This window comes from Pinus tabuliformis, chromosome 5_2 (genome assembly GCF_031772625.1).
Source record: "Pinus tabuliformis cultivar Carrire ecotype Pingquan chromosome 5_2, CPIR1, whole genome shotgun sequence".
In the NCBI taxonomy this organism is placed as follows: domain Eukaryota; kingdom Viridiplantae; phylum Streptophyta; class Pinopsida; order Pinales; family Pinaceae; genus Pinus; species Pinus tabuliformis.
In genome coordinates, this window is record NC_142306.1 from 304661049 (window position 1) to 304733137 (window position 72089).

Below are 72089 nucleotides of genomic sequence, written 5' to 3' on the forward strand. Positions count from 1 at the left end.
ATTACTTATGTGTTATGGAATATTGTGATGAACTAATCCCTCCAATGGAAAAGGAATGTTCCTCGAAGAACAACAAACAATGAAGCATATTATATTGCATTAATAGAAGGCTTAGGAAAAGTAAGGGAGTATGGATTGAATGCAATTATAGTCTTCACCAATTCTGAACTTGTATGCAACCAGATGAAAGGTGTGTACCAAGTTAAAATGGATAGGTTAAAACAATTGCATAGAGAAGCAAAAAATATTGTCAGTCAATTTCAATCATTTAGCATAAGACATTGTGCAAATGTTAATAGGATGTCTAGTGATCTATTGTATGGGGAAATTCCATTTCAAGATTTGTGTGTGAAAGATGAATTATTGTTAAGAAGTTCTCCATCAATATTTATTGATAGACATTATAAGATATCTTTGATGTGTGTGTGTTTTTTAGTTATCAACGAGTCATTTTTAATGATCGTGTATTTTTTTCAATTCTATACCATGTGTGCCTCCACTATGTAAGCACAACTTGATGAACTTGACATGTTTTATAAAATTTTGTATTTAATTTTCAAAATGTTCATGCTTCAACATTAGTGTTTTTAGTCTTGAGTATATTTTAAATGAAGAGCTTCATATTATTACATTAATTTTTTGAATTCTTCAATGTTTTCAAATAAAAATTTTAAGATCTTAAAATGCAAGATGTAATTTCAAGGGTTAAATCAATTAAATGCATGAGGTAACTTCAAGGGTTATCCCAATTTTTTTGAATTTTTAATCATTTTAAATAGAAATTTCAATATTTTTAAATGCATGTTGTAAGTTCAAGTGTTACAACAATTTTTTGAATTCTTGATCTTTTTAAATATAATTCTAAATCCACAAGGTAACTTTTTAATATCATGCATGTTTATATATCTATAAATATTCATATCATGGATGAGAATTTGCCACATTATTCTTCGAGGTGAACATCAATAGAGTCTCATGCTCCTACTAGAGCGGGAGGTCGACGTCATGGATCAAAGAGAATATCAAATGAATTGGGGGGGTTCCATCGTTCACATCGTGGTATATGTGTGTGTGTGTGTGTGCGTTTACTTAAATGATAAATAAGTAGAATCATATGTATGTACACATAAATATTGAAAATTGATTGTCTAATTTTTAAGATGCTTTGCTCATAATGTCATCACGTGAGGGTGGTCAACACTCTCCGAGTGGTCAACAACATTTAGGTAAATTATACATGTCTATATTGCATATATGTATGTTTATATTTATGTAATTTTATATATTGATCCAGAGGTGAAAATGTTGGTCCAAGTAGACATAAGCGAAGCTGGACAGTTCAAGAAGAAGGCCAGACACCAACTACTTTTTATCCATATGATATTCTGAATGAGCTTCCTTGGGAGACAAACCTCCAACAATACACATTACAAAAGTGCAAAACTCATTATTCTAAATTCAAGAAAGATGTTAGGAGTTTATATCTCCCTACATAGAGTACAAAAAGGTTAGAAATAGGTATGCACTCTCTAAGCTCATTTCTTAATGTTTACGAGAATCTTGGGCCAATCATAGATTCATTTATAAATATGATGAGGGATAGAAAGGAAGTAGTGATGGGTCCTGATAAATGGGTCGAGGTTAATAGAAGGGTTACAAAAGAAGATGCAAAATCATGTTTAACTTCAAAGAATGGCTAGAAATAAAGATGTTGAAGGTGCAATATTTCAAGCACCCTGATATAGGTTTCCATTTGTATGATAGGTTCCTTTTAGCGTATGGGAATCTGCCATGGAATGATGTGTTCCAGTTTATTTTGAAAAATTATTTTATGCATATTTTTTCTTGGGTATGAAACCCACTTATAATGACCTTCCATATGAATATTACGATACTGGGAAAGGTCAAATATAATTGTAAGGATGCATTACGTGATACTGGATTTCCTCCCCCTTAAACACCTTTGGTATGCCAACCTCCTCGTTTGGTAACCTTATGGTCAGAGATGGATGCTAGTTCTAAAATTAGTCAAGAAGTAAGGGATGCCATTTTAGTCAACATACAGAGTGCATTGACCAGAATTGATATTAGTCTCAATCAATAAAGAGCATGATTTAATGCATGTGCTAATTTTGTATTTAAAACAAATGGGGAGATAGATAATATGAATATTGAGGATCTTAAAGCATATGCAAAGGCTTGTCGTAATGGTTGGAAAGACCTAATTATTCATGAAGAAGAGGGTGTGGGATCGATATGCGTGAATGGTCAGGGTTGATATTTTAATTTAATTTTTAATGTATACATGTTACTGTCAATTCACATACATTTTGTTATTTTTTTAGATAAAATCTAACATAAATGTATAATATGTTCACCATTTGTAGTTAACTCATTTTTTGAGTGAAACTTTTGATAATGTCATGGTCCTAGGTGCAGGTTCCAATGAAGATATTTTGAGAGATGTTAGTTTTTTTGAAGAGTTCATGTTGATATAATTATTATTATAATTTTAATATATTGGTATATTGTGACCTAACATATTTTTAAAACAAATAATTATGTATATATAATTAAATGTTAACATATTTCAATTCCGAACGATATTTTGGACATAGCGCACCCTCTTCCTCCCTATTAGGAGATGTGCCACAAGTATTGAATATTTCACTTATGTTTTGCTATAAATTGTAGTGCAAGTTTCATTAAAAAATAATTTATAGATTTATCTTATAATTTTAAAATTTTAAAATTTCAAGTATGGGGAGATGATTTCCATTGTCGAGGAACTTTAGTGATGGAGTTGACAATGGGAATATGATCATCTAAACAATTTTAAAAAGTCGTGTAACAATTTTTTTAATATTGTGAGTTTATGCATTTTGATACAGGAAATTTAAAATTTCTAATATATACATGTACATCTATTGTATAGGGCATCCATGAGGGTGCAATGCAAGATGAACACCGAAAGGGCGGAATGGAGGGAGAACACCATGAGATATTGCATGGAATTCAAATTTTTTCATAATTTTGGTTTGATGATCTTACATTTTCATTTAATTTTAAAGTACATAATCTTATGTATATATGCAATTACACATGTTGTGCAGGGAACCCATGATTCAGAGGAGAGCATGTGGAGGTTGATAGATTGTATATTTGAATGAGATTATCTAAATTGATGCAACATTTTATTTGGCAATTTTTTAATTTTATATTTACTTTTATCCCGATATAAATTTTGGAGATATTTAAAGTAAAGATCTTTATTATGAATTGATGCATCTTATTATTTGATAACCTTTTATTATATATTTTAAAATTTTGGACATATTTTAAATGTTGAACCCTTTATTACAATTTAATACATGCTAATTTTGGAGTTTATGTGCATTTTGCATGGTACAATTTTCATGATGTATGGTTTGATGCTTAAAACTTGGTTTTACATATTTAAGTTCATGAATATGTACTTGCAATGAAATTAAATTTGCATTTAGTTGGTAGATTTCTAATTCAATCATTCAGATGCCTATAATGTTAGTATACGATTCTTAGGTTTTTTTAAAGTTGTTTTGTCTTGACTTATTTAAAATGAATCTATTAAAATTTCAAATTACAAAATGTGGTCGACATTTTGTAATTAAATGAATCAAGCATAATTAGATGTAGATATCTAAAACAATGATAACTTAAAATTGCATTATAAAATCTTGTACATGTACATTTTGCATTCATGTATAGAGAGGCTACTATGGATGTCATTGATCATTAAATTTTAGTATAAAGTTGTTTGAATGAGAATTTACATAAGTTAGATAAAATTTCATTATAAAACTTGGCCCACAATTTGCATGATGCATGCATGGTTTGATACTTTTAAATGTTTTACATATTTGAATTTAGTTGGTATATTTTGCATTCAATCATTCCTATAATGCTAGTAGATGATTCTTAGGTTTAGTTTAAATTTATTTTGTCTTGACTTATTTAAATTGAATCTATTAAAATTTCAAATTACAAAATGTGGTCTGCATTTTTCATTTGAATGAATCAAGTATAATTTTATGTAGATGTCTAAAGCAATGATAACTTAAAATTGCATTAAAAAATATGGTACATGCAAAATTTTCATTTATGTATAGAAAGACTACTATGCATATCGGTCGACAGTTGACTTTTAATATAAGGTTGTTTGAATGCACATTTACATAAGTTAGAGAAAATTGCATTATAAAACTTGGGCCACAATTTGCATGATGCATGCATGGTTTGATGATTTTAAATGTTTTACATATTTGCATTTAGTTGGTATATTTTTCATTCAATCATTCCTATAATGTTAGTAGATGATTCTTAGGTTTTGTTTAAAGTTGTTCTGTCTTGACTTATTTCAATTGAATCTATTAGAATTGCAAATTGCAAAGTCTGGTCTGCATTTTTCATTTGAATGAATTAAGTATAATTCGATGTAGATGTCTAAAACAATGATAACTTAAAATTGCATTATAAAGTATGGTACATATACATTTTGCATTCATGTATAGAAAGGCTACTATGGATGTCGGTTGATAGTTAACTTTTAATATAAATTTGTTTGAATGCACATTTACATAAGTTAGATAAAATTTCATTATAAAACATGGTCCACAATTTGCATGATGCATACATGGCTTGATGCTTTCAAATGTTTTACATATTTGCATTCAATCATTCATATAATGTTAGTAGATGATTCTTAGGTTTTGTTTAAAGTTGTTTGGTCTTGACTTATTTAAAATGAATCTATTAAAATTTCAAATTACAAAACATGGTATGCGTTTTGCATTTGAATGAATCAAGTATAATTTGATGTAGATGTCTAAAACAATGATAACAATTTGCATGATGCATGTGCATGGTTTGATTCTTTTAAAGGTTTTACATATAATTTAACTTCATCAATATGTAGAAATGAAAGTAAATTTTCATTTAGTTGGTATATTTTGTATTCAAGCATTCCTATAATGTTAGTAAATGATTCTTAGTAAATGACTCAATCAACCACAATCACAAATTAATAGAGAAGTAACCGCGCTTGGCTCAACCAACCACAATCACAAATTAATAGAGTAGTAACAACGCAGTACACATAAAAAATTAATAGAGCAGTAAATACCCAATATAGGCATACATACGAAGAAGTATACATATAACTTTGTAAATCAATACAATACCCAATGCGTATCACTTTCACATCATCACATTCTTAAGAACGTAAAACTTAAGAGTGCATAAAAAGAAATGTTGACAATGTAGTTGAACTTTAAATTCTCAAAGATGGATCCAATTAGAAGAAATTGTTGGGCAGTTCAATTAAAAAAATTCTAATGGAATGCCATCTTCAATGATCCGTTCATGGTCAAATTTTTACATTCTCCATTTTTTAACTTTCAATTTTTTTTATTGAACTTTTATCAACTTTATGCACACTGCACACACCAAGTGGCTATATTGACAACTTATGACATCAAGATGATAGTCTTAAAAGTAAACATTACTCTCATTTTGGTGAATTATTTATAAAAATATACCCTCTTTCATATATAAAATCGTTATCATCATAGTCTTCCAATAACTTCATCTTTCATTCACTGCACTACATCAAATAATACTTTACATTTTCTATGTTCTTAGTGGGTGAAACTATAGCGAAAACATCTCCTGCACAATAAAACACGTGTAAATTCATATCATAATTTACATGAAATTAACTTTATCAATATGGAATTGATTTTATTATCTATTTCTAGAGCTCTATATTTTAACTATTATCTAGATACTTATACACATTGATTTTAAAAACATAAAACATATATGTATATTTTAAAATCAATTGAAGTGTTACCTTCTCTAACAAGATCAAAAACTTAATCACCTTCTAATGATACTATACTCTCCTCTAATTCCATCTCTTTGAATCTTGCAACTGGCATTTCTCCTTTGTATTTAGTTAAATTGTATGTTGCCAAGGTTTTACATACATATTGTTTTAAAAAACATACATGTTGTTAGGGTCCTATAATAATAGGATTCATAATTTTGAATTGGCTATGATTAGTCTGGTAATATTCTACATACTTTTTCTTTCTGCAAAATGTTTTCCCATATTAAAAATAAAAAAATGTAAAGAGGGTGAGTCCTAAAAGAAAAAGCAAAGGACTAAAAGAAAAGGATAAAAAAAGAAAATAAAATATGAACCCTAGCAAAAGGGATAGAAAATAGATTCTAAAAGTGATGGAAATTCAAATGCCACTACTTTTTAATTTTCCTTGCAAAAATAAGATTGTGTGCAGCTTGTTAAAAATGCCACAATCCATGATGGTCAAATAGTTTAATCTTGATTCATTCATGCCTTAAATTTCAAGTTGGTAGATAGAGAATGAAGATATAGCCAAACTGTTTAATCTTGACAGATTAGTAGTTAGGTAGAGAATAATAAGGAGCTCATCAGTTTAATCTGAGCCCTTGGAAGTTATCATATTAGAATTAGATAGTTTTCTTATCAAAGAAAAAGAAATAAAGGGTCAGAAAGCTCAAATTCTCCCAATGAATGAAGAGAAAATGCTATGGTAAATAAAGGGTAGGTAAAAGAGGTTTTGGAGTTCACAAGGTTACAAGCTCAAATGCACCTTCATTATGTTTAATCCTATGTTTCATGTGCAGGAGGAATTATCAAAGAAAAAGGACATTCACAAAAGTCATATATTACTTTGGGTATTTACCCTAAAAAGTTCTATATGATTTTAGCCCTAAATAATAAAGCTCATTCACTAATATCCTCTCATTTCACTCAACCCCTACATGTCTAAATTTCCCTCCGTTACCCCTTCATTAATTTTCATTTACTAATTTCCCCTTCTTGATTCCAAAGGACCCTTCCCTTTCACTTCCTCTTATTCTAACACATTTCCATTGTAAAAACCCTTTCCCTTTCTTTTTACCCTTCCCTCTTCATTTCCCCTTGTAAAAATATCCCTACCCCTTCATTTTACCTTTCCCCTTATTTCATCTCATTTTCCCTTGTAAATCCACTAAAACTCCCTTATCCTGACTTTAAACAATGTATCGAGCCCCATTGGAAAACCCTCCCTGATACCCTTTTAACTTATATCCCTAGTGTATTTATTCCTGGGTCCCACATTTTATTAACCCATCACATATATTAAATCTTGTAATTACTTTTTAATTAATTACATTTCATTGTAATTAAAACCCAACCCCACTCCCCCATTCATCCCTCACAACTTCGGTGCGCGATAGCCCTCTCATCACCCATTTCTAGATCCAACAACCCATACCCATATCACACGCTCTCATCGTCTGACTATTAAAATCCCAAAATTACATGAGATTCGCGGTTTTGACAGACCACCTTTTTGCTATGTGGCAGCCCCATGTTATATCACGTGCTCTCAAAAATACCACCCCCGACTCAAAAGCAATACGATATGCCATAAAACTGCCTCCCCATATAGAATGAAATTTCTCACTGTTCACACATTAATTCCGCACCCAAAATATAACCGTTGTTGGTTAAAAGCCAAAAAATCACCCTTTTTACCCTTTTTCACTACTATTCTATTACCAAGAAACCTATGCTGGCCAATTCTAAACCCTGAAGCTCTGTGCAACTATTTTAACCAACTTTACCACCAGAATACCCTGCAGACACCAATTTCAAGTAGCAAAGGGACAATTGAAGCCTCAGAAAGCCTCCGTTACTCCCACAGAACCCTGTCTGCACACCTTATCGTCGTTTTTCCAGGTATTCTTGAAAGAACCAGAAAGGCCCTCTACTTAAGCTCTGCACAATAATTATAAAATGTTAATTAATTGAATTAATTAAAAACCTTGCCAAACTGAAGAAACAATTTTCTGCAAACTATATTCACTCTTCCCAATGTTCCAGAAGTCCTGAGCTTACTCCTTAAGCCAAATGAACAATAATTCAATAGAATAAATGAAAGTATGGCTTCCAAAGCATTCTGAATGAAAAACCCCTGCAAAACCCTCACATGGACATTAATCATCTCCCATTGGCCGACAAAGATTTCTAAATCAAAGATACAGTTTCCCCGAGCCATCTATTTAAAGTCCACTACTGGAGTAAAGACAAGTTCCTCAACCATGATGATGATATTCAGTTATGGGAATGAAATTTTCCCAAATAATTGTTCCCATAGGTATACCAGTTCCATGAAATCATCCAACTATGCTAACTTTTCTATATCTGAAGCCAAAGAGCTAGTCCCTCCTAACCAACAAATTTTATTTACAATCACTACAGAGTCAATAAACTAAACGTTGCAGATCCAGCCAAATGCAAATGAAAACCTATTTTCCGTTGAAAGCCTACTTGAACTCTACTTGAAGTTGGACCTTCCCAAGGGGTCTCAAATTTTTCAGACTTTCATCCTAGAAGAGTCTCATACTCCTACAAACAATCCTCCATACTCTACCACCATTTTATCTGAGAGGGAAATGCAAATTGTAACCATGCTCTCTTGTATTCTAGGATACACCACTGATGAGCATGGAGATGAGCCTATACTTGCTTTGCTCTTTATTTTTTTCCCAGGCAAGCCTCCAATTGCAATTTTCAATTTTGCCCAGTTCTTGGCAGATAAGATCCATGATCAATTGTTTAGATTGCCAAATGAAAGAGTATTTAAATACTCTTTATTATTGTTCCACATGTTCCTATATTTCCAATCAGACAGCTTTCCAGTTAATATCCAAAATATGGACACTAAGGGCCATCCTGGATTTTTCATCCTTTAGACGCCCTTAATACAAAAATATTCCATTGTTTTTAGCTACAAGGAGTTCATTGATTCCTTTGTTCATCCAGTTTTCAATATGTTAAGCAATAGAAATCAACCCAAGATTAATGATGAGATAAAGAGAGTTTTGTAATTGTCAAAAGATAGTAGAATAAGAGACTGGTATCTGTACTAGGACCAAACGAAAATTAGGATATATGGATCCCATCTCACTCCCTATAAGCTGCCCAAATATCTCCCCATGAGGATATTTTCATTAGAATATATCAATTAGATTATAAATTCAGATGATGTAAATTTTCTATCAGCTAGGAGGAAAACATAGTTCAAGATAAAAAACTAGCTTGGTCCTTTTATCTGCAATAATAAGGAGGTTGGGAAAGAGGCAAAGAAGTGTTTATAGGAAATGAAGTTCAGTAGCAGTTTCATGTGGCAGTATGACGCTTTAGGAGTCATCAACAAACTAAGACTCAAATTTAAATTGAATCCTTTTATGCATGAGTCCAGACCAGACATTGAAAAATATGCCAACCAGTCAGAGTGGTTGGAAAATAGCTTGATAGATATGGAGAAATAGATGGATACTAGTTCCATTCTACATACTCCAGGCCTATAGGATAGAAATGCAAAAAGTATCAGAGAAGAAGGTTCTTGCTCCAACAAGGATAAAACAGATGATAGATTTTAAATCATGTATAGGAAGAAGCCCAAGCTAGATCCTATAAGTGAGTAAGAAGAGATAGTTGAGATAGTTGAGACACTTCAAATCATTGATATAGGTACAATGCTTAGAGAGAACAAAACTCTAGTAGTTTCAGAGGAAACTCATCAGCCTTCCACCTCTAATACTCAAAGTATTTAGAAATAGCCTAGCATTGAGGCCTCATCATCAAGGAAACCAGTGGATAAGGAAAAATGCATGAAGGAGAAGTATAAAGAGATGAAGTTGAGAAATGAGGCATTGAAAGTTGAAACATATGCCCAGTATTTCAAACAGACTCCTAGAAATCAGAATAGGTTAATGTTAGTTTTTGACATTAAAACTAGTAAAATACAAATGACCTTTTTGCAACCTATAGTCCTGTAGCCCAAGTCATTAGTAGATTACAGGAAGACAAAATTTGAAGTTTTGGCAAGGGATGTTCATCCAGTAGATCAGATTGAATTTCATAAGAAAGTAGGAGAAATGATATACTCAACGATGACCAACAAGGCTATGAGTGTACAAAAACTTCAAATTCTCTAGACAAATATCACAACATAGTTTAAGCTAGAGAAAGAATCCTCACAAGCAAAGGATAACATAATTAAATCATTAGAAGACCTGGTTATTGAAATAGGCTATAATCTAAATGACATCAAGGCAGCAAAAAAGCTCATAAAGAACAAAAATGAAGATATTGATGCATTGAAGAAGAAACTAAAATTGCCTCCTTTTGAACATCCACGGGCTAAGGAAGTTCTAGAGAGTCAAACCCAGAAAGATGAGATGATGGATCCCATTCTTCAGCTAAATGCTCAATTGAAAGAAATGGAGAATGAGATAGATAAGTTAGTATAGGAGAAACATGCCAGCATTGAAATGGCTATTGCCACTGCTATTCCTAGAGTTAATACAACAATTCCTTCTACTTTGGTAGCTTCATTGGCCCCATCAGCTCCAATAGCTACAACACTTCCAACTTCATCAGCAACTACAACAACTACATTAGCAACAGGTTCAACAACAACAACAACTCATCCCAGTGATGAAGCAAGTAAATTGGTCAAAGACATGGAGGATATGTCGATCCAAACCACTGAAATAAATAGACTTAAGGAACAAATAAAAAGTCTAGAGATTGAAAAGAAACTGTCTCAAATCATGCATAAGAATGAAGCTCGGAAGTCAAACAGGTTGAATGAAAGGATACAAAAGATGGAGAAAGAATTAACACTGAAGGAGCAACTAGTCCAAGAAAAACAACTTTTATGGGCCAATATCATTGACTCAGTCAATGATATTTGGCCATCTATATAGGTGATATTTGAAAAAAATGATTTGGTCAAAGAGGCTGGTGAAGCAATTCAAAGGGTTAGAGCCGAACTTGGAAATATGCCAGAAGAAGCCTCAAGAATAATCTAGTTCCTTAACTCAAAGAATAAATATGAATTGCAGGATCTTAGAGTACCTAACATAATTGGGACCATACTAGAGGTAAAGAAGGTAATCACAAAGAGGAACCTAATGATACAACTGGAGGAGAAGTGCCAAACAATCAAACTAGCAATAGGCAGGTTCACGTCAAATTTGATGCTTTGAGGAAAAAAGGACTACCTAACCCACTGGTGATTAATGACACGTTGATGCCACATGAAGACTATGATAAGAGAATTAGAGAAGTGGAAAAGGAACAAGCCAACAATTCCTCCATGAAAGGGATGCCTACAAGAAAAGTCCTTTATCGTACTTTTGAGAACCTCTTTTACCTCCATCATGAGGTAAAATATCTTTTTGTATACGAGCCCACTTTTGCAAAATACACAGAAATTGATGAAGTCTATAGAAGAATGGTAAATATTAAATTACCAGATACAGAGACTTGGGAAAAGTTGAATGATTTACTATATAAATGCAAGATAAATAGTAAATATAGAGCAGTAAAGGTAAAACAACATATCAGCCAAGTCAAAGAGTATCATATGAAAAATAGAAGTAAAAGACAAATTTTATCAGTCAAGGGCAAAGTAAAAGGATAGACAGCATAAAGCAACAACCAAGGAGAGAAAGTAGCATAATATCAAAGAAAATCCAACAACAAACAATAAAAGAGGGACAACATGCATCAATTACATATCTATCTCTATCTTCTTGCATGGAGATATTTCTTTTTCCTTGAATAATTCATAAAACAGTTTAGGATATTTTGTAATAATTTTTTGTATAAATACTTTATAATTCGAAGTATAGAGGGTGGATTGCTGAAAATTTCTATAGTTATATTGATAAAAAGACCTGAGGGCTGATTGTAAGAGTTTCAAGTTAGCAGACTGGACTGAGTAATAAAGGTATTGCATCATAGGATTCATGTGTTGGGCCACTTCAATGAAGTATCTTTCATCTGTTAAATTATTATTTTCTTAAGTATTTCACATGGTTAATTGTTTTCCAATTTGAATAACTTAACTGGAATGTTACTTCAAAATTTGTTTAAGTACACTCTATCTTGAATAGTTATTCATTTTAATGTTTTCTTCTAATATCTAGAGTAGGGAATTCTTCATTACTCCCTAGTTTCAATTGATCTCTTTCATTTCTGTCATTATCTAGTTTGAGGAATCCTTAACTACTTCTTGATCCCAATTAAGAAACCACTTCACCATCTAGCCTAAATGTTATGAAACCAGCTCACAAAAAGATAGAAAAGATAGATGAATGCCTTAGAAATAAGTCTCTTCGAGGGGGAAACCTCCTTCACATTACACGAATGAATAATTATTTGATGATTCAAATGACAAAGCCTCCTATCTATATATAGGATCCTAAGGGGTCACAATATAACCAGGCCGACCTAACAATAATAATATAAAGGCACAAAAATAACAACAGAGGGATCTATGGGGCACAAAAATGACAATATGGGGACAACAGGGGCACAACAATAAAAATAAGGGATACAATGACAATAGTAATGGGGAATCACTAGTATTTTAGGGACCTAACATGCCCCTATCCTTAAAAAAAGTGTTGTCCTCAACTCTTGAGTAGTTCTGGATGGTTCTGTATAAAATTCTCATCCTTCCATGTGGAATCTTCAATGGTTAAGTTCTTCCACTTGATGAGATACTTTGAAATTGATTGATTTCGTTGCTGTCGAGTTCTTGTTTCTTTGACTGATTCAGGTTCCAATATGATTTTTCCTTCCTCATCAAGTTCTGGAAATATTGTTTGAATTGGAAGCTTGCCACCTATAACCTTCTTTAAGCATGAAACATGGAAAACTAGGTGCACTGGGGAAGCTGCTGGAAGCTCCAATTTGTATGCCATAGTACCTATGTTTTGCAACACCTTATACGAAAAATAATACTTTGGTTATAATTTATTATCTTTCTTAGCTTGCTTGAGGGACATTTGTTTATATGATTTTAGCCGTAGGAATACCCAATCACCTACATCAAAACTTCTTTCGCTGCAATGTTGATCTTCCTGTTGTTTCATTCTATTCTGCGCCAAGGTGAGGTTATCCTTTAAGAGTTGGAGAACTTGTTGTTGATGCTCAATGTGATCTTCCATTGCTTGAACCTTAGAATTTTCTCTTAAATATGATGTGATGGATGGTGGATGATATCTATAAAGTGCCATAAATGGGGTTATTTTTGTTGCAGTATGAAAGGAAGTGTTATACCACCATTCGGCCAGAGTCAACCATTTGACCCATTGTGCATGTTTATCAGATACAAAGAAATGAAGATATCCCTCCAAACATTTGTTTACTATCTCAGTTTGCCCATCAGATTGAGGATGATAAGATGAGCTATGAGTTAACTAAGTACCAAGACAAGAGAATAATTTTGTCCAAAAATTAATAGTGAAAATGGGATCTCTGTCGCTTACAATAATCTTTGGGTTTCCATGTAGCTTTTGAATTGTTTTCATAAATGTAGTAGAAACTGTACTCACTTTAAATGGATGAGATAATGCACAAAAGTGTGCATACTTGTTAAGTCTGCCAATTACCACCATGATAACACTCTTTCCTTCAGACTTGGATAAACTTGTGATAAAATCCGTTGAAACCTCCTCCCAATGTTGGCTTGGAATGGATAAAGGTTGTAATATTCCTGGGGTATTAATTGTTTCAACTTTATTTTGTTTGCAAATCAAACATTCTGCCACAAACTTTTGAATATCTAATTTACGACCGTCCCAAAAAGAATCCTTCTTAACCCTGTGGTAGGTTTTTATAAATCCTGAGTGCCCTCCTATGGGAGAGGTGTGCAATTCCCTGAGAATATTTTGTTTGAGTTGGGAATTCTTACTAGGTATAACTTATCCTTGTACCACAACGAATCATTTTTCTAGCTAAATGTATCAGATGTACTGGGATCTTGTTGTATATTTTGAATGAGTGCCCACACTTCCTTTTCATTCTTCCATTCATCCCTTGCTTCATTTATCCAATCTTGTTGGATAATAGAAATGGCATAAAGAAATGCTTCCACTTCCTCATTCTTTCTTGAGGGTGCATCTGCCACAACATTTTGCTTCCCTTTTTTGTAGATGATTTCAAATTCATAAACCAACATCTTCTGAAGATAACCTCTATTCTAAAAAGTATTTAAGACTATCATGATCTTTTTTTACCTTGAAGTGTCTTCCTATTAGGTAGGGTCGCCATTTCTTAAGTGCATGTAGTATTTCCAACATTTTCTTCTCATAAATAGCTTTATGTAAATACTTTCCTTTGATTGGACGACCTTTGAAAACAATGGGTCTTTCTTCTTGTATTAAAACAGCACCAATTCCATTTCCTAAGGCATCACGTTTCACTATAAAGGTTTTTGCGAAGTCTAGTGTAGCTAGGACTGGTGCTTGGCACATTACCTCTTTAAGATGTTCAAAGGCCTTCGTTGCTTCTAAAGTCCATGAAAATGCATCTTTCTTCAATAATGTTGTTAGAGGGGGTGCTATTATTCCATAATTCTTAACAAACTTATGATAATACCTTGTCAACCTGAGAAATCCTCGTAGATGATTTATGGATATGGGGATTTTCCATTCCTTAATGGTTTTAATTTTGCTAGGGTCTACCTTAACACCTTCATGAGATATAATATGACCCAGGTATTCCACCTTTTGTACTCCAAAGAAACATTTGGAGATTTTTGAATATAATTTTCTCTCCTCCAATAGTTTTAGCACCATCTCAACATGTTGGACATGATACTTCCAAGACTTGTTGTAGATTAGTATGTCATCAAAAATTACTAACACAAATTTTCTAAAGAAGGGTTTGAAAATGGAATTCATCAAACCTTGAAATATAGAAGGTGCATTAGTAAGGCCAAAAGGCATGACCAAAAGTTCATAATGACCCTCATGAGCTCTAAATGTTGTTTTTGGAATGTCTTCAGTCTTCATTTTAATTTGATGATATCCTGAACAAGGATCCAACTTGGTGAAGTAAATTGACCCATGCGATTCATCCAATAATTCATCAATGATAGGAATGGGAAATTTATCTTTAATAGTGAGCTTATTGAGCTCCCTATAATCTGAAAACATGCACCATGATCCATCCTTCTTATGAATCAATACTACTAGAGCAGAGAGAGAACTTTGACTAGGTTGAATTATACCATCCTCTAACATTTCTGCAACCATGCATTCAATTTCACTCTTTTGGACATAGGGATATCTGTAAGGCCTGATGTTTGGAGGAACACTTCTTGGAATCAAATTAATAGCATGATCATGATCACAAATAGGTGGGAAACCTTTGGGAGTCTCAAATACCTTGAAATGATTGTCCAATACTTTTTGGAGATCTAGAGAAATGGATGATTTCAATGTGGGAACCTCTAGTGAAAATAATTGTACAATTATGCCTCGTTGTTCTTTCTTTAGAATCTTTGTCATTCTGTTAGAGCTAATTATCTTTCCCGGTTTCCCTGCAATACCCCTTAATTCAACTTCCTTTCCTTCTGAAGAGAATTTCATGAAAAGTTCTTGAGAATTAAAAGCTATTGTACCCAAGGATTGTAGCCATTGGACTCCTAGTACAAAATTAGTACCACCCATTGGAATGGAAATAATTGGGCTATTCAATACATATTCTCCCATGGATAGCTTGATATTATGGCACTTTCCTGAGAAATTTATGGTTCCTCCACTTGAAACCATCACTTGACACATTGGTGTTGGATATAGGAAGAAATTAAATTCCTTGGTTGTCTTACAATGAATAAAATTATAGGTACTTCCCGAATCAATCAACACTATTACCTTTTTCTTCTTGATACGCCCTTCTATCTTAATAGTTTTAGGAGTGGTAATTCTAGCCAATGCATTACAAGATAGGGTCGGATTCATTTCTTCTTTTTGTAGGGTTTGTTCCTGGTGTATATCTTCTTCTTTTGACGTTTCTTTTTCCTTTTCTTTCTCCTCTACACAATCTATGTAAAATAATTTCTTCTCTACATAGTTATGACCTTTAGTGCACAACTGTAACAAATCCCGTTTTCTCTTTTTTCTTCCAATTTTTGTGGTGTCAACCTTGTAGGTTTTAGATTGCTAGGGGTAGTAACACTTCTGTGTTTATGATTGTGAGTGGTAGGCTTCCTTGTTGCCATAATTTTGCTTTCCATTTTTCTTGCCAACCTAAATGCCTTCTCGAATGAATCTGGTTCCCAAAGGTGAACCTCATGTTAGATGTTATCTTTTAAAGTCCCAATGAACACATCAATCATATGCTCCTCTGGAATATCTTTTACCCTTATATTCAATCTTTGGAAGTCCTCAATGTGCTCCATCATTGAACCCTTTTGTTTGAGATTTATCAATTGGCTAAAAAAAGTGTTGCTCTTTGTATCCTCATAATGTGGTACCATTTCATTCTTAAAAATATCCCAAGTGACAATTTTTTTATGAGAGCAAAGCCATCGATACCATACAAATTGATTTGGTTCCAAATATAAAGTTGCAATGCATACCTTTTGTGTGTTTTGCACATTATGGAGATCGAAAAATTGCTCCATCTGTAGTATCCATGTTCTGGGATCCTTGCCGTCAAACTTACTCATATCAATCTTTGGAACATGGTGGTTCTTCGATCCAACGTTAGAGTCTATGAAAGCATGACTAACATTTATTTCATTGTCATCATGAGTTTCCTTTACAACCCTTTCGCCATTAGTAAGCATTTGTTGTAGAAACTTTGTCAAATCTGTCTTCAAATTTGTCTACAAATCTTCCATGCCTTTCTTTAAATCATCCATCTTATCTTCCACACCATCCATCTTAGCTTCCATGCCATCCATCTTAACTTCCACGTCATTCATCTTAGCTTCTATGCCTTTGTCTAAAACATCCATCTTAACTTCTATGCCTTTCTTCAAATCATCCATCTTAGCTTCTACATATTTCTTTAAACCATCCATATTATTTTCTGTTACTCTTTGTGCGACTGAAATTTGTTGCACTTGGTCTGGTAATTTTCATCAATCATGTTGCATTTCTTCCTCTTCTTCATAATTCATGCTAGAGCTTTTAGGTTGCTTACTAGGTGTTTCCATTTTCTTTCTTTGGGACATCAATTATCGATAATAATGCTTCACTATGCCCTTTGAATTCCTTCAAACTATTTTTTCAAACCAAGCTTATGCAAAAATTTAAAAAAACTACACACCCTTTTTCACTTTGTAGTAACTAGATATTGAATCTGATGTATCTCTGTAATTTTGGATCTCCCAGGTCTGAAATTGCTTCCTGTGGTAACCCCCTGAGTAATATTTCTAACCTCGCAAGTCTAATCAAGATTGGATTCTCCAACGAAGAGTTATGCCAAATCTCCCACGATGACCTGAGTATAGACTCGTTCAGTAGAGCTAACTTTTATGATGTGTCGTGAGTCACTCTTTCAACCTTAGGTTCTAAAAGTGATACCCAAAAAAAATACAGTCTGTCCTCTTTCTGTAACTTTTGACTAAAATTCAATCTGATGCCCAGAGCGAAAGTTATGACAATTTTCACAAGGTGACCTATTTGGAATGTAATTCAGGGGTCTGCAAAATCCCTAACTTCGTCAGATTATATATCTGAAAATTTGGTGAGACGGGATGTGAAATTCGAAGACAATATTTAAAACGATTTATTCTCAATTGAGTTTTTTTTAGCTTCTGAGACATCGCAGAAAAAAATTATAGTGAAAATGCCACAATGACCTATTTGGAGGAGCGAAACCCTAGAATCGAAAGCTTTGATACCAAATGTTATGAAACTAGCTCACAAAAAGATAAAAAACATAGATGAATGCCTTAAAAATAAGCCTCTTTGAGGGGGCAACCTCCTTTATATTACACAAATGAACAATTATTTGATAAATCAAATGACAAAACCTCCTATATATATAAGAGTATAAGGGGCCACAATATAACCAAGCCGACCTAACAATAATAATATAAAGGCACAAAAATAACAATAGGGGGATTCTATGGGGCACAATAATGATAATATGGGGACAATAGGGGCACAACAATAACAATAAGGGATACAACGACCATAGTAATGGGGCAATCACTAGTATTAGAGGGACCTAACACTAAAAGATCTGAATTTACTCAACTACCTTGCCCTATGAACACTATCTTTATAACTTGATTCAGTATTGTTTTATTGACATTTGGACTCCATAGCCCAATGGTAAAATGACATTTATCTATCCATCTAAATCAGTGATTCCACCACCAAAGCAAATAAAAAACGAACCAGCTTAAATAACTAGCCTAAAATCAATTAATCGAACAAAGTTAAATCATTAAGAGAGAGCCCTCTCTGAGCATTAGGAAGCCTAGATCCTAATCTCAAAAGTAGGTTTATGGTTACATCTATCAATTCTTTAAACACAACATGACAACCCCAAGGGAAATTTTAGAGTGATAACACATGCAAAGAGGAAAAAAAAGAATAGTTTCTTTTATCAAATGCAAATGCATTTCGGTAATCCTTTGTTTTAATTGAATGCAATTTTTTAATCCATTTTACTGTTTCATCTTCATATGTAATCGATCTATCTAGGTCTTTGACTCAAATATTCCAAAAAAAGCCATAGTAAATTCAAACAAGAATTTAAATATGTTATTTAAAATACAATGTATATATGTTGAAGGTAATCATTATCATACTATTTAAACTATATAATTTATAAATGTTTCAAATTAGAAAATTAATCAAAATGATCATATATCAAAAATATATACAAGTTAATTTGTACATATATTTACATACCTTCGTGCCTCCCTTGATGAGTTAGTCTGATAGCTTAGTGTACAATCGCACCATTGAACAACTTGTTTAGTTGAGACAAGTCTATCTACAGAGTGGGCCATTTGATATCCTCGAAGTGCTCATTTGATACATGCCCATGCGCCATCATGTTCTCCTTTTCCATGACCAGTCTCAAGGAAACTCAAACAATCTTTAATGTGGCTTTTCTTATGAAGACGAGAAAAATAAAAAAATGATTGTGAAGATTTGAATTTACTTGTGCATACATCTGACCATATCTAATTTTCATTGAATTTTATTCCATGACCTCTAAATGATTCATAAATCTTATCAAAACAATGTTGTACAAAATGTGTATCATGTGTACGATCATTGCTGACATAAAAGTGATATTCTTTAATAACATGTCGATTCTCACTAGTGCTTTTGATATCATTAATATTTTGTTCAAAATGACTATATAGAATATGGACAAGCATAGATACTTAGTTAGAATGATAATATTCATTTTGTATTTCATTTTGTGCAACAAATGTGCAATTCTCTACAAAATCAAGTATTGAAAAACTGGTCCCCGATGGAAACAATTCAAGAGATTTTTTGAATTGCAGGTTGTGTCATCGAGCTCTATGCGAATACTTGGTGTACTTATAAATTTCTATCTCAAATTTCTTCAAAAGCTCTATCACAGGAATTTCCTCTTCGAATTCAATCCTTTTAGCACTTGTACTATTATTTGAACTAATCGATGTGTGGATATATTCATATCTCTTCCATTTTTCTTTTAGGGTAGACAATGATTGATCATTTAAATCAAAAGAATATTTGTTATGAAATAAAGTCAAATTTCCACAATGATCACACTTTTTACCACCAACACATTTGTTTTGGTAAAATAATTCATGACTTTCTCTTTCACATAGAATTTTGGATATGAAACCATGGATAGTGGAAAAGGGACGTGAATTTTTCCAAAATGTTTTGCCAAAGTTAAGGAAGGTGTTATAATATAATTTAAATTCCACATAATAACGACAACAATTGTTGCATACAGTGATAGGTTTAACATACCATGGTTTTTGTTGCACAAAAGTACTGATTAAGACATTAATTCCATGATTCTCTTCTATGAACTTATTGAATAAATATATCTGAGTGGTGTCGAAGATATGTTTTTCATGTTCCTCATATTGATTTTGTGCTATTCTTCGCCGCATCACATCCCTTTATTTTGGTGAAACGGGTGATTTTTTCATCCAATATTCATATATTATTTTTTTAATATCTTCTCCAAGTCTATCTTTGTATGTTTGCCTACAAATAATTATCCAACAAATGAGCTCATCATTTACATCTATTTGTAATCGAAATTTCCTATGTTTGTGTAATTTATTTCATGGGGTCCCTAATATTTTTGCCATAGATTTTACCAAATGATTTTCTTTAGTAATTGATGGAACCGCTCCCATTTGTATTGCTCTACGTGCAGCTAGATCGTTTTTCTTTCTAGATCTTCCAATTTTTTGTAGAACACTATTTATATTATGAATCACATTTTCCTTCACTTTTTTATCTTTCGTTGATTTTTGGATAACCAATAGAGTTGTAGTGTCTTTTAATTTGTTTGATGTTAAGGTACCTCTCAAAATTTGAGCTTGAAATGTCACACTTTCATCTTTGAAGAACTTCTCAATAATGACCTTAACACGATATCATATAATGTGGTCAGCTTTTTTATCTCCATATATGTCAGTGTCAACATTTTCTAACATTTCATCATCGATATTGATTTCATCTGTACATATGAAAATTAGATGTAAATGGGTATAAATATTCATTAAATAATACAATTAAAAAATAGAGTTTGAATGAAACTAAAATTAATAAATATGTATAATTTCAATAATACACATGATATATATATATATATACAAACTTAATGGTGATTCAGTTTCTTCATTTGAATCTCTTTCAACATCTTCAACAACATCATCAATCATTGGTTCATTATCTTTTTCACTTTGTATTTCAACATTTTCATTCTCATCATCATTGTTATGAGGAATATCTCTCTCTGTTTACATTGCAAAATAATTTTCGAATTAGTTCATCAAATAAAAATTAAATTTCACAATACACTAATTAAGTTTTAAATATCATTTATAATATTTATGTTTACATACCTGTTTCATCTTCTAGTTGAGATTAATTTTCCCTTTTAATATGTGTGAGCTCTTCCTTCTTTCTTTTGTAATAGTTTCTCTCGTATTTTCTACGAGCCTCAATGTCTCTTGTTCGATCATATTTTTCTTACAATTTCTTTGATTTCTTGTGATAATTCAATCTATCTAGATTTTTAAAATCTCACCCAAAAAAGACAATTTCAAAAAAACCCTGCAAAAAAACTCACTTTATAAATTTAAACCAAAAATCTCACTTTGAAAATTCAGCGCAAAAGAGTTACTTTAAAGAAAACTCACTTTAAAAAATGAGCTAAAAAAGTTTACTTTCAAGAAAGCTCAATTTAAAAATTTAGCACAAAAAAATCACTTTAAAAATTTAGCCTAAAAGACATAATTTAAAAATTAAGCCCAAAAAAATCACATTTAAATTAAGCTAAAAAACCTCAATTTAAAAATTCAACCCAAAAGACTTACTTTAAAAATTAAGATAAAAAATCTCACTTAAAAATTTCATCCGAAAAGGCTTACTTTAAAAATTAAGTTAAAAACTCTCACTTAAAAAATTCAACCCAAAAGACTTACTTTAAAAATTAAGATAAAAAAGCTCACTTAAAAAATTCAACCCAAAAGATTTACTTTAAAAATTAATTCCAAAAAATTTCCTCCAGAAAATTCAACGCAAAAAACTTACTTTCAAAATTAACTCCAAAAAATTCAGCTCAGAAAAATTACCTTAAGAGTTCTCTCCAAATGAGGAGAGTGTACAAAAATGAAGTTTCGGCTCCATTTATCTATATTGTTTCAAGCAGAACATCTTTTCGGAGGGTCATATCGTTTCCGTTTTGTGGCCAATGGAAAATATGGACACATTTTCGGGTGAAATTTTGAAAATAATTCGGTCGAACTTTTAACGTAATTCGGTTGAATTATATTTGCGTTTATTTTAATGGGCGTCGATGACAAACAAAAATTTGGCCAAGTGTAATTTTAATTCGATCGAACTGTTTTAACCTGCAACTCTACAACAACTTAGCTCTCGTCACTTTTTTCCAACTTCGAAAGGCTTAAACTCAATCAATCTTGGTGAATTTACTGTTGGAACAAAAACCATAATTTTGATAATTGAATATACTTTCAGTAGATATAAATTTTATGGAATTTCATAGAAATTTGCTAATCTTAATTAATTTTCTAAAAAGTTGTATGTAAAAAATTTCTGAAGGTCATTATGATTCAGTGAAATAAAAAATATGTATCTTCCAAAATATACAATAAAAAAATATAAAAAATGTAAGGTTCATTACATTGGTTTGTCTTCTATAATGGGTAGTTTTTACATTTTTAGCTTATAAATAATATGTTGAGAAATTTGGCACTCCACTAAACATCTTCAAAATCTGTAGTTTTTTCATATTGGTTCAATTCAAGAAATTCTAGTAATTATGATATGCATTAGTTGGTTTCATAAATATAACGATGAAGTAGAGCCTATCTAGATTGTTGCAACACATTTTTTTTTCAAAAATGCCAAATTAACAAAGAATAGACTAATGCTGAAAAACATGACGTGTTATGAATCCCTTGATTTTTAAAGAACACACATTCAAACAATTTTTAAGTTCAGATATCAAATGTGAATAAAAAAATTCCAAAAAATAAGTAATAGAAATCTAATAAAATTTCTAACAAGTTTCCATTCTAGTGTAAAATGAAATTCTAAACATAAAAATTGCTTTGCCTTGTCGAAAGTTGAAGAACTTCTAAAATTGTTATTTTTTCTCAAAAAATGGCAAAAAGTGTAATCTAGCTTCACATTTTCACCCATATTCATTTTATTTGTGTTTATCATTAATCAATATAAACTAGTAATTTAGTAGTTTTAAATTGATTTTATGTGTTTATTATTAATCAACATAAATTAACTGGTGTGTTTTTGTGAGTAAATTAATGAAATTTCATACAATATGCATATTCAACTAATATGAAAATGCAAAGTTACATATGTTAATTATAAGACTAAAAAATATCAAGTACAACTATAAATAATTTCAACCATAAATTATCTTATATGAAATGTCAAATATTATAATATGAATTTTCAACTTAATATTTGTTGGACTATAATTTACACATGGAATCTTGTTTCATCACTTCAAATTAACATTATCATTGTGTTGCCAAGGCATTGCAAGTGAATTCACCAACTCTAAAAACTTGACCATCAGTTTATATGTGTGTGTCACACGCAAGATATTGGCTTTAAGAGTATCACTAGAATGGTTCTATTCTCTTTCTCTTTTTGCATTTGTCGCTCCAATGTTATTGTTCTCTTCTTTCTTCAATTCTTGATTCCTACCATCAATACGAAGTTCCTCTTTTGAAAATGAAAGAAGAATACAATGCAGATTATAAGACAAAAAAGACGATGAACACTAGAATATAAACAAAAGTATACTATAAAACTTGTATACAACATATACCTCAACATTAGCAAAGTCAATGCCATTTCTCACCAGAAAAGTAAGAAACTTGAAGAAGTTTTCCTCAGTTGGACAATGGTGGTTGCTATGCGTCTAGGTGAACTATATAAATAAATCAAATAAAAGGTCACAATAGAAAATAAAACTTAAATAACTTAGTATTAAACCTTCGAGAAAACTTAGGTACAATCTTGTCATGATCCTTAGGGTCCATAGGAAATAATCCTCCTACTAACATAATGATTGATTGGTTGCATCTTGACCTTTCCTCTCCTTTGTGAGCCCAAAAAGTAAAAATAAGTCCATCCTAAACTAATTGTACTACAGAGTATCCTTTTCACATGCTATCTTCCCATATCCACCAAAAATTTTAGATATTCCAAATAAATGGCATTTTTTAATTATTTCTATAACTATGTCATTCACTTCCAATGTATCTAACCTAGAGCTCAAACATATAGTTTCCAATTTCCTAATTCACTTGTCGTCAAATTCAACATTTACTGTCATGTAAATTCAATGAAGTATCCTTTGGGTCAGGTAGATGGTTAGGTTATTGGTCAACTTCTAACTTATTATGTCATTTGAAATCAACATTATGTACCCAAGTGCAACAATTAGACTAGTAACCTAGGCACTATGCCCTAAAGATGGTTAGATATGGCCTAAGTTTTAACTTAGTAGGGGATGTGAACTTAATTATTATGTACCCAAGTGTAGCAATTAGAAAACTAACAAACTCTAGAATCTTACACCATAGGCCCCAAAGAGCTATAAGAAATGAGAATTCTCTCAACTTGAAGTCTGATATTTTGTTCCTTGCATTATATTTTGGCACTTGCATATTCATTAAATTGAACTTAAAATATATATGTATTGGATATTGGCATTAGTTTGGCACCTTTAAGGGAGAATGATCACCCCATAGGAATTTCATTCCCACTAATAGTGTTAATGTTTTTCTATGGTTCTCCACGAAACTTACACATACCTGCAATATCTATTTGTTTCCTGGCTCCAAGCTTTGAGGTTGTTCAATTTCGGATTTTTATATAATAAACTAGTTTTTCTTATATCAAGTTTCTCTAGAAGTTGCATTTGTGCTCTAACATTATATCACATTGACCTATTTATGAGCCTATATAATTTAGGTTTTTCTTACATAATAAACTAGTTTTTCTTATATCATTCTTTTCTAGAAGTGGCCTTTACACTCTAACTTTATATCACATTGAGCTATTTATGGTGACTTTTTGGAGAATGATAAAATTATATTATCTTTAGTATGTATTTCCATATGCATGTGAGATTTGGTCATTGTTTCAAGTCATTTTGTAAAGAACAAAAATGAAGCATATATTGAACGTTACCAACTGGAAATTCCCACCCTGCAAAAGTTGAAGGTATTCTAGATAACACTAGGAAATAAGGCACTCTAACCTTTCTTACTTCCTCTCGATTCAAAGCTAGTGCTTGCTAACTTGTGGGATGTTTTCCTAAGTGTTTTGAGGCATTAAATTCAAGTTAGTGAATGATTAGAACTTAGAGGTACCTTAAATCCAACAAAATATTATTCTTTTGTTCATAATATGCAATTAAATAGCAAAAAAATCAAGCTAGAATTGCTTAAAAACTAAAATAACATATGGAAAACAATGCAAAATTTCACAATGTTTTGGACATGCAACCCAATGCTACTCCAAACTAAAAAATCCCTATATAAAGTTCAGAACATAACAAGTACAGTAGGTTGTAATGGATAATTAATAGTATATTATTGTATCTTTTAGTATTTGGCATGCTTCCTAATGCACGTAGATCGAGAAAGACAATTTTGTTCTCTTTACAAAATATAAAACAAGAAAATCAAAAGCAAATCACATTGTTTTATGATAGAAAATTAACTAGCCATCAACAAAATCTGCATATTTTATATCCCCTATATGCCCAAGGTGCACAAAATCAAGGAAGTAAATAAACTTTGTTTTGTGAATGATTACATAGCTTGAGTAAATTAACCAGTGGATTGTGGAAATGAAAAATGAAAAGAAAATAAGGTGAACAAAAAAATTCAAGTCCCATTGCTTAGAGTGTAGGAAAATGTAGAACTTCTTACACACAAATCACATGAAATAGTCACGAAAAACAAGTTGATAAGTGCTTTTTATGAAGGGTTGTAGGAATAAAAAGGTTTTTGAAAAGTAATAAAACACCAAAAATTCTAGTAGATCTTGGGGAAGTCATGATTCTTTAACTCCACTACTCCAGATGGGATACATAAAAATCACAATGTTGATAGTATACTAATCCAACCACACATTCTCTACAATAGCTCTTTGTCACACACTCAAAAAAGAAAGGAAGAAATGAGAAAAGGTAAAAACACTACTTAGACACTCTTGCTAATCATCAACCCCTTTGATTTCTTATGATATGCTTTATAGAGGAAAAAGTGAATAGGTTGAGAGAGACAGGTAATAATATAATGCATGTTTTCAAAATATAGTCCAAGATGCCTCTAGATGGAGCACTCTTCCAAATATAATATGTTGTAAATATAAGAATTAAATCTTCCTTAAGCCTTCACTTCAAGAGTGCTCCTTTCTTGACACAACCGATTTAATAAACACTTTACTACAAGAAAATAGAATTACCATTGACTTAAAGAGGCTAAAATACTTTTTTTGCTCCAAGTCTTGATCTTTTCAATGTATAGTTTTAAACACTTGTCAAATGTTGAACATTAACATTGACATCACCAACCTCTACACCCTCAATAGTGACCAACAGAACATTGCTAGAAACATCCCCAGTGTTGTTGTTGTTGACAATTTCTTTACTGTTGGAGTATTGAAGGTAGAAAATTTTACCCCGTACTTGAGCTTTCTCATATGATGAAGCATAGCATGAAACCATTGAAATTGCTTCATTTAAATATTCCTATAAGAAATCACAACAATAATCAAAACTAAGAGAATTCATTATTGCTTGAGAAAATATTCCTATATGTCATGAGGAAATTCGATTCGTAAGAAAAAATATTAAGGTCAAATATTGCACCTATTTTCCATCTAAAACATTTAAGGCATAGTTTCCAAATCTTGACAAATTTAATCAAGGCCTCAAGCTCACAGTGAAAAAGACAATTAGGAAAAGAGAAAGAGAACATAGCCACCATAAACACTTACAAATTCAAGTCCATTTTCAAAAATATTTGCGTGACATTAGAGAGAAGACCAACATGATCGCCACTACACAATCCAATTCTCGACCCCAATAGATTGGATCAGATCAGACACTTCTCATCACCAACCAACCATATGCTTAGTTTGTCAAACAATTCAAGGGAACTCACCTAAAAAAATCACAATTTATGTATTTGTAAATCTATTTGTGAGTATGTGTATATCCCTATCTATTTTCATGTATATACCTATCCATCTATGAATTTGTCTATATGTATGTAAGTATATATCCGTAAAATCTTAGAATATATCCAAATTATTTCAAAATGATTATATGAATAATATGACATACCTCAGGGACCCTTCTTTCTATGGATGCCTCCAAACAATGGATTACTAACCACAGTTTTACTTATGAGTTCACTAGGCAACCATCTATATGTCTGATATAATACTCCTTCACATCCAAAAAATAGAGGCATAAAATCCAATCAGTACACAAAAAGAGAAATATGAGTAAAAAAGTTAAATACTTGATAAAAACATACTCTCTCAAAGTGGTGTGTCAAAATCTATACCTGATAAGAATTAGGTCCTTTGGCATCAATAGTTCCATGAAAAGCTACATATTTCATGTTGGTTAAAGTGCATAAAGTCTCAAACAAAACCTTTGGCCAGTCTTTTCAATTTAACATTAATAATTTAATAAAATTTCTTGACCCAGTTTTGTAGAGTCACGATACGCCTGGCTTGATCACTCCTGGACCCTGCACTACCAGTATGTGATCTCTCATAGTCACGATTGGTGAACATCATTTGATGTAGATGCCTCTCTATATGAATAATAACCATAGAAACAACAGTCTTGGCACCTCGCTTGTCATTATCCCCCTTCAAAACACTGCAGAGTTGAAGCTTGATCTTTGAAAGACTTTCAAATTCATCAGTTGGAGCCCCAATAAGTTCATCAATAACATACACCACAGTTGCAACCCTTGTGTTGTGATTCCAAACCTCAACCGCAACAACATTATAGTTAAGGTCTATGAGAACTAAAAATATTTCAGAAAGAAAGCCTGGCCTATCTCTTGCTGTTAATTCGATTAGTGTGTGTTCAAGAACAACCTTTACTCCAATGGATGTTCTCATTGAAAGCAAGAGGCAAGCATTGGTTCCGAAGGACTACAATCAGAATAGGTAGTATTAGAAATGGACTCCTGGATGGAAATGGGCATTCTCCGAAACTGTTTGTGGCAAGAAAGAGATTTAAAATATATGTTGTATATACTCAATCACTTATTCATCTCTAACTTTGTTTCAAGCAAACAAAGTAGACCTATGAAGGGTTGTGGTCAGCTAGACCATACAAACCTTCTAGAATAGTTTCTGAACTACATATTGAAAATCCCTAAACTGGGGGATATTTATGGAGCATGTCAAGGAAGCCCATGAGTTTGTAGGGCGTGAGGTCTCTTATTTAATTTCGTAAACCATAAGGTTTGGTTTAATGTTGCACTTGTAGAAGCCATTAATGGGTAGATATGAACTCACTCTTGTTATTGATAAGGATTGCTATTGTGAGAGTGGTCACCCAGTTGTAGACCTATTGAGATTCTAAACTTGTTATAAATTGGTTAACTGGGTAAAGTGAACTTCATAATTTGTTGTGTTCACCTGTATATGCTAGAATTAAGGACCTGAAAAGAAGTTTCAACAAAATTTCTACTCTAATGTTTACATGGAGTTGAATCTCCAATCTGCTGAGCTTCTAAAACAAGCATTACAGGGGAACACAGGTACATTTATCTTAGTGGATATCAGATTCTGCCAAATAGACGTTTTTGCGTGTCACTTTTTGTACGTCTCGATGAGGCAAGTAGCTAGTGGAGGCTTAGCTATTAATGTGTTATCTCTATTTAGATGCTCATTAGCATGAAAGCTTGATCATGTAGCATAGTATGGTATAATTTATAAAGGATTGGGAAGACATTTTCACTTGAAATATGTGGACCAAGTTTATGATTCCATACAGAACATCCTTTTTTGAAGTTCATAAAAGCACAATCCAAATGTATTTCTTCATTAATGCTTGAAATAGAAAAATATGATTTTTGTTTCCTTGAATAAGAAAAGATTAGGGGTTACGCCCCCTAAAAACAATTTCTCATACTTTGATTGGGATTGGTATAATATTTTGGGTGGTACTTGTTGGAGTGGGTATGGATCCTTGGATTGGCCCGAGCCAATATTTCATGATATCTTTCGACCTAGTAAAAAACTATCAAAGTTGAAAATATTTATTATAAAAAACGGTTACAATGATACTCCAGTGGTAAAAAATTGGACATAAGGTGGTTCTATGTGGAGGAGTTAGGCTTGGGTAGAAAACAAAAACAAGGGTAATTTATCTACAAAATCCATCTATCTAAAGTTGCTATCAAGCTTAGGAGCAGGAAGATTTATTAAGTTGGGGAGAAAATGTCAATTCAAGAAATATATCATCAATCTGGGTTTTCATGTCTCCTTAATTCCCAATGTTGATAAAGAAAATATGTGGGAATGGCTAGGTCAGGGTCCAAAAGAGAATAAGTCCATGGTTGTTTGTTTCAAAGGTGATGCATTGACATAACACATAAGAAATTGATGAAAGTTTGTTGGCATAACGTGAACAAGTCTTACTCTCTCCCAAGAAGAAACAAAATGATAGAAGCTTCCTATGTATTTTTTATTTTAATAGAACACATCACTTATAATGTGTTGTTAAGCCATTTTATTTCTACTTTTAAACCAAGCCATTTCAGGAATGTGATATGGACTATTGTACTATTTTTTGTACTATTGGTGAAATCCTTCACACAACCAAAAATAATAACAAATAGTTTAGGAAGACATAAGGAGTGACAATAATTGTCAACTCAATAGAAAGATGTTTAGAATCATTATCAAATAAAACTATGAGAGGTTTTACGGAATAAATGGGAAAGTTGGCATTAGATTCGTTGCAAAGTTCATACCAGTCTACCTAAGGAAATAAAATCCCTTGCCATAATTTCCTATAAAATTCCATGCTTTTTTCATTTTCATTCACTTCCAACAAAGCCCCAAGCCCCAGAAGCAACAATGTCCAGGAATACCCAACTGACAAGGAACTACAAGACATCCCCATTTCCAGGGGGTGTCAATAACTAGAATGAGAACACACCTAACTGCTTCCTTGATCTATCCAGCATACATGTTACTTCTAAAATGCACCCAATATGTCCTAAACATTTTCAATATGGGATTTCGGCTCAAAATGCATCACCTCAGTGTGGGGACACATCCATGTGTATCACTGGATATGACACTACTTATCATTGGCAATGTAACAATTGGTATCTTCCATCTTGTGGCCACTTTTAACATAGTTTATTGTGTGTCAAATCGAAATCTAAATATGCATATGAATTATTTCAATGTATCATTTCCAAATCTAGTTAACACCATTGACATTAGTTATTTACTACATGCTCATGACTACAATACCAATTCCTAGTATCATGACACAGCCTATATGTAACCAATCTCCACAAGACCTGCTTCATCCTTTACTGTCTAGAAAGCTATCATTACCAATTTTTCCAAATAAATGAAGATAAATTGAAAATAAATTTACCTCCCCTCTAATTTAAAACAAAGGTGAAATACACTAATGGGAACTGCAAGTCCATGTCGATAAATGTAGATGAAGATCCATGCAAATGTGCACTGTTGTTTTTGGTTTCACAGTGGAAGTTATAAGTGGTATGGCACCATTGAAGTGGAATCTGAACCCGTGGCTGGAGGAAACTTCAAAACTGGGGGCACTATATGAACCCCTGGAATTAGATATCGTGGAAGGGGTATCACACCCATGGTTCCTAGTGAACATGGAGGAAAAGTGGGACGCATCATAGGAGGGTAAGGAGTTGGATATCAGGGCATACCTACAAGTGTAGCACCAAGAACTAGACATTTTTTTATGTCAGGGCATAGCACGTTTCCAATAATCAAACAAACACATCATACTAAATAACACTTATCCATAAAGATATATTATAGGAAGGAAGGAAGGCACCTCCAAGATCACTGCAGACTTCATTTCTAAAAAGAAACAAAGCAATGAAAATGTTTTCTAATAGAATCCATAGTGATTCCAAAAATATGAGATGATTCAAAATATGGTGCGCTTTAGTGGTGCACATGCGATGACTAGCTAGATGCTTAGATTATTGAATATATATTCTAGCCTTATATTCATCGACCCCCTCCACATATCCAGATGCAACTAATGCTAGGAAATTAAAAATATATCCGACATGGATATGTGGTTGATCCAAGAAGCATCTGAACCTAGATACAAGTACAGCATTTCTACCAAATGTAAGGAAAGAAAATTCAAGGATTTAAGTAGAATTTAAAATTAGTAGAATTTAATCTAATGCCTAATAATTATGGCATCAAGGACTAGAATGATATTCAACTTCATCCACTATCAAGAATTAGACTTCAAAATTGCTTTCAAATATCTAGGATTTGGTCTAATTCCTAACAACTATGACATCGAGGCCTAGTTGTGGTTGACAAATAAAATTCATTAGATGATGACTTACAGAGCCACAAATGGCTTTGTTTAGGTGGAAAACTAGTATTGGTCAAGAGTGTACTAGAAGTCATTATAGTATTAGATGGCTCTCGCTTTAATTCCCAAAGCAATCTTCCACGAGATAGAGAAGTTGTCATTCAATTTCCTTTGGAAGGGTTCTAGGGAGGATGATACCCTTTGGTCAAATGCATGAGACTCACAATGGATACTAAATCTATATGGAGGTTGATCTCTGGAAGGAGTTTATAAAAAATATAATTCTATAGAAATACATTTCCCAAGCAGTAATTTAAATTGGATTAGAAGCCTAGAGAAACCCTATGTGGGAGGTTCATTTTTTTAGAGCCATGGTCTAAACCAGCCTTGTAGGGGATTGTCTTACCTACAAGATTGGGGGTGGTACTTGTTGGAGTGGGTATGGATCCTTGGATTGGCCTGAGCCAATATTTCAAGATATCTTTGGACCTAGTAAAAAACCTTCAAAGTTGAAAATATTTATTATAAACAAGGGTTACAATGATACTCCAGCGGTAAAAAATGGGACATAAGGTGGTTATATGGGGAGGAGTTAGGCTTGGGTAGAAAACAACAACAAGGATAAGAGATCTACAAAATCCATCTATCTAAAGATGCTATCAATCTTAGGAGAAAGAAGATTTATTAAGTTGGGGGGGAAATGTGAATTCAAGCAATATATCATCAATTTGGGTTTGCATGTCTCCTTAGTTCCCAATGTTGGCAAAGAAAATATGTGGGAATGGTTAAGTTAGGGTCAAAAAGAGAATAAGCCCATCGTTGGTTGTTTCAAATTTGATGCATCGATAGAACACATAACAGGTTTGAAGAGGCCTTCTTCAATCATACATGTTAGAAATTGATGAAAGTTTGTTGGCATAATCTAAATAAGTATTATCTATCTCTTGAGAAGAAACATAATGATAGAAGCTTCTAATTTCCTTTAACTTTCAGTAGAAGACATCACTTATAACTAGTTGTTAATCAATTTTATTTTGGCTTTTAAACAAAGCAGTTTGAGGAATGTGATATGGACTATTGTACTGTTTTTTTTACAATTGGTTAAATCCTTCACACAACCAAAAATAATAAAAAATAGTTTAGGAAGACATAAGGAGTGACAATAAATTTCAATTGAGTATACACATGTTTAGAATCATTACCAAACAAAACTATGAGAGGTTTCATCGAATAAATCAGAAACTTGGCATGAGATTCCTTGCAAAGTTCATACCAGACTAACTGAGGAAACAAAATCCCTAGCCATAATTTCCTTTCGAATTCCATGCTTTTTTCCTTTTCATTCACTTCCAAAAAATCCAAAAGCCCCAACAACAGCAATGTCTAGGAATACCCAACTAAGAAGGAACTACACGACATCTCCATTTGCAAGGGGTTTCAATAACTGGAATGAGTACACACCTAGTTGCTTCCCTGATCTGTCCAACATACATGATACTTCTAGAATGCACCGACGATGTCCCCAGAACTTTCAATATGGAATATATGCACAAAAAACTTCCCCTCCGTGTGGGTACACATCCATGTGTATCACTGGATATGACACTACCTATCATTGACAATGTGACAATTGGTATTTCCCATCTTGTGGCCACTTTTAAGTTATTTTATTTTGTGTCAAATCTAAATCTGAATATGCATCTAAATAATGTCAATATAGAATTTCCCAATCTAGTTAACATCAGTGACATTAGTTATGTACTGCATGCTCATTACTGCAATACCAATTCCTAGTATCCTGACATAGCCTATATGTAACCAATCTCCATAAGACTTGCTTCGTCCTTCACTATCTAGAAAGATATCATAAAGAAATTTTCCAAATAAATGAAGATAAATTGAAAATAAATTGACCTCCCCTATAATTCAAAACAAAGGTTCAATGCACTAATGGGCACTGCAAGCCCATGGCGATAACTATAGTTCAATAGGCATGCAAATGTGCACTGTTGTTTGTGGTTTCTCAGTGGGAGGTATAAGTGGTATCGCACCCTTTGAAGCAAGATTTGAACTTGTGGTTGGAGTAAAATACAAAACAGGGGGCGTTACATGAACCTCTAATTGGAAGGGGTATCACACCCATGGTTCTTGGTGGACGTGGAGGAAAAGTGGGATACACCATAGGAGGGTATGGAGCCGAATATCAGGGCATACCTACAAGTGAAACACCAAGAAATGGACAATTTTTATGTTAGAGCATAACACATTTCCCATAATCAAACAAACACATCATACTAAACAAAACTTATCAAGTAATAGATATTATAGGCAGGAGGGAAGGAATCTCCATGATCATTGCAGACTTCATTACTACATAGCAACAAAGGAATGATAATGTTTTCTAACAAAATTCATAGTGATTCCAAAAAATATGAGATGATTCAAAATATGGTGCACTTTAGTGGTGCACATGCGATGACTAGGTAGATGCTCATATAACCGAATAAATATTTTATCTTTATATGCATCCACTCCCTCCACATATCGAGATGAAACTAGTGGTAGGAAATTAAAAATATATCTAGCCTAAATATGTGATTGATCCAAGAAGCATCTGAACCTAGATACAAGTAGAGACTTTCTACCAAATGTAAGGAAAGAAACTTCAAGGATTTAATTAGATGTTCAAATTAGTAGAATTTAATCTAATGCCTAATAATTATGGCATCAAGGAATGCCACAAATGCAGATATATTGTAGTACATAAAATCCAAAATATAATGAAGTCAATTAATGGAGTAATTGATGGAGAAATCCATGGGGTAATTGGTGGTCTTTTGTCTCCTAAACACAGGAGTTACAATTATATGTTTACAAATACACTGTGATACATTCCCACTTGCCTCTTTTCACCTAGTATTATTCTCACCTCTTCCTCCTTTCTTGCAAGGAATTGTTCCCTAAATTAGCAAAATGGAAACCATAATGTCTTCCCTCACAAGGAAGGCACATGTTTTCCATTGAAATGGGTGCATGTAATATTTCTTTGGTTGATGAATGGGTAAGAACACTAGGACCTATCACCATGGATTTCTTGGAATTCTACATGAATTTTCAAGAGAATGGAAATTCCTACATGCTCAAAGGTTTCAAAGCAACCAATAGAGAAATAATCAACTACCATTGTATGGAAAAGATTTTGAAAAAGGGTCGTTGGTTTGAAAATGGGGGATATGTGAAATGTGAGGGAAGACATATTGGTTTCCATTTTGCTAATTGACTAGGTGAAAGACCCAACAATTTTCCATACTTCCTCATGGCTGGCATGCTATGGGTGTTTGTCATGCGACCATTGAGTCCATCAAAGGGGTTAGCCAAATTTCAGCCCAACATAATGAGTGTATGAAAATAATTTTTTTGAGAGGGGCCATAAGTAATGGTATGAGCTCATCCACAAATAACGAAAAATTAGTTACTGTAAAGTGACGCCACAACAATCAATGTTGCACAAGGATTTTGTTGAGCTAGGTCTCCTGGAACGGAATTGGTAGGCCTTAGACATATCTTCTCAATTTGAGGGGAGTATTACTGCAGTGATGAAATTTCAAAACTCTTGATACTACGAAATATGTAGGAACTTTGTTACCGATGTTGCAAAAGCTATGGTTTAGAGGAAGAGGCTAGGATTTGTAGGGTCCTTGGGATAGAGGAGTCTCAAGTTCTATATATCTTAAAATACCTATTTTTTCCATCAATAGTACTCAGCCAAATCTTTCATGGCACCAACTAATGGCAATAGATTATACGCTTAGTCATACTACCCAATTCCCTAGTATGTGAGAGTTATCTCCCAAGTGTTATTCTCCATGTAATCATCGCAATAGGATGACTAATAGGGTTATGTAAGGTTGGTTCCAAGTTTACCGAGGGGAATTTTAATATACCTAAAGGAACATGGAAGATAATTCCATATGTACGTGTTATTTTATGCAGTGCTACTAAAAGAGGTGCCAACAGATGTTACAAAGGTGTTCAAGAAGGTGATGCCTCTATTATTTTCTACATGTATTCTTCTCCAATGATAGGCTTTCCCATTTAATGATAGATATTTTTGTTATTTAAAGATGTCGAAACACATCTCTAACCTAAATAATGTTTTTTCTAAAATTGGAACATGCGTTGGCATGAGAAACTGCTCTGAGAACACTTGTTTTTGTGGTGTTTCTTTTTAGTTGAAATAAAATTTTTAGAGAAACAAGGGCATAATATAAATGCAAGAAGCAATTAAATAAGATATATGGAATACAATTGTGAAAATAAAAGAATATAACTAAAATTGGAAAATAACACTTTAAGCAATCCTTTATTGATATGCCAAACTAAATGCAATGTTCACGTGACTTTTTCTAGGGGGAATCTCCAACATGAGGAGCTCCAAATATTTCAATAACTTGATAACCCATTACATAGCTTCTACTATTATATATATATAGATTCTAATTGATGAAAATTGTAACCATCTAACATATTTCCATTAATAAGGCCTCAACCCCTAACTACTGGACCTTCTTTAACAAGTTCACTTACATTTATTGATTTCACACTATACTACTCTATAGAGCCTTATTTATAAATATAGTTATTAATACATTAACAATCTATTCCACGAATTATGGAAGTTAAGGTGGCCATGGAACCCTAACAACAATGTAATGTCATCACACTTAAACTTGATGAAGGCTTAGCTAGCCTAGGACTCAAAAAAACTCAATGACTTGACATGAATCGGTGACTTTGATGCAGGAGCATATAGGCCTAGCCAACAATGTGATGGTGTGGTCACATGTTGTGACTAATGAAAGTTTGAAGGAAGAATTCGTTATTTAATTTGTATTAATTTCAAATTATGTAAGTGGTTAATTGTTGCCTAATTCTGAACAGAATTGGGAATAAAATGGCAAGTGATCCTCCCTACATGGAGATCAATCCAATTAGCTATATTGATTAGTTAGAATAGGATGTTATTTCTAAAAATATTGTGAAGTCCTTCATTTGTGAAAGGAGATGGTTAGATAGAACATATATGCATTTTCCTTCTTTTCTGAAACATAAGGCGGGAAAGAGAGATAGGATTCATGATGGACCTGTAAGCCTATGGACAGATTAGGAATAGAGGCCACTAATTGAAGGATCATGCGAGAGACGAAAGATTTGGGAGGGTATTGAGTAGAGTGAGAGCAAGGATAGTGTGTGGATTGTATTTTGATAATAGAGATCTTTCATTTGTGTACCAACCAAGGTGAGGCTCTTTAATCATTTTATGATTGAATGAATGATATTGTGTGTGTGTGATCAATTATCGAACCTACGGATACCCTTGCATTCTTTCAGATTCATTGTATTCAAGCCAGGTGATTATCCCTTTATTTTGTCATGTTTAACACCTAAATCGTATGATTGATAGAAGTCATGGCTTTATTTTAAATTTCATTGTTGATGCCAGGTCAGTGAAGTCTATTTACTTATTTTTGGTCCCGCAAGTGAAAAGCCCAGTTTACACTAAGAATGAGCACAAAACATAGTCATATTTGGAATCCGGACTTGAACCATTTATAGATGAGACTCTATACTTTATCGGGTCTGTTAGATCGATATAGGATTGGTGCTTCGAAATAGAAGGACTCCAGGCAGTGGGCATCACAACTTGCAATTATCCAACTCAATCATGGCCGTTGGATCATGATCAACTGCAACCATTGGATCGCGAAGGTAGTTTCGGAATAGTGCATGGTATTTTGGGTGGCAAAAGGACTGTAAGAGGTATTGAGTGGTGGTCACCCGATTCCATTCACCCTTCAACATGTAGCGGCGAGGGTGAGCAAGAAAACCGCTTTATCAGGTGGTTAATACCCATATTATTTGTCCCCCCGAAATACGATGTGGGCCGTCAGATCCACTATGCGTAGATCGATGGTGGAGAATCAGCGTGTCAATTTAAATGTTCAAAGTGAATGCTGATGTTGGATTGGAAAATGGAATGAACAGTGGAGATCAGCTGATCAGAGATCGGTTATTGGAGCACACTGTAGGAAGTTGATGGACCAAAGGATAGATCCACTGATATATAGAAGTGGCCTTATAAATATTTGAGATCCGGATATATGTGTGGAGTGGGGTTTCCTCTGTATTTCCCGCATTTCTATATATTGCGATAAACAATGTTGATCGGGGATTTAAGGCAAAAAGTGGAATAAAACACTTACGATAATGTAATGGGTTTCTATAGCTTAAGTGGTCTCGGTTTTAAAGGAAAAGCACTGAACTACACTTCCAACATGTATATGTGGGCATGGATATCTAAGGGTTTATAAGGGTGAAATAGTCCCGATAAGGTGTTAGGGTGTGGCAGCCATATGGTTGCATCTTTTTTGGTATCAGAGCAGGGAAACAGGAAGAAAATTTCCTGCGAGAAGGATGTCCTGCTTATGAAGATTTATGATACAAAAGGTATGACAATTGCAGCAATTCAATGAATGGAAATGTTGGGTGAAGAGGATAATGAGAGATCAGTTGAAGATCTCATGAACTATTGGCATAGTTCAGAACAATTAGAAGATATGATGACAAGGGAAGCAAGGTAATGAAGCCTTGTGATTTTAATTCTCATAGTTTGTGTATGTTTACAGGATATGCAGAGGATGATGGACAGTCTGATGAAACTGTCACAAACATGAATGAAGCTCTTGAGGTGAAGTATGATGAAGGATGCCTTTTAGAGGAGGAAGATGTTGATTTACTGTAGTAGAAAGAGTTCATAGATGAAATTTTGTTTGGGGTAAGACAATCAGATGAAGTTGATATGGACCAAAAGTCTAATGAAAATGCCATAGTGGTATTATAAGAAGGTAAACAAATGAATTTGTTTAATAAAATTGATGAAATAATTTTGCAATATGATAGTGAAAAAATAGGATAATTCAAGAGGATTGCTAGGAAAAGGATGAAGCTGAGAATGAAAGTTGTGATGAACTGCTGGAGAGATTTCACATGGAAATAGAATTCTTGGAAAGATTGCTCAAGGAACCTGAAGGAGATGAATTTTTCAGAACCTGATGAAGAAAAGGATATATTTACTATGCATGATAAGGATGAAATGTCTCTAACATTTATAAAGTTAAGTAAATGTTTAGACTCTCCAGTTAATGATGTAACTGCATGTATGGAAGACAACATTAATAAAATGATGTTGAAATCAAAGAAATTGAGCAGAGATTATTTGAAGGTGAGATGAAAGATCGGGAACAACAAGGAAGTTATGTCCTTAGAGACATGAAGAAGACAAAAGTATTAATCCAGCAAGATAAAGATGGAAGGAACCAATAATTTAAAAGAGTTAATCAACAACATGAGAATGAATTTGAGGAAGGCATTAGATTGCAGAAGTATAGCAACTGGCAGCCAGAATGAAGAATAAGAGATTAGTCTGGCAGTACAAAGAAAGACAGATGAAGACCAAAGATACAGATGGAGAATGAAGAAAATGGTCAAGTGAAAGCTATTGCAGTAGAGATGGAATGACAAGCTCATGAACGAGTTCAGGGAACTTGAACAAATTCATATGGATTTGTTAGGGAAGGAGAGAATCAAAGGAATAGAGTCATAGAAAGAAGGATTTTCTGAAATCCAGAAGATTTATGATGGAATATTGGTCCTTGAAGCATCAAAAGAGGATGAAAGGTATTTTATTTTGAAAAGTGAAAGTTGTTGCATGTTTGTAGGCTATGTAAACTTGAGGGAAAACAAGCAGTTGTTGGAAACTGTCATATCAACAGGTGGAAAGATGACTACCCACAGTCATATGAAGAATAAGGAGAAAAGTTATAGTAAAGTGAAGAAAGATGTCCAGTCAAATGACATCCGAAGGATAAGTCCAAAGGAGGATGGCTAAATATGGAACAAAGAGTTTTCTCAGGAAAATTGATGAAGCTAATACAAACCCAGTGGAGAATCTTATGGTGTGTTCAGGAAGTGAGAGTCAACTGGAAGAGTTGATGATGAAATTCTTTGAGGAGAACTTGGTGTCTCATAGTTTTGAAACTAGTATTTTGTGTGTAAATGTAGGATACACTAAAGTAAGGCAACTGTTTAAGGTTGACATATGGGAAAGGAAAAGCAAAGATATGATTTTTCAGAAGTTAGAGGAAGGAAAATCACATAATCTTGTGATGCAGAGGAAAGAGCAGCTGTTAAACATAGATATAGTGAATTATGCAAATATTAGACAACTATTAACGACTAAAGCCAAAGGAGAATATCTATTGAAGGTTGATACAGAAGATTTTGTAGATATTAAACGGTTATTGAAGATTTTTGACCTTGAAGAAAGCTAGAGTAAAGAAGGACTAAAGACAGATGTTGCAGACAATGAAGTTAGTAAAGATTGTGCAGAGCTCTTAGGATAAATTCCAAATGAGATGGAAAATTTGTGGCATGCGTCTAGTCTTTTGGAGAAGAGGCAAGGAAACCAAAGAATAAGTGATCAGACTGTACAACCAGAACTGAATGAGAATGAAGAAGTTGTCATGGATGACAAATATGGAAAATAAGTTGTTAGACATGTTGGCATAATGAGGAAACAAGGTAAAGGATTTGCGTTTAATGAATTGATTGATTCTGGTGAAGTTTTATATGCAGGAACAAGACAATGTGAAGTCAATTCGAAACAAGGAATTGATTCTGAAGATCAGATCGAAGTAAAGAAGGATGAGATCAGAATGTGTCAGAAAGATGGAAAGATGTTGAATCTACAGTATGGGATTGTTGAACTGGAGATGAGTACAAGAGATGATAATAACATGATTACTATTGTGCCACAAAGATTTATTGATGAAGAAGAGGATGAAAATGAAATTTCAGAAGCAGAAAAATATGTTTCCATGATCCTTAAAGGTACAGAAATTAAGTTACTAGAAGAAGAGCTATTCCAAGTACCTAGGCAAGCAAGAGGATTTCTTAGTTTTCATGAAATTTGTGGAGTTGGAGGTATACTAAGAATTGAATTAAGAAGAGGTGAAGCCATGTATGAGAAACCAAAAGAAGGAACTGGATTTACTACAGGGGATCAATGGAGAAGGAATTTGTACATTTCAGAAATGTATATGGAAAAATATTGGCACAGGGATTATGATGTTCTTATGCAAGAACATATCCAGTTGCAGGAAGATAGTATTCATCATCTAAGAAGTGAAGTGGACAAAGAAATTGATGAGTTGTGGAGACTCATACAACAACATTCCAATAAACTAAATAGAGGACAGAAGAAAGAAGGAAGATTGGCTAGAAAGAATGGAATAGGTGAAGGTAATGATAAATTGCAAATTAAAGTGTGGAAGCCTGACATAAATTTTGATGATGAGCAAAAAGCAGTAAGATATATGAAAAAGACAACAACAGATAGTGAGAGCATATCTAGTGGAGCACTACGCATAAAGTATGGAGACTGGGAGAAAAAAAACAACAACAGTAACTAAGGACATACTACTAAATAAAGTATGGGATCCAGGAGGACACAAATCAAAAGCACATGATTAGGAGATCATGATTATTTTTAACCTTGGGAGTCTGGTGTAGGAGCATCTAGGCCTGGCCAACAATGTTATGGTGTGGTCACATGTTGTGGCTAATGAAAGTTTGGAGGAAGAATTGGTTATTTAATTTGTGTTAATTTGAAATTGTGTAAGTGGTTAATTGTTGCCTAATTTTGAACATAATTGCAAATAAAATGGCAAGTGATCCTCCCTGCATGGAGATCAAGCTAATTAGCTATATTGATTAGTTAGAATAGGATGTGATTTCTAAAAATATTGTGAATTCCTTCATTTGTGGAAGGATATGGTTAGATAGAACATATATGTATTTTCCTTCTTTTTTGAAACAAAAGGGGGGATAGAAAGATAGGATTCACGATGGACTTGTAAGCCTATCGGCAGATTAGGAACAGAGGCCACTAATTGGAGAATCAGGCCAGAGAGGAAAGATTTGGGAGGGTATTGAGTAGATTAAGAGCGAGGATAGTGTGTGGATTGTATTTTGACAACAAAGATATTTCATTTGTGTAATCAGCCAAGGCGAGACTCTTTAATAATTTTATGATTGAATGAATGATATTGTGTGTGTGTGATCAATTATCTAACCTATGGATACCCTTGTATGCTTTTAGAATCTTTGTATTTAGGCCAGGTGATTATCCCTTTATTTTGTTATGTTTAACGCCTAAATCATATGATTGATAGAAGTCATAGCTTTATTTTAAATATCATTGTTGATGCTGGGTCGATGAAGTCTTTTTACTTAGTTTTGGTCCCGCAAGAGAAAAACCCAATTTACACTAAGAATGAGTGCAAAACATAGTCAAATTTGGAATCCAGACTTGAACCATTTATAGACGAGACTCTATACTTTAGCGGATTTGTTAGACCGATATCAGATCACCTCTTTGAAATAGAAGGACTCTAGACAGTGGGCATCACGACTTACGATTAGCCAACTCAAACGTGGTTGTTTAATCATGATCAACCACAATCGTTGGATTGCGAAGGTGGTTTCGAAAGAGTGCATGGTATTTCGGGTGGTGGAAGGACCGTAAGCGGTATTGATTGGTGGTCACCCAATCCCATTCACCCTTCAACACGTAGCAATGAGGGTGAACAGGGAAACTAATTTATCAGGTGGTTAATCTCGGTATTAATTGTGCACCAGAAATAAGATGTGGGTCATCAGATCCACTATGTGTAGATCGATGGTGGAAAATCAACGCATCAATTTGAACGTTCAAAGTGAATGCTGACTATTGGATTGGAAAAGGGAATGAACGGTGGAGATCAGCCGATCAAAGATCGATGATCAGAGTGCACAGTAGGAAGGCGATGGACCAAAGGACGGATCCACCAATATGTAGAAGTGGGCTTATAAATATTTGCGATCTGGATATATGTGTGGAGCAGGGTTTCCCATTTATTTCTTGCATTTCTATGTATTGTGATAAAAATTTTTGATCGGGGTTTTAAGGCAAAAAGTGGAATAAAACACTTATGATAATGTAATGGGTTCTGATAGCTTAAGTGGTCCCGGTTTTAAAGGAAAAGAACTGAACTACGCTTCCGACATGTATATGTCGGCATGGAGCTTTCAAGGTTTATAAGGGTGAAATAGTCCCGATAAGGTGTTAGGGTGTGGCATCCATATGGTTGCATTAGACTTGGGAAAGACTTGATAAATACAAATGAACCTCAAAATACAATAAATTTAGTGCCCAAAAATGTGGTGAGTCTTAATGAGTATGGAAATTTTATGGCGAGTATAGAAAGTGGTAAGTTTTTTGGTGACTTTTTAGTGAGTATGGGGGCTAGAGAAGACTCCACAAGGCTCAACAGAAGAGTCTTGGATGAGCCAAACTACATTGGTACAATGTGTATAGTTGCGACAATTCTTCTCTTAGATTTTCTTGTTATGTGAGTATTCTCTCATTGTTGTCTTTTGTGCACATATCAAATCTGCAGATTTAGAAGCTTCTCGTTGTCCAGAGCTCTAGATTTTTGCACTGGTCAATTCATTTCAATACTATTTTGGATTGGTGTTTAAAAATATTGGCTCTATGAATATACAATACTATGGTAGGGGTTTCTCTATTCTGATTTTTGAGTTACAAGAAAATGAACTATTGTTTTGAAATTCGGGCCATGTTAATTATGGAAGGAAAATCTTAGTTGAAACAATGGCATAAAAATTTCAAATTTGAATCCTTTCATAGAAAAATTTGAAACTGTGTAATTTTGAGTTTGACTCCTAAATTTGTTAACACAATTTTGGTATGAATTAGCCTTGAAGAGTATTGGAAATTTTCTAAGAAAGTACCTCACAATGCAGCCTCCCATAGTTGGTCACATGTGTTGTACTGTTATTTTTGGAAATGGATCTTCATATAAGGCTTCCTCTGAAATTCAATTTTTTTACCTAGAAATAGGTTTTATATTATGAAAAAGGTTACCCTTCAATGTCGGTTATTCCATGAATATGGCATATAGCCCTATTATTTCCCTCTCCATAACTTAATTGCTAAAGCAAAGAATGGTTTTGAGATGCAAGGAGATGGAAAAAGGAGAATTGGTTACGCAAGAAAACCTAAGAAAGTGAAGGATTGAGGAAAATCCCCATGAGATACTAAAGTGAACTTGGAAGGCAACTTTGATTGGAATAAAAAAATGTAAATAAATAAAGTCACAAAACAAGAGAGAAGAAACCATCATCAACTGTGAGGTCAAGAAGGAAGAAATTCAGCTAAGGAACCGCAAGGTAAGAGGTACAACAAAATAAAGTTTTAGTTAGGAAAAAGGTGTAGGAAAAGGAAACGAATGTTGAGAAGAGATGAAAAAATAGTTGAAATCATGCACAAAAAAAATGTAGAGTCATTTTTAAAACTTCCATATAAGTAGTAAGGGCTTTCATTGCAAAAGTTGTATCTCTAGTAAAATTAGTTTTTCTATTAAAGAGATAGAGATATTAGATCTAAATTATTTCTGACAAAATTGGTGAAAACTAGAGTTCAATCTAATAGACCTATTTACTCTAAATGAGGGAAATAAATCTAAGGGAACAAATCACGTTTGATGAATCAATGAATCATTAATTAACGGAAAACACACATATTATATCTCTGAAGTGACAATTTTCAAGTCAACTATTGTTTCTGCTACTTTTGACTATTGTTTCTTTCATCTAGTTATCTTGCAATAAATTAAGTTTAGTGTACTAAGAATAACTAGACATATGAGTCCTATGAAATCAAAACTTATAATGGGTACAAGTTTCTTCTTTTCAATATACATTTTTCCTTGGTTTATACCTATTATAATCTCACATTTCTCTGGCAGGAGGAGCTTTCCCATGTTTTGGTTCTTATAGTTACAAAAACTTGGATATGTGAAAACTTGGGTGATACCAAAGAGTAAGTGATCAGCTCAAACACGGGAAAAACACGGGTAAAGTACACTATTTTTTTTCTCACAATAATGGAAATTTTGTACTGGCGAAGAAGCAAGTTTTACTTGCTAGCAAGTCAATTTGGCTTGTTTTATCTATTCGCCTAAGTTTGAATAGGAAATTATAACAAATTTTATAAAAATTATGTTGATAATTTTATCAAGTTATAAATATGTATTTTAATGTAGTGAAAGACTAAAAGAGGAAGATAAAGATGAAAGTAAATATGATAGTAGGGATAATAGTTATACCATGCCATAGATTTTTGGCATCTCCCTAAGAATGGATGACAGTGATGAGGACTTCCTAGATCCAACCATGCCAAAAATTTCCACCAAAGATCCACTTCAAACCTCGCGGTTGATATTATGAAGGGTCTATTTGGATTCCTCTTCATCCCAAAAGAAAGTACTATTTTCAACTACAACATCAATCTCTTTTCTTGGCAGTAACCTTTCGATTACCTCATGGTCAATATCCTTGCTGGTCATATACATATCAATTCTATCCAAGGACACCATTGCTTATAAGATATATATTAAATCTTGAGGAAAGTTCCTAATGGGTTCTTGAAGAACTTTGAAACTAGATGTTGCAGTGAACACCTTGCCTGCTATAATTTTTTTTCCTACAAAAATGCATGTAGTGAATGTCACTACTGAAACAAGTGAATGCATGCTCCACATAGTGAATGTCACTACTAAAACAAGTGAATATGTGCTCCATAGAGTAATTGTATTCACCGAAAATAAATACATAGTTTTTTAGAGTCATTCATATTCGAAATTCCTAAAAGACTCTACATGTGTTTGGAAATGGTCTTTGCATGCATGAATTTTGATAACCCTCATATATTTCAAAAGCTCATTAGTTTTATGAAGATCACACATTTTCACTAATTGGAACTGATGTCTCCTATTTCTCTTGTATCCCCAAGATACAATGCCCATTATGACTGTCGTGTAAACAAAACCAGACAAAATAGAAATGCCCCAAATACCATACACAATTGATAAAGCACCCCCAACTTGTAAAGCATCATCCAGATGTACTGAAGCTGCAACATTATATATGAAAGTTGTTCAAACTCCAAAACCATGTAATTTACAATTTGTCCAACACCATGAGCTTAACTAGTGAAGCTTGAAAATATTAAACCCTTTATGTATAAATTTGTGATCAGAAAAGACCTTATCAACATGTCCAACTTATTGCATTGAAAATTATACTGATGGGAACAAAGAACCTCAATGGACTTTGCTGAAAATAGTATCAATATAAGGATGAAGCCTTCATAAGGAAAGCTCTAGTCTCTAGATGTAAAATCAACAAATTTTTGTATCAAAACTCGGCCAATATACATCACACATAGTTTTGAAATGGCCAGGGACGTAGTAAGTTCAAAATTTGGCTAAAAGCATTGAAGAAATGTAAGGTGTACACAGTATTGGTGTTCCACTATGTCATTAGAGAAACTTCATTTGAAAAGTTCAAACATATTTTCAGTGCTATCACTAGGTGCCAGTGCAAGAACATATATCAATTCCAAATCATTTATGTAACTGTTGTTAAAGATAGGAATCATCCATCACCATGTAGCCCTTGACAGAATACATGTTGTAGCATAAGAGGTTATTAATTATTTCTTAGTGACAAGATTGACATTGCTACCATCTAGAAGAGGTTTGTGTAATTTTTTTATGTTCCTTTAGAAATGGTGATTCATGTAGTCCCTTTGAGGGCTAATTCCAATAGGAATCCATGGGTAGGGGAAATTATCAAAGAAAAAAGGTCATCGGGAGGGAGAATACTATATGGATTAGGGGTTTTGGAGGTGAACATGATGATTGCAGAGATCAAGGATATTGTATTCAGAATGAAATTCATGACCCACCAAAGATATCGATATCTTGGATGTGTTGTAGCTTTGAATTTCTTTTCATGTCCAATTTAGTGCCCCAAATAAAATCCATAAAAGTGCTTGGACTAGTGTGTATATTACCTCATGGATAACCCATTTAGTTCTAAGTCCTAGTCTCACAAATCTCCAAATGGCTCCAACATGCAATAAACTTACAATTCCTATGAAAACTAAAGTTTCTTTGAATTTGAGACTAACTTTGAGGCCCTAGTTCTGGCTCTGGCCCTATAGATTTGTGTTTTGAGGGAGTAATTTTTCCTTTGATGATATCTTTCATGAAAACGATAATTTCTTCACCAATAGTTCCAGATAAAGCAACAAGAAACCAATGTTGAGGAGGATGAAAATTTTGCATTGGGAACATGGATGTGAATATCTACTATCTTGATGCTAGGGCACTCTATGTGCCCGGGGTTTTAATACTTGTGATATCTAGTTTTTTTTTTGTCAATTTCCTACTCCTCCTTTGGATTCTAGGTTTGTGATTTCATACATACTTTACATACCTTGCTAAGATGCCCACCTAGATTCACCATATTGATATGGTTTGTTTCAAAAAATATCACTCTCCCTGCCATTAGCACTGCCCTTCTTGACTATTTTTCCTCCTAAGGTCTTGAACCCTTGTACATCATGAACAAATGGATTCTACAACCCAATCTAGAACCCAAGTCAATATCGACACATTCCTCCTAAATTCTACAATAGAATCTAAGAGATTATGTGCATAGGAAGAGAATTGAACCCTCTCCCAACCTTGTAAGGAACAAGAGTATCGGGTAAGAGATTATGCATAGAGGAAGAGAATCGAATCCTCTCCTAACCTAGTAAGGAAGAAGAGTAATGGGTAAGAGATTATGCGTAGAGGAAGAGCATCAAATATGAGACCTAAAATCAATATGTCAATATTTGATCTTGCATATAGAAATGTAACTATTATACTTTCATATAGAATCCCTGGGGCCAACAATAAGTTGAGTGGGAAAGAGAAAAAATATCCTAAGTGATATTGGGTGGAGGGTGTACATGGGAGAAAATATTGCTGCATACAGTTAGCACATGCATCTCCCTTACCAACTAGTCTTCTCCTCTAAACAGCGTCGAGTTACTCATCTCAGGGATACAAGGGTGTAAGAGAAAATCAATTTTGGCAAGTATTGGGTTGGTAATGATTTATGGGTTCATTACTAAGTGGTATGTAGTAGATGTAGAAATTTTGAATAATTTAACACATATTCAATGGAGATTATCCTGATCATGTACTATTTCGGAATACATACACAATACATAAGCTCCTCTACATTGATCATCAATATAGCAGCATCAATAACAATAAAACATCAAGAGTGTTCACACATTAACACAACATGTAACCCGAGGAAAGCATCTCGCTAAAAACCCCACACTATATGTATATTAATGATTGAGACCATGTAACATTAAAAAGTACAATGCTTATCACAAGAAATCCAATACTGTTGTTGGGAAAAGTATCCAATACGGAATGACCCTATCCCACTCTAAGAGTGATAGTACCTCAGCAACAACCGAATGCAAAGCTATTCAAGATTACTTCTTTATGAGATGTAAGAGAGACGAGGAAGAGATCCACTAACCGTTATCTTCCGCTAATGATTGATCCAATCTTCCCTCTTTTCTGCTTGCTCCCAGCTCCTTGCTCTTTCACTGGCCCAGCTACACAAAGATCCCACAAAAGCACAAGAAAAGGAAACTACAAAAAGCATACATCCATAATTGATTCAAGGATTAGAATAAATCAAATATACAAGCATCAATACACCATTGAGACACATGCATATAGAAGAACCTCAAATGCTTTATTAATGGAAGAAGTAAAGTTCTGAGAGTGTTACAACCATAATAGGCCCAATCCAGCAACACCTCCCAGCAGAAAGAAATCTCCTCTTCACCTCCTTCAAAGCAATCACCCAATAGTTCTATACTCAAACCAACAGCACTTCCTTACTTGCACAAAATTCCAGCCTCTATAGACCTCATGAGAGAGCTCTATATATAGAAGTTTTAGAGAAAGGATGAGTCAGCTTGAGACTGACATGAAGCTGACTAGTGTCTTCTCCCACTTTAGTTATTCTTCAGTTCTTGAGTCCACTTGGAGTCTCTTGCCTCCACTTGGAGATCTAGATCCTCTTACTCATCACAAGGCGAATTCCTTGATCCAAGTGTCATTTTGGAAGCTTCCTGGGCATTTGACACCTTGCAGAATGACTGTGCCACTTGGCAAATCTCGCCCAGCGCAGGTAGCCTTCATTGCTTTTGACATTCAGCGCAGATGCTCAGTGGAGCAGCTGACATGATCCAGAAATAGCTTTTTTTTGAGTGTTTTCAGGTGGAGAACTGATTTTCAGTGCTGTGGTTTGCTGACCTTGTTCCTCTAGGGGTAGGAACAACATGTTTAGGGGCTTTGGATCCCTCAGATTATCGACATTTCATGCTTCATGCTGTTAGGCACAAAAATGTCTATAAAAGTTGCCCCCTAAAGTATGAGGTCATTTATCGGGTGAAATGCTTTATCAGGAGGATCCGAAGTTCATTCAATTGCTGAGAGGTGCCGTGTAATAAAATACAATACAATACATTATTTTTCATTCTTCTTTCATGATCTAGCTGAGGCGGGCATTCCCATGCTCAACTTTATAAATTCATTTTGGTACATAGAACAGACGATCGTCTGAAGATAGACTGATAATTCTCTGCTGAAATTATCATCCTTTGAGTAGGATGATCATCTGCTGCAATGATGTACATAACAAATGTCTTTATATCCTGAATATATATATCGCAGCCCGGATGGATGAAACTAGATCCGGGGTCTTCAAACTCGTTCGATCTTCACTCTACGTACAAGTCGATCCATGTGAGAATTGCGCTGAAGTCGAACATGGAAAGACATCGCTTGATTACCGGTCAATAATGTAAACCGTTAACAAGCGCGAGAGGAATCACCAATAATGACAATGACCCTCAAGGTACTGCAGTACAATTCACGTGGTGTGAATAAAGGACTTGGCATCGAACACCACGCAAAATCTTCTGGTCGAAGGTCATTAATGTATACCTGTCGCCGGAAGTGAGAAACTTGCCATTGAGGCATGCAAGCTTCAAAGTACTGGGGGGGGTGTTCCTAGATCAACTTCTTGGATAATGAGCTGAAGTCGACAAGAAGCGATCCATCAAAGGAGGGCCTTAATGAATCCCACATCAGTGACGCGGAACGGAGCTAATGATTTTAGTGGAGGTGAAAACAATCTGTGAGATATGATTCAGGGTGGCGATCATGGGTGGATGAAGGATAATGTATGGCAGTGGATGGGACACGGTTGACTCTTTCTGAACACATCTCTTGAACATATAACGACACTGATGTGATGTGATGGATGGTTTGGCGAGGACCATGGTGATGAGACCGGTGAATGAAACAACCCAACCCGATGTGATACAGAGGACAAAGTGTCATGCTCAAGAGCGACTTGCTACCATTAAAGCTTTGAGGTTCTCCCAATTTTTCCCCAGTCATTTCTGACCAGTACCTCTTTATTTTTGTCAAGCTTGAGGAGAATAACATATGCTTGTTCTATAACCTGCCCTTCGGGCAAGCCCATCGCTATGTTTTAACGAGCTTAGCGATAGGGAAACTCGTTCTCGTCTAAAGACAAGTTTGTCGCTATTTAATCATTTTAACGAGTCTAACGACAAGGAAAACTCGGTCCTTTTCATTTTTAGAGAGTCTGAAAAGGTACAGAAAGTTAACTCCAAAATTCCTTTTTCGTCATCTAATCCCTTAAGTCCGAAAAAGTATAAAACAATACAGAAGGGATGAGTTTTCGATAACTTTAACGAGCCGAATAAAACAAGCGCTCGACCTTTTTGTGCAATAATCCCTCAGGTCCAAAAAGATTAAAATCTAGAGGAGGGATAGCTCTTCCGGTCTTTTTAACGAGCTGGAAGGCCAAAACTCGGCAAACTTTTCATATTTTACGAGTCAATTGAAAAGAGCTCAAAGAAGACTCGTCTTTTGAGGAACGAGTGATAAACAGGGATAGCAGCAGATTCCAGGTACAGGTTGGAATTTTCCAATCATGGCAGTGTCACAAGGATGGCTAGGTGAAATCACTCTTCGCAGCTGTTCCTCAAAATGGGTAAACAATCATATGGGAGTGAACGATCGGCCAAATGGAATGGAGGTGGGTGCAAACACGACCAAGGCTTTTTATGGCTAATAAATTTACGATCACAATGGTTATTTACCGAAATAGGTTCTTTTTTTAGATAAAAATGAGCTTAAACTCTGGGGGAAACATTGCTCACTACTTTTATTTATTTTTTAACGAGCATGAAGGCCGCGTTAAAACTGCTCGGATCTTGCGTTTATTTTTTAACGAGCATGAACTTTATGCTAAAACTGCTCGATTATATGGTCAAATTTTGATTTTTTACCATTACTAGCTTTTCTCTTTTCAAATATAGTACTGCTTTTTCAATTGCTGCAACAAACTTTGTTAGAAATGAATAATATTTGCATGAAAATGAGATTATAACCCTAATATTTCACTTTAAACTGTGTAAAAAGCCATTAAAAGGTGTTTTTACCTCTCATTTACCATTTCATTTGCATTTGGTTTGTTGGAGGTCTAGAGGTGCCTCTTCCCCCTTAATTTTCACCAGCTGATTCCGGGAGATTCTGCGGACGATTTTCGGTGCCGTCTGGACCAGGTAGGAGCTAAACCCTAGCTCTTTCTTTTCATGGTTTCCTTTTCCTGTTTTTTTCCTGTTTTCCGGTCTTTCTGAGCCCCTGGGGTTTTGCCAGGGCGCCCTAGGATTAGCGCAAGTTTCCCTTTCGAAACCTGCGCTGAAGGTCAAGCTACCTTAAGGCAGCCTGACCCTCAGCGCAACTGGGAGACTTCCTGCCTGCGCTGGGCTCAAAAAGACTGAGTTTTAAGGTTATTTTTGATGATCTTTTTGCCGGTTTTTCATCAAATCAGGAATTCACTCTTTGTCTTGTTTTCTTTGCAGGGATCCTTGAACAAAATGTCCCTTACATGGCGAGAACGAGAACATGAAGAGGAGGAAATGATTGCCCTCCATGACCCGGTCACGGTGAACGCGCTGCGGAACTGTGGCCTGCTGAAGTTCTTCCGTATCTTTAGCATGAGAGCACAAATTTCTTTACTGCAGTATATGCTTGATGCTTGGGATCCTGTTAACCAAGTGTTCCAGATCAGGGGGAAGACCATCCCCTTGACCATAGAGGACATGTACTTCTTGACTGGATTGTCAAGACGAGGTGCCCCCATTTCCTTATCAGGTATGGCCCAGGGGACTGATTCCACCAGAGATTATGTCCGCCAGTATTGTAAGGAAGGTTCTCAGCCGAGCAGAGACGGCAAGATTGTTATCCGTGAGATTACTGATCGGGCTCTCAGGTCCATTCTGTTCACTATTGGTAGGATGGCCGGTAGCGCAGCTCTACATGTTGCCAACAGGTCTTATATGCAGCACGCCTTGGAGTGTCTCCAACCGAAAGTATTCAACTGGTGTGATGCAGTACTTGTTCAGATGAAAGGTCAATTGACCAAGGTAAAGGACGGGAAGTTGAAGAACTTTGGATTTGGTTCTATTTTGACTGCCTTCGCCTTGGAGAAAATCCCACTGATGCAGCCTCAGTACATCATACTTGACTTGCCTTCTCCGACCGAGCCACGCATGCAGAGGTGGGTTGACCACATGTCTAGGCATGCAGGTCAACCTCAGATTACTTTTACTAAGGCCTTCTTTAGGTGGTTCGAGCGCCAGGAGATGGCGTTTTCTGAGTATCCATATGTGGGTATGGATTTCCGAGGTGATCCGGATTTGGTGCTACCGGATGGCGAGCAGTGGGGTGCCATTGGTAAACTCTTTGACCATATTACTGTTTATTGTTCTTACTCATAATGTTGTTGTGCTTTATTCTATCAAGACTTTTAATTGTACTCTTGGGTACATGCAGATATTGGTCCTGTTCGTCCAGCAGTTCGTCCGAGATCGCCAGCTGCTGCCCCGGCAGGGGAGCCTGCTAGGAGAGTTGTTATTTGCGATCTTGACGACACTGAGACCCTTACAGCTGTGCAGGAGCAGGTTGAGAGCCTTACTCGTGGCCTTTCGGATGTACAGATTGACGAGTTACCTTTACAGATGCAGCGGCATACCATTGGTGTGCCTAGACGATGGACTCGTCTCTTGCGCATGATTGCACAGGCCGTGACGTACTATCATGAGCACCACTAGGCTAGGGTGCCCCCTAGCATCTTTTTGAGTTTTTAGGTCATATGAACAATTTTGTCTTGGTTACAGAACATTATGTATGAACTTATATAAACAGCTTATATGTATTTTGATTTTCGGGTTTTATTCTGGTTGACTTATATGATCCATATGTACAATCTTTGATGATGTGTCCCTTTTTATAAATGTTGCAAATGTCTATCTAACACATAGTTTGCTAATGAGTCAGTTAATGTGTTTAAGTTTCTTGAAATATGTTGATATTGAATTGAATCAAATCGTCTTTCCAAGATCTTAACCCTTAGGAACATGCGATAAATAGCTAGATTGTGAATAGAATATATACCATTGAGTTGTAGTATTACGAGCTGTGAGTCTAGCCTGACAATTAGTCGGCGTATGCCATGTGTGATGGCATCAGAGAGTAGTTCTATCAACGCGCTATACTCAGCGATGTTATTCGTTGATTGCCCAATACATACTCCTCTGAAACTTACTAACTTGCCGCTTGGATCAAAAATGGCCCAGGCTGCGGAGGATAGGTTCCGCGAACTACGACTCGCTCCGTCGGCATACCCAACACATGTCTCCAGAAGGTTCGACATCTGCAACGGAAGAAGGTGGATCATTTGACTAGAACGAACACTTTAGCGAAAACAAAATACAACAAAAGCATGTAGGTTACTATTTAAGCATAGTAACGCTTGAGGTACAACCCATTGCGGGGCTGCGCCAGCGGAATTCCATCGTAATCCATTAACTCGTAGGCTCCTTTTGCTAACACCCTTTTAACAATATAGGGGCCCATCCATAAGGACTTGAATTTACCTGCTCCCAACTTATCGGATTCTTGATCATAAAGTAAGACCAAATCACCTTCTGAGAAGACACGGGGTTTGACATTTTTGTCGAACTAAGCCTTGACTCGTTTCTTATGAGCTTCGTTAGCCAAACCGGTGTCACGGCGGGTTTCATCCAACTGGATTAATTCCAAGAAACGAGCCTCTTCTTCTGAGGTTCCGGGGAGAAGATTGATTGCGAGTTTAAGTGACGAAATTTCACACTGGATTGGCAAGACTGCTTCTAGGCCATACACCAGTTGAAAAGGTGTGAACCCGGTTGCGTTCTTTACCGAGGTCCGGTAAGCCCACAAAGCTGAGTACAGGATTAGGTGCCACCTTATTTTATGAACCCCAATCATCCTTTGCAACATACGCTTCAGGACCTTGTTGATTGCCTCAACTTGTCCGTTGGCTTGTGGGTAATATGGGGTAGAGCTGTCGTGAGATAGCCCTAGCTTGGCAGCTAATTCGACCATCATGTGATTGCGAAAATGCGATCCATGATCTGTAACTATAGCCTGTGGTACGCCGAACCTGGCGACTACATGATTGAAAAAGAAAAGGGCAACTGTTTCACCAGTGTTATCCAATGTAGGCATCGCCTCGGCCCATTTGGTAAAATAGTCAACAGCGACTATAATATACCCATGCCCCTCGGTCGAGGTGGGGTTACATTGCATGAAATCGATGCCCCACTTGGCGAAGGGCCCAACAACAACTATTGGCTGTAAAGGTGCGGGTGGTCGTCTGTTTTTGCTATCAAAGATTTGACAAGCATAGCAACTTCTGACTGCGGTTATGCAATGTTTGAACATGGTTGGCCAGAAGTATCCTGCTCGTAAGATTCTTTGTGTTGTTGCATATCCAGACTGATGCCCCCCACATGCGCCTGAATGACAATCATTCAGGGCTTTTTCCGCCTCCTCATGGGTAATGCACCTCCTCAGAACTGTATCGACACCACGACGGTAAAGTGTATCACCGACGATCATGTAGTCTTTTGCCTGGTATCGTATACGTTTTTGTTCGGAGCGAGAGGTGTTAGGCCTGAACTTTTGGGTTTGGAGATAAACTATGATATCTCCATACCACTCATCACTTACAGATATCAGAAACAAACTTTCGTCCACGATTGACTCTTCCGATGTTTCATCGTTGGATGATGATGGGAGATTGCACAATAATTCTGCGAAAACTAGAGCTTTCTTTGATTTGGATTTGACAAATTCCAGATCAAACTCTTGAAGGATTGCTATCCATTTTGAATATTTGCCCCCCAGCAACTGTCGCGACAGTATATAAGTCACGGGGTTGCAATCTGACAGGATGGTAGTTTTCCGAAAGAGGACATAATGTCGAAACCTTTGAATCGCTTGAACAGCTGCAAGCGCTAGTTTTTCAACATAAGAATATTTATTTTCTGTATCGTTTAAGTTTTTACTTAAATAATAGATAGGATGTTCTATTCCATCGATTTCTTGAACTAAAACCATCGCAATGGTCGTATCTGCTACAGCTAGATACAGGTTAAAATCTCTTTGATATTCTGGGGCATACATTAATGATGTTTTTACTAGACAATCTTTCAGAGCGTCAAAAGAAGCTTGCGCCACCTGGTCCCAGACAAAAGGTACATCCTTTTTCAAAAGACGAGTATAACCTTTAGCAAGTTCTGCGTAATTTGGAATGAACCTCCTCAGAAAGTTTTCTTTCCCTTGGAGTTTCTAAATTTGAAGCAAATTTGAAGGTGGAGGCAAATTAATGATTGCCTGAACCTTACAGGGGTCGAGACGAATCCCATCTTTAGAGACTACAAAGCCAAGTAAATGACCAGAACTGATGCAAAACACACATTTGTGCGGATTGAGTCTTATCTTGTAGTGTCGGCAACGTAGAAATATCGCTCTTAAATGCTGCGGATGATCAGTCTGCTTTCGCAAATGAGCCGGAAGATCGTCGAGATAAGGTTGAACAATGTTCTTGATGTCATGGAAGGCATAATTCATCGCCCTATGAAACGTCGCCCCTGCGTTCTTTAAACCAAAGGGTAACTTTCGATAAGCGAATGTGCCCCATGGACAAATAAATGCAGTCTTTGACTGGTCCTGTGGGCGGATATTTATTTGATTATACCTGGAAAATCCATCCATAAATGAAAAGATTTCACATCCGGCGCATTCATCAATTATCTGGTCGATGAAGGGTGTAGGGTAGTTGTCCTTCAGACAAGCTTGGTTTACATCCCTATAATCAACACACACTCTAATTGTCCCTTGTTTTTTCATAACAGGGACAATATTCGATACCCAATCGGTTAGAGGAACCGGGTAGATGAATCCAGCATGGAGGAGTTTTTCAACTTCCGCCTTAATGGCAGCGGCTTTCTTCGGGTGCACTTGCCGAAGCCGTTGTCTTACTGGTTTGACATCAGGATACATTTTAATTTCATGTTCAACGATACTCGAGTTGATGCCTGGCATTTCATCATATGACCAAGCAAAGACATCTCTAAATTTGCGAAAAATAGCGTTATATATTTCCAGTTTTGAAGGGGAACAACCTTTGCCGACATAAATATTCTCTACAACATCCGTCTTGGTCGAGATATTTATGGCTATAGTCTCCTCAATATTGGATAGGTTTCGCTCGGAATCCACCGTATTTACAGTATTCGTTAGGAACTCAAATACTGAAGGGTGATAAAGGTCACTTTGAGTATCTTCTTCATATTCCGGAAGAAGGGAACGATGGTGGTGATCATTCCATGGTGCCCCCTCAATCATCATTGATTGTAAGATTCCTTCATCAGTTCCATGTACTTTCGACCAAGGATCTAATGGGGTTCCATATTCTCTAGATCTATCTACCCAAACGCTTGACTAGCGTTGATTTGGGCTCGCCTCCCATGCTTGAAACATTGATTGCTACAATATTTCTAAAGGGCTTGGGGGCAAAACCATTGAATGATCCATGTTGACCTTCGTGGAAGATATCATGTTGCAGGTCGCTACAAACGGTACATTTCCTGTATAAATAGGAGGTGGTAGCGCGAAAGTTCCCATCAATGTGGGGTCTTTCAATAATCCTACTCCGATATCTTGAATTGAATGGTTGCTCTCATGGATCATGGGAATGCTTCCCGTAACTTGTGAACCATTTGGGAGGAAATTCTGTTGGTCGACGATCGTAATCCCTCCTTCAAACGGGAATGCGATCTTCCTAAAATAAGTTGACACAACAGTTGCCATGGCATAAATCCATGGTCTTCCCAGTAGGATGTTATAGTCAAGATTTCCATCAATGACTTCTACATCAATTTCTATTGTCTTTCCTCCTAGTTCAACTTTCAAGTTATTAAGGATACCGTATGGGGTATAAGTCCTTCCGTCGAAAGCCTTTAATGTCGTTGATGATCGAGACAAGGTTGGAGATCCTAAAGTTTTCCAACAGCTCATCCACATAATACATGTCGATGCCCCCTCATCAATAATCGTTCTGTGAACAGTTTTGTTGAGGGCTTTCACTTGAATAAGGAAAGCTAGTTGATCCGGTAACTGAGGATCATATCCCTTGTGATCAAAGGATACAAGATTGGAATCCTTAGGATCTACCCCACCAATTGCTGATAACAACGCCTGCCTTTGGGTTGGACAATTTTGTAGCACCTCAAGAGTCGACATAGCGGATGGCGATTGGGCCAAATCTTCCACTATATTATAATGCTGCGCCGCTCTGGCGCGAGGATTAAATGTCGACTTATGTACTACACCCTTTGGCGGTTTTATTATTAATTCGGGGATGGTGGGCGTTACAACTTCTGTCGAAGTTATTTTCGAATGACTTGGTTGATCTTTACCTTTTTCGTTCGACACCTGAGGATTCCCATAATCTTTGTTCCTTGTCGAAATCAAAGCATCATTCTGTTTTTTCGAAACCGACAACATAAGGACTTGCGACGGGGAAGCATTTCCACTATCAACCAGATTTTGACCTGGGTTAGGAAACGGATCAGTTAACACAGCTGATGTTTAGGAACTTTTAAAGAACCTCTTTAACTCAGCTTTGAATGGGCAATTCTTTGTGTTATGATCCTTATCATCACATATTAGACATGGATAATTTTGTTTCCCTTTGCCAGGAGGGTTTGAAGAATTTTTTCTAGGGGATGACTCACCCTGTTTCTTCTTCTTCCCTTTGTTTTGTTTCTTCTTGCTTCTTGGTTGATTGGTTTCTTTGCCTTTATCTTCTGATACGGCATTTACTTCCGAAGCAAGAATTTCTTCTTTTGCATTTTGATCTGAATTCTTACGGGCCTTCTTTGATGAAGCCTTTATCGATTTCGCATTTGCTGTGCCAATCACGCCATCACCGGCATGAGAGTCACTATTTGATTTAGGAGGGGGAGGAATTGAAAATTCTGGTCTAGGGGCGTCAGGTATTTTGTCATAGAGTGTGCCGAACTGAGTATAAACTAAGTCCAAATATTTTGCACGAGCAATCACTTGCTCCTATGTTACGACTCCCCCCTTGGCTACGTCTTCCGTAATAGCCGGAAGTAACGACTTTATAAACCATTCAACTAATAGCTGATCGGGAACATATGTTTTCACCATCCTACGACGACGACGCCACTCATGTATATGATCAGATATATGGGTAGCAGTTGTCTGTTTGAAGTTGGTTAATATTTTTGTTCCCATTTCATACCTTATCGGTAATTGAAAGTGGGTTAAGAAAGTCGTGGCTAGGGAACTAAAAGTGTCGAAAGAGGCTCTTGGCAATTCAATATACCATTTAGCCGCTGGACCTGTCAATGTCCTATGAAAAAGGCGAAGTCTTATCGAATCGTCATTAAGGGTGTTTGACGAGCACCACAGATGAAAAGTCATCACGTGATTCGACGGGTCTTCACCTGGATTTCCATTGAATTTAGGAATGTCAGATGGAAGTTTATGAGGAATCGCTGGCCACCAAGGGGCATAAGCAATCGGATCGTTTGTTAACCGTGTAAATCGGGTAACTCTAAAGTTGCCACGAATGGTAACTGTTGATTCAGGTTAGGCGAAGCGTAACCAGGGTACGATGGAATCGCTTGAGCAGTGGGCTTTTGCATATCAGCATAATGTAATTGATGTTGGTATGACTCATACGGTTGGTGGACTTGACCACTGTAAAGTGGTTGGTTTTGACCGTTTTGGATATACGGTTGTCCACTATTCGCAAAGATCTGCTGCTCAGAAACTTGGTACACTTGCTGGAACTGCGGTTGTTGGTATTGTACAAGCCATGGTTGTGACGCCATGTTCTGTTGCGCCATGCTAACCATTGGACCAAGGTGTGGGGTAATTGTACCCGTTTGTACTTGTGTCGACCCACCGGTTGGCGATTGTGGTTGTGACCCATGGTCAAGCGACTGTTGCATTACAACCTGAGAAATCTGAGGTTGACATGTAACAGGTATCGCTTGAACTTGCGACACAGTTACAATAGCCGGTGTGGTTGGGATGTTCGTCACAGATACACACTGTTGCATAGAATATACAATCCTTGGTTGTTGAGGTAGCATAGGTACCCAACTACTTGATGCAATTCCAGTATAACATGAATACTGTTGAGAACTGCCATATGGATATCCTCCCGGAGGAGGTAATGAAAGGGCATACTGCCCCCCATATGGTAGCAATCTGGAACTCAGAGGGATTGTTAGTCCTTGAGGACTAGATGGCCCAAATTGACCTCCATGAGGATCAATCTGTCGAGTTTCAACATAAGAATTACCGGGTATTATTCCGGATGAACAAAATGGAACAAACCATACTGTCGAAATAGTCCCTTGGTGGACTCCTTCTAGCTGTTGAGAGCTAGTTGGGACAGCTGGTATGCCGGCAAACATTACTGGAGTGACGGCAGGGGCTTCTGTTGTCGCTGTGTCATTTGACACAGTCCTAGATGATGACGGTTGTTCGGACATTTTAAGTCTATCCAATAGATTGCCTAGCGATTCTACAGGGACTTCCACTTGTGGCGGATTAACTTCTGATGAAGGAAAGAGAGTGACCCCTACTCCAAAATGAGTTGGAGTACTTGCTTTTGGATCCTCTGCAATTTCCTCTATTGCAATCAAACCCGGTGGAAGAGGAAGACCGTCAGGTCCGTAAAATATTTCTGGTGCCGAAGAAGTGGTTGCTTCGACAGCGACAGTTGTTTGAGGAACAAAACTTTCTGGACCGGTTACAGATGGAACTGGTTCAGTTACACAAGTATTTGCCCTCAGACTAGGATCAGTATTACTGTCCTTCTGTGGCTGTTCAACTTCTTCTATAGAGGCAGGGTTTCCAAAAATGTAAGGAGTAACCGGAACCTCGGATGCAGTTGGAACACTTGTTCTAACTTTCAAAGGAAATTTTGAACCGGTTAAACGAGTTCGCTTTGCCCGTACTGTTTTCGATTCCGGGGACAAAGACGGTTGACTCGTAAGCCTCCGCGATCGACGGGGTTTCAATTGACTTTCTTCCACGATTGCGGATTAATCGATCAACTAAAATATTAAAAGGGGAAATTTGTGTTTCCGAATTGAATGAATTTTATTAGACGCTTTTAGACACAACTTGCTTTTTCACTTTTTAAGAGTCGAGAAAAAGCTAAAGATGACTCTAGTCTCCTTCGATGTATTAACGAGCCCGAAGTGACAAATGCTTGGTTGGACTTTTTCAGTTATAGAGTTTGAAAAAGGCCAAAAGAAACTGCTCTGGAGATCTAGGCAGAGGGTGTGCCAAACCTTTCGCAAAACCACAGAATACGTTTTACGGTACGGGTGGTCGATCTTCGTGAATGTTGTGTTCACTGCATTGCGATCAGTAGGGCGGCCGACACGGTTTCCTATTGGATAAATGCTTTATTCCTATAGGGGTCTCCCAATATATACGCGACGGTACGTGGGAGCACAAGTCCGTATTAGTGCCACCGACTCTCAGGAGGAATCACCCACCTTCGTCGAGATCGACAGTCACTACGTTTAACGACGCCGGAACACGTCTCTAGCTTAGACCTCTAGATGTTTGCATTATGTTTCAAAGCATTGTTAGGTTCATTCAATATATTTAAGTTGATCTTTTTAAAGTTTGCCTTTCAAGGTTCACCACGAGATGTTTTGATACAAATTCCTAAATGCAGTCTAAGATGAGAAGCAAGCTTTTTCAATCTTTTCGACTTATGAAAATCTTAACTACTGAGGGAAAAGAGAGACAAAATCTTTTCACACAGATCAAAGAGCACTCGCTAATGCACTTTTTCCCTAAATCAACATACAAACTTATATGCAAAATGCAAAGATGCAAGTATTTTTTTTCTCTTTCTTAATGTTGGCGTAATGCAAAAAAGAAAGTTGTTGTATAATTTTGAATTCAATTTCAAGTGAAAGTAAACAAGCTTGTCCAAAATCAAAAGACACCTTAAGATTTACTTGTTTCGACACTAGAAATATGTAAACTCAAACCATATGATGAAAGCAAAAGCTTAATCAGCTATGAACAGCAAACAAACTAACTCTTAAGATCAAAACGACACTTTATCACAGGTCTAGATCTAAGAGGTCACAGCAAGACTAGTTCACTTTCGTTATGGGAAACTGTAAATGATACAAGAAATACACAAAGAACAAACACAGTTTCTTTATACAACCGAGGCGGAATTGTGACAAGGAAAGTTGGTTTCAGATAGGCACACTGACTGGTAACAAACAGCAAAAACAAGAGTGAAAACAGGGCAAGAAACAGCAGGAAACCCCAGTAGCACAAGGCAAGACTGGTCCAGTGCAGGTGGGACACTGTCTATTTGACCTTCAGTGCAGGTAGCCCCTTCAGGAACTGCGTTGAAATGCAGACAGCCTTTGTACAGCCTGCACTGAAGAACGAAACTTTCGTTTCTCTTGGTTTCCGGGTCACAAATTGCTCAAAAATTCACAGTTTTTGCTCAAATCAGAAGCTATCAGTCAAGGACACACTAAGGGATGACAAGGAGGATGAAAAGCTATCACTAAGAGCTTATTAGAGTCCTTGTGGATCAGCTCTTCAAATCATAAACTTGCCCAGAAACTGAGCTAGAGTAGCTGCCCTCTACTTTGCATTTGAAAGATTCAAATACAGTTCGATTCGGTACTCCCTTTGTTTATGAAATGAATAGCAAAAACACAAACAACCAAAAAGATACGTCTCCCCAGTAGAGTCGTCAATTTGTTGTTGGGAAAAGTATCCAATACAGAATGACCCTATCCCACTCTAAGGGTGATAGTACCTCAGCAACAACCGAATGCAAAGCTATTCAAGGTTACTTCTTTATGAGATGTAAGAGAGAGGAGGAAGAGATCCACTAACCGTTATCTTCCGCTAATGATTGATCCAATCTTCCCTCTTTGATGCTTGCTCCCAGCTCCTTTCTCTTTCATTGGCCCAGCTACACAAAGATCCTGCAAAAGCACAAGAAAAGGAAACTACAAGAAGCATACATCCATAATTGATTCAAGGATTAGAATAAATCAAATATACAAGCATCAATACACCATTGAGACACATGCATATAGAAGAACCTCAAATGCTTTATTAATGGAAGAAGTAAAGTTCTGAGAGTGTTACAACCATAATAGGCCCAATCCAGCAACACCTCCCAGCAGAAAGAAATCTCCTCTTCACCTCCTTCAAAGCAATCACCCAATAGTTCTATACTCAAACCAACAACACTTCCTTACTTGCACAAAATTCCAGCCTCTATAGACCTCATGAGAGAGCTCTATATATAGAAGTTTTAGAGAAAGGATGAGTCAGCTTGAGACTGACATGAAGCTGACTAGTGTCTTCTCCCACTTCAGTTATTCTTCAGTTCTTGATTCCACTTGGAGTCTCTTGCCTCCACTTGGAGATCTAGATCCTCTTACTCATCACAAGGTGAATTCCTTGATCCAAGTGTCATTTTGGAAGCTTCCTGGGCATTTGACACCTTGCAGAATGACTATGCCACTTGGCCAATCTCACCCAGCGCAGGTAGCCTTCATTGCCTTTGACATTCAGCGCAGGTACAGAGTGGAGCAGTTGACATTCAGCGCAGATGCTCAGTGGAGCAGCTGACATGATCCAGAAATAGCTTGTTTTTGAGTGTTTTCAGGTGGAGAACTGATTTTCAGTGTTGTGGTTTGCTGACCTTGTTCCTCTAGGGGTAGGAACAACATGTTTAGGGACTTTGGATCCCTCAGATTATCGACATTTCATGCTTCATGCTGTTAGGCACAAAAATTTCTATAACAAATACCAGCTCCACCTGTTACACACAATACAACTCAGATTTGATCTCCAAATCTATTCCACTGCTTGCCTGCCTCCATTGCTCAATACCTGCTCAAAAATGAATGAGAATGGTCTACCAAACTCGTATTTCACCTCCAAAGAATCACTCACAATGTGTAAGACGTGAGCAGAAGCTACAAACTGGGCAAATACATGAGCAAACTCATTGGCATACTCAATCCCTTGATTGCACAAGATCTGATGCACAACTATAGTCACAATTGATAGCAATCTGATTCTCTAACACCTGTCCCTGCTGAAATGAACATGCACTGACATGCAACTGAGTTAACTAATGTATTCTATAGTTGTATTATGAGTTAATAATTAGTTTAACAACTCATCATTAGTCTATCTGCAGTTAGACTAACTACAACTAGTTTAACCAAGTCAAACTGAACACAACTCCATCAACTCCACAATCAACTCCACCAAACTCAACTGATTGAGTTCTAACTGAAGTCATGCATGCAACAACTCAACTGACTCATAAGAAAAGCGTACTTCCTTCTGATAGCTGCATGGGCCACATCTGTAGCTCAAACTAAAGTGCTCCAATAGAATAAGATCAAGTTTATAGTCTAAATATTATTACGAGACAATAATATGACTTTTCTATTTTTGACAGCCAGTCTAAAAATAGAGTTTGATCACCCACACTTTGGTCACCCACACTTTGGTCACCCACATTGTGATCACTCACACTGTGATCACTCACACTGTGATCACCCACACTGTGATCATCCACACTGTGATCAAAAATAGAACTTGCGCCATAATTTACCTGCGGGCCCACTTAGTGAAGGCGACTCTTTTCACTAAGCTCCATCATCTTGTTGCAATCTCAACACTCCCTCTCGACAAGATATGGATTATCAACAACCCCTATCCTGCCTCGGTGGTACTCGAATTTGCTCCTGGTGAGAGCCTTCGTCAAAATATCAACATCCTGATCCTCCATTGGAATGTATGAAAGCAACATGATCCTCCGCTACACACAATCTCTGATATGATGGTACCTGATGTCAATATTCTTAGATCTATCATAAAATACAGGATTAGCCGAGAGTTTAATGCAACTCTGGTTATCACAGTAAATCACAGTAGGATCCAAATGAGAACCGAACAAACCAACCAGGATCTTCCTCATCCATATAGCCTCGCATGCAGCCAAACTTGTTGCCATATAATCGGCCTCTGCTGAACTGAGTGCCACGGATCTCTACTTCCTGCTGTACCAAGAAACTGGTGTCGATCCAATACTGAAGACCCCTCCTGATTTGCTCTTTCTGTCCGTTGGGCTCCCTGCCCAATCTGCATCCGTGAAGCCACATAGCTTCACCTCATCCTCCTGTCTGTACCACAAACCATATCCCGATGTGCCTCTCAAGTAGCGCAATACATGCTTGCCAGCCTTCCAGAAGAGCTTGGTAGGCTTAACCATAGCTTGTGAAAGCTAGTTAACTGCATAACATATATCAGGTCGTGTATTGACCAAATACATCAACAACCCCACCAACTGTTGATAAACAGTGGCATCCACTTCTTCTCCCAAAGTGGCATCCTCCTTCCTCCAACCTCCAGGAAGAGGAGTATCAACAGGCTTGCAACCATGCATGTTGAACTTCTCCAGTATCTCCCGAGCATACTTGCCCTGAGAAACAAACATTCCACCACTGCACTGCCATATTTCCAATCCTAGGAAATAGTGAAGGAGGCCCAAGTCCTTCATCTCAAACTCTGTAGCAAGATCCTTCTTACATGACAGTATCAACAGCTCATCACCCGTTAGAATCAAATCATCAACATACAGTACATTGATAAGCAACTTACCCTCCACCACAATCTGGTATAGGTTAGGATTCGCCTCGCTCTTGGAGAATCCAAGTCCTATGAAATAGCTGTCTATCCATGTGTACCAAGCATGTGGTGCTTGCTTCAACCCATACAGCACTCTCTTGAGCCTGCACACATGCGACTCGCTGCTGAAGACCTCAAAGCCTTTGGGCTGCTCAATGTACACCTCCTCCTTAATGACTCCATTGAGGAACACAATCTTCACATCCATCTGATGAATGTGCCATCCCATCTGTGCTGAGAGAGCAAGAATCGTCCGTATGGAAGAATACCTTGCGACAGGTGCAAAGGTCTCCTCATAATCGATCCCCTCTATCTATGAAAAGCCTCGGGCAACAAATCTTGCCTTGTACTTCTCCACACTCCCGTTAGCTGCCTTCTTGACCTTGTAGATCCATCTCGAACCCACCACTGATTTCCCTTCCAGTCTAGGAACAATCTCCCATGCACTGTTTCTGACAATAGAATCATACACTTCCACCATGGCGTCTACCCATGCGGGATCCTCCACAACTTCCTCAAAAGAGGATGGCTCAGTCACAACACACTTGCTCATCAGAGCCATGTATCCAGTGTACCGATCAGGTGACTGTCTCTGCCTGCGTTGGGCTGTAGGTGGTCCTACAACTTTCTCTGCATCTTGAGCCAGTCGCTCAGCTTTTGTCAAGCGCTTTCGCCCTCTGATGGTTGGCGCTGCATGAGTGGTCTCTTCCACTCCATGAACCTCATCCTGTGGCTGATCCACGTCCTAAAGCTCATCCTTAGGAACTAATAGCTCCTCATCTGCATGCAAGTGTAGCTCCCTCTCAAGCGAACACTTCATGGCTTTCTCCTCCTGAAATTTTATATCCAGTCGCACAAAAGTTTTACCACTGTCTGGAAAATACACACGATAGTTGTGGGGCGTATCATTGTACCCCAAAAATATCCCAACCTCTACGGTCGGCTCCAACTTCTTCCTGGCATCCTTCCTCACATGCATGTAAACGTTAGCACCAAAAATCCTCAAATGAGAAAGATCAGGCTTCTTACTAGAATAAGTCTCCTCAGGTGTACTCATGCCAAGTATCCTATGAGGACAACGGTTGTGCACATAAACTGTTGTATTGCATGCTTCCTCCCACAAGTGAAGGGGTAGGCCCTGATCATGTAACATTGCCCGTGCAACACCCACAATCGTTCTGTTCTTCCGCTCAGCTACCCCGTTCTGCTGTGGGTTATGGGGAGCTATGAGCTCTCTACGAATCCCTTCTGCCTTGCAGAAATCCTTGAACTCATCCGAGATGTATTCACCACCATTATCGCTCCTAAGAGCCTTCACCTTCTTCCCCGACTCCTTCTCGACCAGTGCTTTGAATACATAGAACTTTGAATATGTCTCACTCTTCTTCTGCACGAAGAAGATCCAACACTTACGAGAGAAATCATCAACAAAAATCACATAATACCTGTGTTTTGTTGTCGAAGCAAATGAGAAAGGTCCACACATGTCTGTGTAAATTCTCTCAAGGATCGTCGTGGCATGACTATCCTTCTCGTGAAAGGTGGTTTTCACAAACTTCCCCAAAGTACACCCCTTGCACTGATCTGACTACGCAAGTGTGCCTTTAGGAAGCCCTGTAGTGATCTGCTGCAGTATCTTCAAGGCTCCATGGTGAAGGTGACCCAATCTCCTGTGCCACAACTCGCCATCATCCTGGCTCACCAATCCTTCTGCCTTGCCCGCCATTGCTGCGCATCCATCTACATGCAACTAATAAAGGTTCCTCACTCGAACCCCTATCTTCCGGGTCTCACCAGTTGTCTTGCTATGCAGGAAAGCCTTTCCCTCGCTGAAAACATCATCATACCCCTTGTCTTCTAACATCGCCACTGAGATGAGATTCTTCGTCAATCCTGGAACATGCATGACTTCCTTCAATACGAAGGGTTTACCAGACTCCCTCTCAAAGGAAATGGTACCGATACCGGTCGCACTGTATCTACCATCATCGCCCATCTCGATGTACACTCCAAGATCTTTGTCCTCCAGATCAGAGAACAAATATCTATCTCCCGTCATGTGAAAAGATGCACCACTGTCCAAGAACCACACTGATCCCATCACACTTGAAACCAAGCATGCAATCAATGAAAAATCAAGCTCAAACTGTGAGGCTAGAGCCTCTCCTACTGAAGATCCAATAGCCTGCTTGTTCTTCTTCTTCTGCGGACAATTAGTGGCATAGTGTCCATGCTGGTGATAGTGAAAACACTTCACCTTGGACATATCCTGCTTCTTGCCTTTCGCACTAGACTGAGAAGCTTTCTTGCTCTTCCCTTTCTTTGCTTTGGTAGCTAAAGCGCAATTCTCTTCATCAGATACCTTTGATGAAGATCCATTCTCATACTTATTGTTACTGAGTTTATCCTTGAGCGCCAGGTCGCTCTTGCTTTGGAATAACATTCTCAATCCGTTGAAAGAAATTTCAACAACACTGCTACAAATTCGAATTCCACCAGCTACCAACTCAACCACTTCTGATCTAAGATTCATGAGAACACAATATTTCTCGTACAGAGATTGACTGTATGGGCATTCACCGGATATCTCACCTTCCAAAGGAAGGATGAATCCAGAGGCTACCTGGCCCGGTTACAGACTCTACCTGAAGAAATAGAATGTAAACACTTACTGAATAGTAGATCTGATGATCAACAGCTCCGATACCATGTAGAAACTTTTTCTACAAATCATCTAGCTCTGATACCATGTAGAAATTTTGAATAATTTAACACATATTCAATGGAGATTATCCTGATCTTATACTATTGTGGAATACATACACAATACATAAGCTCCTCTACGTTGATCATCAATATAGTAGCATCAATAACAATAAAACATCAAGAGCATTCACACATTAACACAGTATGTAACCCGGGGAAAGCATCTCGCTAAAAACCCCACACTATCTGTATATTAATGATTGAGACCATGTAACATTGCAAAGTACAATGCTTATCACAAGCAATCTAGTACCAGCTCCACCTGTTACACACAATACAACTCAGATTTGATCTCCAAATCTATTCCACTGCTTGCCTGCCTCCACTGCTCAATACCTGCTCAAGAATGAATGAGAATGGTCTACCAAACTCGTATTTCACCTCCAAAGAATCACTCACAATGTGTAAGACGTGAGAAAAAGCTACAAACTGGGAAAATACATGAGCAAACTCATTGGCATACTCAATCCCTTGATTGTGCAAGATCTGATGCACAACTATAGTCACAACTGATAGCAATCTGATTCTCTAACACCTGTCCCTGCTGAATTGAACATGCACTGACATGCAACTGAGTTAACTGATGTATTCTATAGTTGTATTATGAGTTAATAATTATTTTAACAACTCATCATTAGTCTATCTGCAGTTAGACTAACTACAACTAGTTTAACCAAGTCAAACTGAACACAACTCCATCAACTCCACAATCAACTCCACCAAACTCAATTGATTGAGTTCTAACTGAAGTCATGCATGCAACAACTCAACTGACTCATAAGAAAAGTGTACTTCCTTCTGACAGCTGCATGGGCCACATCTATAGCTCAAACTGAAGTGCTCCAAGAGAATAAGATGAAGTTTATAGTCCAAATATTATTATGAGACAATAATATTTGACTTTTCTATTTTTGACAGCCAGTCTAAAAATAGACTTTGATCACCCACTTTTTTCACCCACACTTTGGTCACCCACATTGTGATCACTCACACTGTGATCACTCACACTGTGATCACCCACACTGTGATCATCCACACTGTGATCAAAAATAGAACTTGCACCATAATTTGCCTGCGGGCCCACTTAGTGAAGGTGACTCTTTTCACTAAGCTCCAACATCTTGTTGCAATCTCAACAGTAGAGAAATTCCCAACCTCTATTTTTTAGTGATCCACCTTAATTGGGCACTATTACTCATGTTGATTCTCATACATGAGCGAACTAGCTTACTGAGGCAGGAGTAGAAGTAGAGAGACATTCTCTCACAAACAATGGCACCTACTCTATGTCAAATCATCCCAGTTGCAATAAATTGAAACAGAGGAGGGTTGTATTTCTACTTACATGCAGAGGATCTGGTTGGGATGTTATTTCTTGTTTTCTCGTGATACACTCTTGACTTAGGCAACATTCAAGATCTCCAAAATTGTATAAGTATTTTGGAGGATACAACTCATCAACAAACTAGGAAGGGACTGCAATGGTAGACTACAATAAGTCTGCCAAGAAGCCTAGTATGAAATAGAGTTTATTTACAGTAAAATCCCCTAGCTACTCAGTGTTATTGGCTTTGAGCCCTCCCTCAACCTGGTAAGGAAGAAGAGTAGCTGAGAAGGAGGGAAATTAAATGATTAGATTTAATTTGTCAATTGAGTAGCGGGAAATTAAATTTAATGGGTCAATTTAGAGTAGCCCAATATTAGATTTTAACATTTTATGAATTGTTTATGTTGCCACTATTGAGTAGGAGGTTTCTTCACATAGAGGGGTCTAGAGAGTGATAATTTTGGAGGTTTCTTCACATATAGGGGTCTAGAGAGTGATAATTTTGGAGGTTTCTTCACATATAGGGGTCTAGGGAGTGATAATTTTGGAGGTTTCTTTGCACAGAGGGGTGTAGAGAGTGATAATTTTAGCTTGAGGTATTAATAAAAACTATAAAAAAAAATTGTTTTGAAAAATGGTTTTAGGATCTATCACATTAGAGTATAAAATACCTCTCTAAGAAAGTATGTTCATATAAAAAGGGAAAGAGAACATAAGGTTTATACATAAGGGGAATATCAACTAACCCTTAAAGAGGTGAAAAATATACCTAATTTTATGAATAATGTTATCAATAAACTCAAATAGTCCTAGGTAGGCCATTATTTTTAAGGAATAATGTTATTAATAAACTTCATGTAGTTGTAGGTAGCTCAAAAATATCTTATTAGAAGTTATCCATAATTTAGTTTACATTAGTCATTCACATTAATCATTTTTAGTTGTATTACTTATTAGTTAGCCATATATTTTAACCCATGAGTAAATTAGTCATTTATGTTAGTTTTTTTTAGTTTGGTCACTTAAAACTGCTCATTTTTTGTAGTATTTCACTTGGAAAATTTGTGGTGACTAACTTTTTTAGTGACCTAGTCATTAATTTCCCATTTTCCACTTATGAATGCACAACCTAAGAGAACCATCCTTCTTCTTCACAAACAATATTGGTGCACGCCACAATAATACACTTGGCCTAATGTATCTCTTTTCAAGAATTTCATTCAATTACAACTTCAGTTCCACTAACTCTAGCATGCTCATACTATAAGGTGCCTTTCATGATAGTGTTGCTCCTGGTACCAACTCAATAGAAAATTCCACTTCCCTGTGAGGCGACAACTCTGAAATGTCTGCTAGAAATGCATCCTAAACTATTATAGAGTTGAGACTTCTGTGATCCATAATATGTTTGAGAGGATAATTTCAGCAAAATCACATAAAAAATCATTTGTCGACGCGTTTCGAACCAACGAGTGTGGTTCGTCGTCCTGACGATGAACCACACTGGTTGGTTTGAAACGCATCGATAAATGATTTTTTATGTGATTTTGCTAAAATTATTCTCTCAAATCCTAAACTGTTGTAAAACCGGATACCACTTCAAGACTTCTACATCCTCAACATCCTTACCTTTATCACTGGAGATATGAACTACAGAAAAGACACACCCATTACTTTCACTGCAATATTCCTACATAGTTGTAACCAATCTAACTAATGTCAGCTTCTTCTTACTTTGCAAGATTATTTGTTCTCCATTTTTAGCCAAACACTCAATAGCCTTTTCATAAAAATCTGCGTTAGTCTGGTTAAGGTACAACCAATTCATATCGAGAAGCATATTGTATGAATCTAGTGGGAGAAAATTCAGATGCGTTGATGTTTGCATATCGTTCAAGTAAAATGCACAAGCTCTCACCCAATTATGAGCTCTTTTCTTAGTATCTGTAGCCAACTGCACCAACCAAGGCTTTGCATGCACTTCTTTTCTCAAACACATTTATCCCCCAGGTCAAGGTTAACATATCTATAATTATATATAGGGTCAGTGAAAATAGAAATAGCTTCATTAGAGAGCTTAACTTCCATCTCAATAATAGATTCCTAGTGATCAACATATCTAGTATCCAATGCTGCATAGATTCGAAGAATATTCAGTCCAACATCTCCAAATATTTGTGCCTCTTGAACACTGTAGATCTGAGGCTTACCACCCTAATATGAAAAAAATTCATTCTTGAGATGCCCCTTGCCACATATCCAACACTGTAAATATCTCCTACCATCACCTCTATTCTTCTTCTCTCCATGTTTCCACCCATTTCCCTTCTCAACTACTTTAAACTTCTTACAAGGGAAAACATTATCTTTCCTCCCTGCATCCTGAGGTCTTGTTTGCTTCGGTGGCTATTTACCTTTAGTCTTGTCATTCTGTTTCCATCCCTACATAGATTCATTCTTATGCATCAATTTCTAATAACAGTGATTCAACTTTCGAATGACTTATTCCAGTGACTGAGGCTCATCATACTCAATCTGATCCTTAATCGCTAATGGTAATCCACTGAAAAATCTTTGAACTTTGGTTTTCTCATCCTTAAGATACGTCACATACCTCAACAACTCCAAGAACTTAGTCATTTAATCCTCATCTGTCATCGATCACATCTTCGTCTCATAGAATTCCTTTGCTTTTCCATCGTAGTACCTTTCTGAAAAGTACTTCTTCCTGAAAAGTCTCTTGAATTCATGCCAACTCAACTCCTATGTCATAATATCTCTAACTCGGTTCACATCTTCGCACTAAATGTTCTATAAGGATGATAGCGATGATGACCATGATATCTGTCTAAACCAGATCTAGAGTAGAACCCATATACATTGCCTCTCCTATCAGGTGTATCTAAGAAGTTGACATCTCTGACCACGTCATACCTATATGACATGTGACCTGCTACCATATGCCTCATAGTCTTGTCCTCCTGTCCATAATTGATTTGTATTTTTCCATTTCTCTAAAATTCTAGCAAGCTATTAAGGATAACTGTGATGACCTATTATTGTTTCTCCTGTGCCCTGGAATGTCTATCTTGTTACTAAGTAATTTTTTCATTATCTTCTTTGCAAATTCTAATCTTTCCTTCAAACTTCTTAATGTGTCTGCTATGTCAGAAGAGTAATCATATTTTGGCTGCTCATCTGATCTATAAAGGGATTCTCATGAACTATAATCCACCATTTTTCTATTCATCTCTAATATTCTTCTTCCTACAAACATAATCAACATACCTCAGTGAAGTTCATGGGAGGCTATTTGTTGGGTCCCTATAATACTAGTGATTACCCCATTACTATTTTAGTTGTATCCATTATTAATATTATTGTGCCCATATTATCCCCATATTGTTATTACTGTGCCCCATGGAATCCCTCTATTGTT

The 72089-nt window shown here is 36.2% G+C and overlaps 1 pseudogene; it reads right to left on the reverse strand.

Annotated features, from left to right (window-relative positions):
* Positions 1-27363: 27363 nt before the first annotated feature.
* On the reverse strand, positions 27364-27810 carry LOC149158754 (ACT domain-containing protein ACR4 pseudogene; annotated as a pseudogene).
* Between the last annotated feature and the right edge of the window lie 44279 nt (positions 27811-72089).